General features: G+C 37.3%; 1 protein-coding gene across 6 annotated transcripts; it reads right to left on the reverse strand.

Moving 5' to 3' along the window:
* Nucleotides 1–4189: 4189 nt before the first annotated feature.
* On the reverse strand, nucleotides 4190–56798 carry ARHGAP12 (Rho GTPase activating protein 12). Of its 6 annotated transcripts, none has more exons than XM_087892976.1 (19): nucleotides 56427–56798; nucleotides 49094–49567; nucleotides 48840–48973; nucleotides 34477–34740; nucleotides 29740–29880; nucleotides 26073–26153; nucleotides 24811–24936; nucleotides 22645–22719; nucleotides 21771–21832; nucleotides 20986–21067; nucleotides 19193–19297; nucleotides 18722–18820; nucleotides 17603–17705; nucleotides 14903–15022; nucleotides 10310–10408; nucleotides 9261–9338; nucleotides 8891–9025; nucleotides 8327–8429; nucleotides 4190–7928 (listed from the first exon to the last, which is right to left on the reverse strand). In XM_087892976.1, exons 2-19 carry the CDS (start codon nucleotides 49491–49493, stop codon nucleotides 7754–7756), a joined length of 2382 nt encoding a protein of 793 aa, XP_087749102.1. In that variant the 5' UTR covers nucleotides 49494–49567; nucleotides 56427–56798; the 3' UTR covers nucleotides 4190–7753. The 6 variants fall into 6 exon arrangements, with proteins under 6 accessions (XP_087749102.1, XP_087749103.1, XP_087749100.1 ...); XM_087892977.1 differs by having other exon boundaries at nucleotides 56229–56485; XM_087892974.1 differs by having other exon boundaries at nucleotides 48840–49567; nucleotides 56427–56526.
* Between the last annotated feature and the right edge of the window lie 15291 nt (nucleotides 56799–72089).

Raw genomic sequence — 72089 nt, forward strand, 5'->3', positions numbered from 1 at the left:
GACAAAAATTGGAGGAAATAAACAGGAGGCATATTAAAATCGATGCATATTAATGAAAGAGTTTTGCATTTTCCTTCAGCAATCACGGAACTTGAAATGTCCCAATCTATTTAGCCAATAATACTGTTACCTTTACCTTGGAATTGAACTCAGAGGGATTACCTGTGAATAGAATTTACATAGAATTGCACTGTATAGATGCGTCTCTTCGTTAATCTTATGGTCTGTGAAGTTAAGCAATGTGGATTGCTTCCCTCAAAAACAAGTTTTTGAGCAGGAAGGGTAGAGGAGCTTCAGAAGGTCACTTCCCTTTGACTAAACTTCGGCCAAAATAACCTTTTGAAGTGCTTTTATGAAACTAATGTCCAAATATCACAGTAAAACAGCCACTTTACTTCATCCGGACTAACACGTGCGTGCCATGATGCCAAAGTGGAATGCATCTTATTGCTCTTAGGATATTTTTTTAACCTCCAAGAATAGCAAAACAATTAAACCAACTTTACCTTTCAATTTAATAAATATATTAAAGCATGGGTTTTATATCATTTTTCCATGCAATCACAGGGTTTCATATAATGTTGAGTAAGAGCTGAAGAAGCTTCTTAGATGAAAAGCAAAACATCTTTAAAGAAAAACTAGAAAAACTTGAAAAAAGCACCTTTGGGAAAACCATGATCTGGATGACTGAGAATCTCCAAAGACAAAGGCATTGATAGAAATTCCTAAGAAATTGATGGAATGCTGTGAGACATTAAGAGTGGACAGAAAAAGGCTGAAAGTTCCTCTATCTGCATCTAGCAGAAAGTTCAGTAAGGTTTCATTACAAAATGCCTTGCAATACAGTATGCAATTCAGGAGTTGGAACATGAATTCATATAGTTTAGGCTTGTCCTATTACAAATAGTCCTTGAGTTACAACCTTAACTGAGCCTCGCAATTAAGATTGTAAATGGTGATGGTCGTAAAGCAGGTCATTATGTGTCCGGATCTGATTTTATTGCCTTTTCCTACCGTGGTCATTAAGCAAATGTGAGGTTGTAAACTGTAAACTACTAATGCAGTGGTTAAGCAGCAAACCCATTATTTGCTGTGGGAGTTTGTCGGTACTAGAAGTAAACATGCTTTCCAGCAAACCATTGTAAATATGTGGCTTTGAGACACATCAAACAGCCAAAAATGCTGGCTGGTTACCAAGCACCCAAAAGCGTTTGTATAACCATGGGTGATTGGAGTGGGAGGTTGGCATGAGAACTTTAAAGCTGGGTCCTAAGTATATTTTTGGGGTGTCCATTGTAACTTTGAATAATTGCTAAGAGACTAGTTATAAGTCAAGGACTATCTGTATTGCTTTGGTTTAATATGTATGGTTTTGCTTTTATAATTTTGCATTATTTTTTTTGTTTTTATATATACCATCAATAAAACTAATAAATAAAAAAAAATTGGGAAAAAATATCAGCAGTTCAGAGCTACATTTAGATGACCACTAGATGGTAGCAAAATCTAAGCTATATATTCTGTCTTTTCTCCTTGACACATCTGATGGTCACCTGTTTTTTGCAGTTCTGATAGTTAAAAGTTTACTCTGCCATTTTGGCTATAGCCCCAATATTGGCCATTTGACGATGCATCATATAAATGCATTGGAGAAGAGAATCTAAGAAAAGAAATAATAAAAGAACATTGGTAGAATATGTATACTTGATTTGCAGCAATCAATAGCTTGCATACATTTGTCAACTTCTCAAAGTGTTTTTTGACAGAGCAAGGAAAAAGATTTTTAACGATTTGGTAAAATGTGCTGAAGTCTTTGATTCAAATTTCCAACTATTGTTGCTTTCAAAATTTAATATCTTTATCAATATAATTAATTATAGGTTGTAGACTTTATTAGACACTTGTAGTCTATTATTTAGGGTTAATACTATTAAATATCATATTAATTTTATGATACTTTCATCGTTGTTATCAATATTTTATTAAAAAGAAAGTTCATATTTTTAAGTAGTAAATGCTGCAGGGACATCTTCCATTTATGAGCTTTCTGTGGATGCTTCAAAATTTCTTCCAGAATAATTTCTTTATACAAATATTGTCTTTGTAGAATCTTAAATCAGCCGAACATTCCAATACAGGTAGTATTTAGCTTACAGCAGTTCATTTAATAACTATTTGAAGTTACAATGATACTGAAAAAAAGTGATTTATAACCCTTTTTCATACTTGCCACCATTATAGCATCCCCTTGGTCACGTGATAATTCAGACACTTGGCAAGTCTTGTACTTCTGGTAGTTGCAGTGTTCTGCATGTGACCTTCTTTTTGTGATCTTCTGACAAGCAGCCTCAATGGGGAAGCCAGATTCAATTAACAGTCATGTTACTAAATTAACAATTGCAGCGATTCACTTAGCAACTGAGTGATTGCAGCTGATTCACTTAGCATTCTGCGGTTGCAAAATGGGGCAAAATTCACTTAACAAATGTCTTGCTTAGCAATAGAAATTTTGGGCTCCACTCAAGAACTACCTGTACTGTACTAATTGTCTAGAACTGGCAATCTTCCAAATTTGGGGATTATTTGTATTATGTGTGTGTGTGTGTGTGTGTTATAGCCAGAATAATCTTCATCCATCTTATTCCAGGTCACACTTATATCTTAATAGAAACCTTTCAACAGGGCATCTATAACAATATTGGTGCCTCAAGGTAGACTGAAGTAGATCTCTTCAAGCGCTGAAATTTATCTGCAACCCCTCCTTACTCAAAAAGTTTTATTAGCTCCTTGGCAGTAATTTTCCAGACCTGCTGGGTCTAAAGAAAGAACTTTAAAGGGGCTCAGAACTTGCAAAACCTAATGATTAAAGCCTGATCATTCTTGACCAAAAGAAGGTATGAATAGTTGCAGAGATTTCTCACTCCATATTCCTATCAAAGGTTTTTTTTCTGGATAGAATGTACTAAGTGTATTTCTTGAGTTATATGCATGTGTAAGTGTATAATCAGACATACCCTTGTCTGTATAGCTTATATGGATAAAGAAAAGCTAAAGTGGCTGCCTCTGCATTCACACAAAATAGCTGTGTAAGTGTGTCAACAATACTCACAACTACTGTTGTGAACAATTTCATGGAAAAAGCTTTTAACAAGGTTTCTGTTTGCCACTTTGCCAATGACGACTAAGAGATGGCTGTTAGCTCTTCCTAAAATTTACTTCCTTTTTATAAGAAGCACTAAAATTCTATGTACTTCCTATATAAAGGAAATAGTATAATGTATAGTTTTCTAGGAAGTAGTCCTCCTAATGCTCATTTCTTGTTTCTTGAAGAACAGCAAGAGAATAATTTCAATTCTGGAAGAAGTTATATTGAATAGGGTGTTTTTCACCAAAACATGTTTACAGGTAACTCACAGTCTACAAGCTGAACTAGTTGAATACAATCATGTTTTGCTTTTGCAGTATTTGAAAGACTGCAAGTTGTTTGTGGTAAAAAATGCAATTGGTGGTCAACACCAATACTTTATAAAACCAACTTTCACTAAGCAATTAAATCTATCAAAATTCTAATAAAAGGAAGGCTGGATAGAAAAGGGCAGTGAATGAGACACCCTTCTAAATTGAACACCATGATGTAAAAAATATTCACTTAAGCTCCATTATAGGACAGGCTATTTTATAAAGGACTGATCTGGCAAAATACAGCCTCAGCAGCTGCTCATTCACATAGTCTTGCAATTGTGAGAGCTCATTAAGATTCTTTGGAGCAGCTCCCTTTCCTTGCTAGGCTTTGCTATGCCTCATTAGACATTCAGGAACTGGCCCCTTCCTCCATGCATTGGTCCTAGCCAACATTTATGGTGGGTAAATTAACAAGTCCAACAACTGCTGCTCTTTTCTGGCTGAGATGCAGCTATTCTTAGAGAAATTATTTACTGCTAATCATGTTTCACTTTGCCTATGACGACTAAAAGATGGCTGTGGGAAACTGAATCAAATCTGAATGAAGTCGTTTTGTTGCTCACCTGCTTCCATCCTTAAAAGTCAACAGGGACCCCACACACAGCTCCAATACCAGAAAGAGGAATTGAATAAAATTTTCCTGTGCTACAGGTGGTTGGAGAACAAAGAAATGTCAAGAGCTGGTTATGTATTTCAAGTGACTGTTTTAGACAACGCAAACATAGACTGAGAGTTAAATGTTTATTTGTGTCAAAAAGAGCATCAAACTCATTGCCAGTAATGAGTAAAACTCATTTCACAGTAATCCACAGTTTCTTAATTTAAAAGTACAAGATAACTTGAATGCCACTAATTAAGTGTCTCCCTGCATCCCAGGGAAAACACAAACCATTTCCAACAAAGCAAATCCTGAATTAGCACAACTTATTTGTTCTGAAACACAGGCACACTTCTGGTAAATACATACTGATGTATTACAGCCAATGGCTTTGATATGTTAATTTTGCAGCATTATGTTGGCTCCAGATTCTTTAAAATGTTAATTTATGCCAAAATTTCATAATTCAGTTTGGGACATATATTTTTTTCCAATTTTCACTAATTATTAATTTTTATTTATGTAATTTTAAACAATCAAATAGAAATATTTAAATAACAGTTTATTTCTGGCACAAAACTTAAAGAATGTTTAATCCACAGTAAGAGATTTAGGAAACAACAGTCATGGAAATAACACTATCATATATCAAAGCCAATTAATTCATTAGCCATCTAGCAAGGCAAATATAGTCAACTGCAAAAGGCAGAATACTTTCTCATTACACAACATCATTTCGAAATGACAACAATAAATTGGTCAATCTTCTTTGTAACATAAATGTGATTTAACCAAATCTTCATTATCTTTGGAGATAGGCTGTTTTATATATATTATTGAAACAGATTCAAAACTACGAATATTTACCGCACCTGTTTTGAGACATATTCCAATTAATGCAGTTCAGAATATTTACAGGATGCTTGAATAAGTTTATGAAGGTGATCCTTGTTTATCTTGCCAAACCAAGATGCACCTTTAAAAGTTGAGCTAATATCTATTATAGAGTGTTTCAGCTACATGACTTAAGAAAATTTCTAGCTATTAACAACTTATTTGGAGAGGAATTATAAGAATATATGTTGAGTGATTAGCTTCCAGAATTATATTTGCAAAAGCCATTTATCACAAAGTCTGCTTGAAAACTATGTTAAATGTTCTCAATATCTGTCTAAGAAAGAAGAAGCAAAGCTGCAGCATGTTCTAGCAATTTTGATATTTGATACAAAGAAATAGTCTTTAATTTATTCTAATGATAATTTTCTAAGCTAACTGGGATGGCAGCTAATCTTCCATCAGTGTTTTTTTCCCAGCAATACTTTTTTTTAGTTTTATAACCAGTTACATAAGATAAATCAGAATACAGAAAATAAACAAAGTTTTATCCAATAAACTACTATTTCTGGTCAGGAGGAGAATGTTCTGAAAGACAGATACAGGAAGAAAATAAATTCTATGATCATCTTGATGACTGAAACTAGTAAAGGAGCATATTATATAGTTTCATTCTCAGGAAGTACACACATTGTTTCCAGATGCCTTAATAGGCATCTGTCCTGCATAATGTTTCTTCCACAAAAACCTCTATGATCAATAATAGAATTGGGCCTTTTCTAGATTGAGGTCAATATTTCAGAGTTTTTCTTCTCAAGAAATATGCTAATAATAATGCTTTTAAATAATGCCTTAATGTTGTTAAATTAATCAAATAAAATGGTGAGGACAATTGTCCCATCAATCCTGTAGAGAGAATTATTATTCAATAAGTCCCTTCCACTTCTTTTCTGGCCATCAGGACTGTTTGCCAACAATGAATTCATTGAGTCCTTGTAAGTCAAAGGTAATTGATGCATTATAAAACCAGCAACCAATAAATGATTGGTTGGTTTGTATTTAAAGTTTCAATATGGCACAACTTGCATTTCAAATCTGAAGCACCACATTCCAAACAACTAACAGTTTTATTTCATTTCCACGTAGCAAATGTCAGATATAGCAGTTAGTCTAGAAAAATACAATTAAAAAAAAATCTTCTGCAGACCATGTATCCTGTAACAAAATCTTCTGAAATTATTTTACAAATCAATCTACATCATTAAAATCAAAAGGAATCCTTAAGTTCAGCATTTTCATTACATCCAGACATCCATCTATTCAAATATAAGTTTCTGCAATATATAGATGTTAGAATTTGCAATATATTTATCTAATATAGCTCCTGTACATATTAAATAACATCAGAGGTTTTGCTTGTAGTGCATTAACCATGTAAAGCAAGCAGTATTTTTCCAGTACCATTTGCATTAGAATTATTGGCGTGCAGATGTTAGCATTTAAAAAGTGCACACAGTTTTCCAAGTAACCCATTTTTCTGTAGGAACAGAATATCCATTGGAGGTACACCAAAATACCAGTTATTAATCTACACATTCAAAGTGTAGGAGTAGAAAGTATACAACAGTGTATACACATAATAATAAAAAAATAAAACACCCAGTTAGGACTTCAGTGTGTATTTATAACTGATTTCACTACCACAGATTCATACAAGAATTCACTACAATATCAACCTCCAGTTAGATTTGCTAAATATGATTTAATCTCAAATAACATATATATATATCTATATATATGTACATCTTTAAAAAATGCTGAGCACTCCAGCTCGTCACAGATATATCCTCCACTGGTTATATGCACCAATTCAGTGTCTGAAGCAATAGTATGTGGTTTTTTAAAAAAAAAGCCAGCTAAAATCTGAGCAAGCCCAACAATATCAATTGGTGTAGTGAAGGAATTTACATTGACCACTTAGCACTTGTTTAATCTGTCAAATTAATGCAGAAATCTGTAAATGAATAACGGGAATTCTCTTGTCCATTTTAATTTGGGAGCTTGCACTGCATTGATTCACTAAAAATAGCTCACTAAGTTCTTCAAAGTCAGTTGATAAAGAGTTTATTTTCTCCAAAGCAAGTGGTAAGTCTAAGGTTACAGAATTTTTGATTTATGACCATCATTGGTACAGAACCTCTGTCAATAAGCAATGTGTTTATGTGACCATGCTCAATTTTTTAACTGTTTGCCATAGTTGTTAAATTTATCACACAGTTGTCAAGCAAATCCAGCTTCCCTCATTGGCTTTGCTTTTTGGAGGGTTGTAAATGGTGATCATGTGATCCTGGGACACTGCAATTGCTGGTTGCCAAGTATATATACCATGATCATGTGACTGTGGGGACATTAAAACAGTCATAACTGCTAGAGACGGTCGTAAGTCACCTTTCCCAGCACTATTATAAATTTGAGTGATCATTAAATAATGGTTATAAATTGAGGACAACCTGTATTTAAAAATAAAGATTAAAATGCCATTCTAGATAATCCTGACTGAAATTAGCTTCTTCCACCCAAAAAAATCCAGTGTGTACATCTATATAAAATCTTCAGTTTAAGTGTCACTAGAATCATATAAACTTTGTAATATCCATAACATTTATTGTAAAAAAAATTCAAAGTTAATAGCTTCCAAAACCCAGCAAAAATAAATCACACTCTTCTCCCTCCCCCCCCCCAAAAGTGCAATACCATCAAGTGGCTGCTTGGTCCACAAAGACATAATATATTTATTGAGATGCTGTTTCTGTCAGAGCCGAGTTTTTGTCCTTCAAAGGCCAGTCAGGCTTAACAAATTCAACGTCCAAAGACTGAGTTCAATTCCAGTAGGATTAATTCTACAATCTGGTTCTGATACACTGTGTGAACTGCTATATTACCAGTCTCTTTCTCAGGTTTTAATAAAGTTGGGCCAAAGACTATGGCTATACTTTGATAGGTCATTCGATTCTTTTCTCCGTTTTCTATAATTCTGAGAAAGATAGAAAAATAATTATTCAAACCTGTTAACATCACGTTATTATCAAAATTATGTAGTATCAGTCATAAATGTTCTTGACATGTGCATATATGTGGCTAGTACATATCTTCCTCAAGGCATAATCCTGGATCTTAGTACTAACTTGAAATAGTTCCGATGCTAACGTTGCCAGTCTGTAGAGTTTTGCGTAACACAACTTCTAGAGTCACAATTTCTCACTTTTGAGTAATGGTGTGACATTTATCAAGATATTCTACTGCGTTGATATTCTTTCCTTTCATAATGCTGGTTCTTTGCCAAAATCACACACTTATTTATACTCTACTGGGTCTTAAAAGCTATACACTTATATACACTAAGTTACATTTCTTTTCTATGTATTTACTTACTTCTTGAGGTGTCTGAACAGCACCTGCATCGTATCGTGATTTGGCTTTGGCAACTGTTTAATCAGCTCTTTTACAGCTTGAACACGTTGCCGAGGCTCTTGTTCTAGAGACAGAAGAGACAAATTCTAGGCACAATGCAGCTTTTCATATATTGGGAGGACATTAGCTAATACCTAGCACCATCTAGTGGCTGACATGAACACTGCTTACACTGTTGATCTATTGCAAGTATAACTACAAAGGGTTCTACAGCATCCAGAAGGCTGGTAAAATAAAACGAGGCATAATCCATTTTATTGGGTTAATATATACAATACAATAACATGGACATTAATCTCCTTTTTTCCATCTAGTAAGTATTTGGTTGTAATTCTATTTAATAGAATTTCATAACTTTATCTCACTATGAAATTACAGTTGATAATTGCTTTCCTACATAAGGAAAACTAGTGACTACTAAAAACTTTATTTTTAATTTTGATAACAGTCTTGCATGCAATGAGGACACTTGTGAATTACTGTGAAATTCTTTTAGGATGAGCAGATTTTCGAAGAAATACTTACTAATGGCATTGACAAAATCATTGAAATGGCTGAAAGTGAATAATGGTTCTGGCAGTTCTCTAAAAAACATTTTCAAAGCCCCTGTGATGACGTGGATATCTTCCCATTTGCTGTCATTCAAGTCCAGTTTTTCATCTGAAAGAAACAAATACAAAACCACTAGCTATATCATAATAAACTTTTGCTACTGTTGTTTATACGCATAGAAGAATATTCAGATAAAAAGGCAATTCTAACAACTATATCAATAACTAATTGCAAAAGATATAGACTTCTATGTCATATTAAAAATATAATCTGTTCAAACCTCTTATGATAAGCATTTATAAAGTAGCTTAATTGCAAATAAATTTTATGTATAAGAACTTACCATGATTAACTGCGAATCTTAGCTTCTGTATTACTGCAAGATTACCACTAACTCTGTACAATCCATCGATGTCCAATCCTAGAAAAAATTTAATTTTTTTTGTTCAGCAAACATTCTTACAACTTACATTAAATCTTACATTATACATGCATGCCATTTCCTAACAGCAAAAAGGGAAAGCAAAAAATTTAAAGTGAAAATTATAGGTATAACAAGCAATTTAAAAAGCAGATTATTTCTTTAAACTCCATTATTCCGTAATTTAGAGGTTAACAGAAACATTTGACCAATCTAAGAACTATTCTTTTCAGGTCCATCTGGGAATGTGAATTTTGTGGAGAACACCTAGTAGAAAACTAGGTTTCTCTTTCCTTTCACTCCTGAGAACCTCTGCCATCTGGAGAGAATACTGTTTCTACTTAAAATGTGTCTCTCTTAAACCACACTATGCTGAAACTAGGAGACTGGAACAGACATTCTCACATGTCTGCCACCTAACATGAGGACAGATGGGTAAATCAACATAATATTGTTTCTTCAAAGTTTCTTCTTCAATAGTCTTATCTTCAGCAGCATTTATCTCCAGTCAGAACTGGCAATATAGAAAGTGAGAAAACACAATGAACATCAATCCTAGAAAAAAATATTAAAATAAGCTATACTAAATAACATTTTAAAAAACAGAACGAAGCCTTTCACACTCCTCTTGGGAGTCAGGAGAATTTACTTTGGGCTATACGATCTAATATTAAAACAAAAGCGGTCTATTTCCCTCAGCACAACAGCATTTTGTTTTTGGATCGATCATTATAGAGTGGAAACAGTTCTACATTGTTTTCAAACTTTTTCAAGCTTTTCTAGAAAAGTTTTTTTCTAACTTTTTTACATAAGAGATTTCTAGCAATCAAAAGAAAACTTGGGGCTATATTTTCTTTTTTAAAAATGCAACCGTATCTGTACCTTGGGACATATTCCATTTGTGAATGCTAAGACTTTTGTTAACAAAAATAATTTTTAATCCTAAAAACCAGTAAGTAGTTTCTTCCTACCATGTTCTTCAACATGTTCAATGCACAGCTTCACAAATTTTGGCACAGTGTTATTTTCTCTTTGACACAAACTGCTTAGATTGCAGCCAAATACCTGATCTGAAGAGCAGAAAAATAAAAATTTGTAGACGAGTGAGATGAATTTCTTAGTACACAGAATAAAAACTGAAATATACAGATATATATTTTTATATGTAAGATCATGAACTTGGACATATAACATTTACAATATCTCAGTCTTAGCACTGAAGTATATTACATCCAATAAACTCTTACAAGTTGATTTTTTTAAATCTCTAAGTCAGTATTGAAAAACCTTTGGGGACTCAAGGCATGTATCAGGATCTGTTGTTGTTTTTTTTCTCTCTCAGAGCAATGGCAGGGTTCTGGATTTGTGGGAGATTTTGCCTACTCTCCTACAATGGACAGATCGCTCACTGGCGAGACTCAATTTCTTAGGTGCTAGCTTCCTCCGCAGAGAATCTGGGTCTACTGGATCAGCCCACCCCAGGTGACTTATGGACCCAATTGGGTTCCAGAGGAAACTTGAAAGTTATTCCAGGAAATCCTGCTATGTGGCCCGATTGAAGCCTTGGTGACTGCATGGAATAACAAAGAAGCAATGGCTTTAGATTGGATTGTGGAGAGCACCGGAAACCTTTCCGTACACAGATTTCCCAATGTTTTCCATGGTACAGGATGGAATTAAGGGTACTTGAACAGGCCCAGAGAATGTTGCCTAGAGGTCGACTTGAAAGGTCACCAACCTTTCAGACCTCAGGGACCACTAAATTCATAATTTTAAATCCCGTGGACCACTAATATGAATTTTTAAAAAGATAAATAGTATTTAGTGCAATATAAAAAATGCAAATAATTTTTCTGCGGACCACCAAAATTTTCTCACAGACCACAAGTGGTCCATGGATCACTGGTTGGTGACCACTGGCCTGGAGTGTTGCTGGTGAAAGACAAAGGAACGAAGATGATCAGACATGAGCTAGCACCGCTATGAAGGCCTACCTCATGGCAGTAAGGATGATGAAACAACTATTTGTGCAGAGAAATAGTTACTGCATCTGCCGATAGTCGCCCAGTGGCCCTGTGCTCAATCATTCCTTGAGCAATGCCAAAACCTACCTAAAAGGTAGCTGTGAAGACTTTGCTACATATCTGGCAGATAAAATTGGCACATTTGCTCTACACTGGACTCCAGACTTAGAGCAGAGTATGGAGATGGTGGGGGCTACATCTTGCAAGGTGACCTTGTAAGAGTTTGAGCCCAATGAACCTGAGGGAGTGAACAGGGCTCTCTCAGCTGCTAGGTTGGCCATGGGTGTTAGATCTGTCCCCCCCCCCTTAAGTCCTGGCGGGAGGGAATGTATATGTGAATCTGGGCGATAGTTCATTCTTTTTTGAGAAAGGGAGTGGTCCTGTCAGTTCTTAAAGAGGAAGTGGTTCACTCCCTTCTCAAAGGACCATTGCCCGATTCAGTTAGCCTCGACAGTTTTGTCTGATCTCCAACCTTTCCTTTACAGAGAAGGTAAAGTGTTCACATGGCAATTTCACAGAACTCTGGATGAAACAGATTATCTACACCCTTTCCGGCACGAGTGGGATGGAGTAGTGCATCCATCCTGGCTTTTCTTGACTCCTCAGCGGCTTTCAATTCCATTGATCATGGTCTCCTTCTGGGCCAGCTCCAGGAACTTGTGGTTCTCTTTCTTTCTCCAGGGTGCTTCCAATCGTTGACAGAGGGAGAGAGGTCTAGCCTGAAGCACCTACTTTTGTTCAGTACCTGAGGGCTCTATTCTCTATTGCCTCCTATTTAACATTTACATGAGGCCACAGCATGAGGTGATCTGTTGGTTTGGGATGAGCATGCAGTGACACCAGGTTTCATATCTTTACCCCACACTCCTTGAGTGATGCCATGGATGACATATCCCAGTGTTTGGAGGCTTTGGGGCACTGGAGGGGGCAAAATGGACTCCAACTAGCAAGATGGAGTGGCTGTGGGTAGTTGGAACCCTGGAGACAAGGTTCTTCCATTGGTTCTGGATGGGCTTGCCCTGCCCCAAACAGACCCAATGCATAATCTGGGAGTCCTCCTGGACCTGCGGCTCCTGCTCAAAGAGGAGGAGCCGTGGCAAGGAGGCCCTTTGCACACCTTCAAGTGGTGCACCAGTTGCGCCTGTACCTGGATCAAGAGGCCCTGCTCACATTAATTCACACCCTTGTAACTTCAAGGTTAGACTACTGTAACACACTCTATTGTTAACTCTGCCCTTGAAGACCATTCAGAAACTCCAACTGATGCTGAATGCAGCCACGCAGGTTAGTAAATGGTGCCAGATATATGGCACACTAACAACCACTCCTGCATGAACTGCACTGGTTACCGGTGTGTTTCCGAGTGCAATTCAAGATGCTGGGAGGTACCTAGAAAGTCCTACCTGGCTTGAGACTGGGATGCCTTTTTTCAAAAATCTCTACCGTCCAACTAGGTCAAGAAGAATGGCCGTGCTGCAGATCTCGTCAGCCAAAGAATTAGCTGGCGGAGACCAGATGATGACCTTTTTTTGGTGGTGGCCCCTCTTGCATGGAAAACCCTCACTTTGGGGTTCAGAATGACCCCAACCCTGTTAGCCTTTCATATGACCCTAAAAACCTGACTATATTCCTGAGCCTGGGGCACTGAAAGCATCAAGGGCCCCATTTTATGACTATATTGCTAATTGGTCAAATAATCAAATAATTTGCTCTTATGTATATTTATTTATTTATTAAATTTGTTTGCCGCCCATCTCACTATGAGGTGAATTAGATGCTTTTACTGTTTTAAAATGTTTTTCAATTTTTAATTGCAATATATTTTTTGAATTGTTAAGTTGCCCAGTCACTGACTGAGATGGGCAACCGTAGGAATTGAACAAACAAACAAATAAATATGTGCTGAGGGGGTACCTTTCAGAGGGCACATCTGCCCAATATCCACATCCACATACATACATAACCAAAAAACACTTTTCTGTACAATTTGTATGTGGAAGAGCTGTAATAGATATTGTAAAATTAATGCTGTACTCTATGTTTGCTAGCTTACTTATTTATTTAATTATGGATTATTCTCCTCAATCAGGGGTGTCAAATTCTAGGCCTGTGGGCCAGATTTGGCCTGCAGGGTGCTTAAATCTGGTCCCTGGGGCCGCCCTGAAAACAACAAAGGACCAGCCCGCAGTGCTAGTGAAAATGGAGCTTAGGAGGGCTGCACACGGCCCTCCTGGGCTCTGTTTCGCTGGCAGAGGATTTCAGGAGGCTGTCACAGCCAGAAACAGAGCTCGTGAGGGCCGCATGGGACCCACCCAGACTGTTTCACTGGCAGAGGGTTTCAGGAGGCTGTTGCAGCTGGAAACATTTGGAAGCCCATTTTCACTGGCAGAGCACTCGGGCAACACAGGCACCCCCGACATGAATGACATCAAGCTAGCCACACTCATCCTGGCCATATACACCCTGGCCCTCCAAGGTCAAACACAACCCTGATGCAGCCCTCAATGAAATCGACTTTGACACCCCTGTCCTCAATCCAATTTTGAGGGACAGAAATTCCATTCTGGCTCTTTAGTTCATTTCAGTAGACAGAAACATCTGAACTTAAAGATGCCAATGGAGCAAACAACATAGATCTTTTTATTCTATTTTTAAAGAATTAATTTTGTAACAGTTTTATGTTCTAAATAGATCTTAATGATCCACTCTTTTTCAAACAAGCCCTTTTACTATCCTGATGAAAACCAGAAAGTAGATGTCCCAAAAATATTTTTTTCCAAAAGGCAACCGTACTTTCTCGGTTTTTTTTCTTTAAATATGTTTCGCTTCTCATCCAAAAAGCTTCTTCTATGAGAAGCAAAACATTCTGAAAGAAAATACCAAGGAAGTCAGCTTGCGTTTTGGAAAAATATATGTTTGGGACAACTGTGACATGGTTAATTGAGAATCTTCATAGACATTTAGAAAGTAGATGGATGATCTACGAAACTCTTGAATTTGGTTCAAGTTTGATACCTGCAATGAAAAGTTTCCAAAGTGATAATTAAGGAAATAAGTGACCCAACAAAATTAGTTTTGTAATGTTATTTTATCCGCAAATTTTAAAATTCAACATTCTTAACTTTCCCCATACCACAAAAATGTAAATGACTGATTTTTTTATAAGAAACAAATTACCATAATTTCCAATAGCAGATCTAGTTACTGTTGCATACTGATTGAAAAAACCATAATATTCTTGATAGTGAGATCTATTATTTTTTAAATTTCTCTTTGACAAATGTAACACTTAGATGGGAAATATGATTTTCTTTAAGTTTAATAGAAGCCTCTTGTTTGTTCTTTTATGTAATATAATATATATAATCAGCTTCTAACAGATATACTCAAATTGTGACTATGTTTCCTGCTACTTGCAGTAGCAGAAGCCTTCAATATGTGCAACTTTGAAGTCACAATGTCTCCCCCATTTCCTAAGGAAATGGCTATTTCCTCATACCAAATCACTATTTTCTTAATTAACAAATTAAAAAGCCTTACCCTTAATGTAGCCCTTTTCACGGACTGCTTGTAAGGTAGGTCTGCGGATTAAAAACTTCTTCAATTTCGTTTTAGTCTTCTTTTGTTCTGAAGAATCAATACTGCTAGATACTTTTAGTGCTGAAAGACAAGAACAACATTTCAAATAATGTTTGACAATAATTAAGCTAAATATTTTCTAATTTATAAAACAAATTAATAATGAATTCCACAGGGACAAAATAGTGTTATCATTTGGAAGATGTTTATGGGAAAATATTGAAATGCAACATAATGATTAACAGAAGTACAATAGCATGCTTGACTTTTATATAACCTTTTTTAAATTTCTATTTATATTAACCATTATTTTCTTTGGATAAAAATTCAAGCATCATGTGGCCTTCTTCCTAAAATGTTTACATAAACAGAAAAAACAATTATCTTAAAAGATATGTTTACATTCTGTCAGAAGGACTTACGATCAACCTCTATTCAACACATATATCACCACTGGAAGAGACCTCCCATTGGCATGTGGTGAAGACGGAAGAGGAATGAACCAGTTATGAATTGACATATGGCCAATCAGGCAATGAAGAAAAAGTTCCATCCTGATATCCAGAGACTGTAAGGATTTAAGAAGAACTAGACTTAGGCTGAACCCTAGCAAGATCTTGGAGTCCTAGTGGACAACCATTTAAATATGACCCAGCAGTATGCAGCAGCTGCCAAAAAAGCCAACACAGTTCTAGGCTATATAAACAGAGGCGTAGAATCAAGATCACTTGAAATATTAATACCATTTTTTGGGGGGGTTGTTTCTAATGGGTTTTCTACGAAAAAGACAAGGTCGTCTGCAAATGCTTGGACCTTGTAATCCATTGGACCTTGATTAATACCATTTTATAATGCCTTGGTAAGGCCACACTTGGAATACTGCATTCAATTTTGATCACCATGATGTAAAAAAGATGTGAAGACTCTAGAAAGAGTGCAGAGAAGATCAACAAAGATGATTAGGGGAATGGAGGCTAAAACATATAAGGAACGGTTGCAGGAACTAGAACAATGTCTAGTTTAATGAAAAGAAGGACTAGGGGAATCACAATATCAGTGTTCCAATATCTCAAGGGTTTCCACAAAGAAAAGGAAATCAAGCACCTGAGGGAGGACAAAAAGCAATGGGTGGAAACTAATCAAGGAGAGAAGCAACTTAGAACTAAGAAGAAATTTCCTGACAGTTCAAACGATTAATCAGTGGAACAACTTGCCTCCAGAAGTTGTGAATGCTCCAACACTAGAAGTTTTTAAGAAGTTGTTGGATAACCATTTGTCTAAAATGTTATAAGGTTTCCTGCCTAAGCAGGGGTTGGCTTAGAAGACCTCCAAGGTCCCTTCCAACTCTGTTATTCTATTCTATTCTATTCTATTCTATTCTATTCTATTCTATTCTATTCTATTCTATTCTATTCTATTCTATTCTATTCTATTCTATTCTATTATTAAGATGGCATGGCTAGCTTTTAAAAGCTGATTAATACTGAAGAAAGTCTGTCTCTTTCTCTGGATGAGCCACAGCTTCTGCACCCAGAGCTGGCTCACTCATAAGAGCCTCTGCACAATTTACATATTCCGTGTCAATTTCACTGTTCCTGGAATGAGGAACACTTTGCTGGTTATCATTCATGCCCTTGATATGTGACTCAGTCTACATGAGGCTGTCCCAAAAGATCTGGAAGTGGTAGCTGATTCAAGTGCATTATGGAAAGGATTTGTGGCATTGTGGCATGCCTAGGTTTGCTTATGTGATATCGCTACACTGGGAGCTGCAGATTGTTTGTTGTTAGCTTCCAGGTTCAACCAAGGACATTATTTTTCAAGCCCTACATGGCTAAGGGTCTAGGTTGCTCCAAGATGATCTCATCCAGGTGGAATCCAGCTGTCCAGTATGACTGGAAAGAGAAACAAATGAATATTTCCATTTTTGAAAGTGTGTTGTCATCAGACTCCATGCCTGAATCTTCTGAGTGATGGCCACTCCACTTTGAAAAACGTTTCCCCAAATATAAGATGAGCGCTTTCAGTAGGACAGAAAAGTTATTTCTGTTTCCAAGAATGAAGTCACTGACTTCATCAAAATCAGTTAACTGATTTTATAATTTATTTTATTACTTTTTGTTTTGGAACTGTTTTAATCTTATTTCCCCAGATATAATTATTTTGGAAGAGCATACACAACAATATTTCAGGTTCTTTGCCTTTAGAAGTTGCATTGGAGTCAGTAAAAACTGACTTTATACTTTGAAAAAGGCCTATTTCTAAATATAACAATGATTAATTTATGTTACCCACTCTGGGTAAAAGGAAGGCATTGGTATTTGATCTCTACAGTTTCAGTTTTTGGAAGAAAATATTTATTAAGGGTAAAAAATCTCATTATATTCCTTTCAAGCCTCATTGCATATGATGGATGATAAATAATACTACTTGAACTTCTGAAACAAGCCCAGGCTGATTAGATATGCTGCAATACTACATCACATGTTAATGACTGAAATTTATCCTATAAAAATCTGACCAAAAAGAGACTTAGATATTTCCTTTAAAACTGCTGCAATAAAAATTGTCTAAATTTTTAATGTGTTCAAGAGCTAAAATATTTTTTACGGTGATAATGAACCAGAAGCATGTCCACTTAACTATGGAATTGAAACTTACAACGAAGTTTTTTAGAATCTTTATGGTCCTTTTCTTTGTCTTGTTTTTCCAATCCAGGCGAATCTGGCATTTCATCATCCAATGCTTCTTCAGACTCTACTGTCTAGTGTAATTCCACAACAAGAATTAATAAGTTGTCTTCCTACAGAATTATGTTACAAGATATGTTTTATAAAGTGTATTTCTTCAAACGTGATTTCAAAGTAGAACATCACTTTATGAAACGGAGTATATTGATGTTAAAATTGATAACAGCAATTTATAAAATGCAAAGGTCACCAATCTGAGAACAGAGATCTGAGAAAAATAATCAATGTTGCTGCCAAGAGTCAACACTGAGTTAATGATAATATAATTAACATTATCTGTCCATATAATTTAAGATTTCTTTCAGATCTTTTTTAGTTCAATCTTTATTTTCCTTGATTCCATAGGCAAAAATAAAATAAAATTATAGAAGAATAAAAGACTAATAAGCTACATAAAATAAATCCTTCCAAATTTAACAAGCTCACTGCAGCCATGCATGACTTTGTTGTTAAAGGAGCTTGCCCAACACCTTATGTCTTGTAATATCACATACCATATAACAGAAGCAAAATACAATTTTTCAGGCCTTTCATAGTATAGTAGAGGTCATTTCACTTCTTCTATATTTCAATCATTTGCATATAATGAGTACTCTGGCCCTAACTCTCATCTATCAAAAAGTTCACACCTACACAGGTCTTCAATCCTTTTCGAAGAGCTAGCAACTCTCTGCTCCTAATTCTTCGACCATCATTCAATTAATCTAGCAAAAAGCATTCCAAATAAAACCAATATAATGTAAATGCTTTGTAATATTCATTTGGATCTTAAATAAAGGTTTTTCTAAATATATATATTGCTTTTTGGTTTTAGCTAAATCATAATTGAACACCCATGACCAACCCCAATGTATGTATTTATTCAAAATGAGTATAGTCTTCATTTACCATGCATAAAAGCATCTCACCTTTTTCCTCTTTGAATGTTCAAGAGCAGAGGGTGATTCAGTTGTATTATTCTGGTTTAAAATAATGTTTTACATTAGGCTATAATTCTGGATGAAAAAATGTTTACATTAAAAGAATTTACCTGGTTACTGATAGCATATTCAAGAACTCTAAACCATTCCATAATAGATATGTCATTGTCTGATTGAATTAATAATTCAGTTCCCTGGCGTGTTTTCATCTTTAAAATAAAAGAAATCATGACATTAAAACCAGGATTTATATTTTATGTGTTCCCCAAAATACCCTGATAATCACAAAAACAACATATTTAATATATTCTGAAATGATCCCAGCTTGCTTTTCTGCCTCTATATGTTCTTCTATAATTTACAGTAATAACGGCTGATTCAGGATTTTTCTTTCCTACAAAGTGTCAGTGCTGGAAGCCAACTTTTACTTTGGATCTTCAGGGCTGTTACATTTACTGCTGTGGGAAGCTGGGAGGGGGGATTGGATGGAGTTGGAGAGATATCTAGCCATAATAACATTCTTTCACTGAGAGTCAAGGACATCCTGCCCTACACCTGGAGATGTCCTGGTCAAAGTTTACCTCGATCACATTTTTCTTGCTTGATTTCTCCTTTGAAGCCCAGTCAATAGATGCACCTTTGAGATCCACTGTGAACTCTGGTTTAGATTGATTGACCCCAAACTTCTGAAATATTAACAAAAATGCATTGAAGACATAGATGTAAGTGATATTAGAAAAGACTCTTGCACAATATATTTAAAAGACATGAAATAAATAGGATATTGGCATTTCAGGTAGACTTTGACTTATAACCGTGATTATGCCCAGAATTATGGCCACAAGTCATGCTGGTTATTAAGCAGATCACCATGTGACTGTGCCAGATTTTACCACCTTTTTTGCAGTATTTTTAAAGTAAATATTGCCATTATTAAACCAGTGCCACAGTCATTTAAGCAAGTGCAGTCAATGTTGAGGAAATCCATTGTACCGAAGTAGTTCTGAGTAGATCCTTTGTAACTTCGAACAGTCATAAATCAAGGAGTACCTGTACTTAAAATAACTTGTTTGTCAGATTTCCAATTTTAATGTGAGTGCATTGTTCTCCTCTTCCCAATTCCTCCTTTTCTTTATTTTAAGACCTATAACATGCTTGTATTGGCTAGAAGAATAGGGTTGTTGTTTTTTGCGAGTTTCACAAAAATGAGTAATCTTATTGCCACGGAAATATCTCTAGACCTTTGGATATCAAAATGCAGGAATCGAGATTTCTGGAAAGGATCTCAGTAATTGGATAGATTACTAGAGATATGATTACTGTTAAATTTAGGAGACAACGGCCATTGCCTTAAAAGAAATTTTTTTGAAATATACAAAATTGTCCAATGATACATAGAAGGAAAATGAGTTTACCTATACTAATTCTTATTAAATATACTGGAAGCGTCAGTGACACTACAATCAATGACTAATGTTTTAAATTATATCATATTTATATACTATAGTCATTTTGGATATATAATTGAAAATCAGTAAGGAAGCTGGCTGAGAAACAGGTTAAGTGGAAAACTCCTTCACACATATTTTCAAAAGAAGCTTGGTGATGCTTTCAAAAGGAAATCTTTTAGTACCAACATTAAGTCAGAACAAGCATACAGGAAACATTATCAGCTTATAATATGATATTGTTAAAATTCTTGTACTCAGATAGAAAAACTCTGTAAGGCTGCCAATTATTCAGTCCAAAACGTGAGACAAAATGCTAGACAAGGAACTTTTTTTATTTTATCTTAATCAAAATTGGAAGTTGGATACTTATCATGATTTAAGACAATCATTAGGTCACATTTGAGTTCCATTGATTTAAAGTACGCCTTGGCAATTTGAACTGAAAAATGGCTTCTCCATTAATGAGAGAATTTACATTCAATTAACTTCTAAACTGATAAAGAAACAGCCATTTCCATGACTGCAAATATTTTTAACTCATGAGAGTCACTTCTGCATTATTGCAGTTTATCCCAACTCAGTGAGTCGTATAATGTAGCTACGTATAACTGTACTACTGTGTTTCCCCGAAAATAAGACCGGGTCTTATATTAATTTTTGCTCCAAAAGATGTTTTAGGGCTTATTTTCCAGGGTTAGGTCTTATTTTTGGGAAAATACAGTACTAAAATGTGTCCAACTGGCTAACGGATCTTAACTGGGGCTTATTTTTGAGGTAGGGCTTATATTACAAGCATCCTGAAAAATCATGCTAGGTCTTATTTTCTGATTGGAACTTATTTTTAGAAAAACATGATAACAAAGGAGGAAAAGTGATTTGCAAAATGCATTCTCAGAAAATCTGACAATCTTTTTAGAACTTACCCAACCAGTTCCACTTCCTTGAGTCTTGGTAAACAGTAATGAAGAACCTTGCAATACTGCCCAAGAAGACATCCAATTCTTTCTATAAAAAAGGTAAATATTTGTACATAGTTAAGAAAGCAGTGCCAAAATTAGCCAATGGTGACTCAGCAAACAGTATTGTTGTGATTACAGGCATATCTCTTACTGACAAAGTAAACACTTGTACAAATAATAGAAATATGAAGGTTACAGAAAAATATTTATACATTTATTAGACAAACTCATCATACAAGCTCTTACAAAACATATTGGGCAAATTTATAGTACTACATTCACACATGTAACTTAGTCTATAGTCCAAAAAGATGTAAATGAAATGGTTCAGTATCTATGAATTTCACAATGAAAAAAAAATTGTGATAAGATAGTATGAAATGGAATTTAATGAAAATTAAGCTAGTATTACATTTAAGGCTTGAGACTGCAATTTAAAGTCTTCAGCTCATCATGCTTTTTATACTTTAGATTGTAAATTTTAATCAACTCCTTAATTTCCACTGGAATCAATAGGATTTGCTTTGATAAAGATGTGTTAATAATTCTGTCACACTGACCATTTCATACATTACTGTGACACTCGAACAAATCAAAACTATCACTTCATAGTCCTTGAATTCCTACAAAATATTTAACATATAGCCTGAAGTAGATTAGTAAATTTATATTTATTTTTACTCAATAATTTTTGATACCAAAAAAACTCCTAAGACTTCAAAAATCATAAACACTATGGTAGTACTTGCCGGACTTTTTTCCCATTTTCTGTAATTTTAGTTACATTTAATAATCCATACTTCTCTTGGTCCTAGAGAAGAGAAGAGAAAAAGAAATTTAATAAAGATTTCTGTTACCTTAAAGAAGAAATGAGTTATTTCATTTTACATGTACTCTCCAGAAGGGAAAAACAATGGAGATTTGAATTGCAAACAGAACTCTCTGAATTTTATCTAAATTTACAATCCCAATATAAACCTATTTAAAAGCACATTCCATAATGTTCAGTGTGGAAATAAATTCAGTAAATAAATAAATTCAGTAAAGGCTTGCCTCTGGACAGAGTAATCCTAGTTTATGCCTAGTTGTATAATCTAAAAAAATATTGCCAGAGGGAAATCCACCCCCCTTTTCAGAATTTTATGATTACTGCTAGAAATAGACCCTCTCAAATATATCATCTTTAAACTACATAATAATGGTTTTTTTCCCTCCATTAATTTCAAAAGACGATCAACTTTGTGTTTGTTTTCAATGTTCCAATTGAAAATAAAAGAAGTTCAAGGTCCAGCAGATGTGCCAGATATATATTAAAAGACGCTATGGATTTACATGATCCCCAATTTGCTAACCCTTAGTTGTGCCCTTAAAGCAATGGTTAATCTGGGTTGTCATATAATTGGCACAGATTAATTTCCAACTATTGATTTAATACACAGGCACAGATTTGAATATCTCAAACTCTTAACCTGGATTACGAGGTATATGCTGTTAAAATTCTGAGAAATTTAATAATTTATAACATATATTAACAAATGTATCCCAATATGCAGACATATGTAAAATTATATATATACAGAGAGAGAGAGGTTAACAGTCTCAAATATTTGTATTTGTACTGACTGTGGTTTGATGCCTTGGTGAGGAAGGAGAGGATCCATTCTCAGGAAATGGAATCTTTGCAGGAAAAGGGAAATCCTAGAAAAAGAAAAATGCATTTAATTATGTATATAAGGGAAATAAAACAAGGTCAATTTATGGACTTTTAAATGGATGGAATACTAAAACAGTGGGTTAAATATGAATTTAAGATTTTTGTTCTACTGATTAGCTTATTTCTATAATTTATTTTTGGAGTAGCTCAGTTTTAATTATCTACTAAAATAATCCACAAATAAATCATATTTCAAATACTAACTTGCTCCTAATGTTTTGGGAACAAGCAGGAGTTCAGAAGTATAAATTGAGAAATATAAAATTCAAGAACTAGTTTTAGAAACTATTTTACCAGGAATGTTTATAATTTGTGTTTCAGCCTAAACGACTTGCTTCCTATACAAAATAGAGTTGAATTTTTATAATTAAGTATGATTTACATGTTTTAGGGCTGTGTAATGCTTCAGATACAATCTCAAAGAGGTGCTTCAAAACACAAAGGAGCATTTGTACGCAACACCTTTAGTCAGCCATCCCTTTTCCTGGGTTGGGACTGTGGTCCTGGGAAAAGCACAACTGCTTGATAGGGTTGTAGGTAGGTCCTATGTCACACTTGCACTCCAAAGCACTTTTTAAAGATTGCACCTACTTTTATATTGGAAATGAGGTGCTGCACAGCCCTAGCATTCCAATCGTCGTAAGTTATTAGTGATCAATTAAAAATAGAACATAATTATTTACAAATAAATACCATTGCATATATACATTTGTAATTGGTCTTTCACCTAAGAAACTCAGGAAGAGGTACATAAAACTTCTCTTTAATTTTCATCTTTACTCTATGAAGTAAGTTGGGTTGGACAACAAGTAATAAATCTGAAGTCACCCAGTGAATTTCATAGTTCCTTAAGGGCCTAAATCAGTGATGGCTAACCTTTTTGCCATCGCATGCCAGGAGAAGGGGGGCGGGGGAGGGTCGCGCGCGCACGTGCCCAAGCGCATGTGTGCGCAACCCCCTCCCCCTCCCCGCTCCTGGCACATGATGGCCTGGTAGGCCCGTTTTTCTTTCTTACCTGGTTCCAGATCCTCTCTGTGTATCTGGGAACGGCGAAAACAGTCTTTCCCATTCTCTTGGAGGCCTATGGAGGCTGAAAAAGCCCATTTCCCAACTCCCGGTGGGACAGGAAGTGACATTTTTTGCTGTCCCCAACCTCCAGAACCTCTCTAGGAGTCTCTAGGAGCCTCTCTAGGAGTCTCTGGAGGCTGGGGACAGGAAAAAAGTCACTTCCTGTCCCACCGGGAGTGGGTAAATAGGCCCTTTGAGCCTCCATAGGGCCTCCAAGGAAGTGGGAAAGGCTGTTTTCGCCGTTCCCAGATACACAGAGAGGATCTGGAGCCAGGTAAGAAAAAAAAACAGGCCTTCCCCACCCCCATCCCCAGGCCCTCCAGAGGCAGGAAACAGCCTGTTTCCCTAATTCTGGTGGGCCCAGAAGGCCCGAAAATCAGCTGGCCGGTGCGCGCATGCGCCCCAGAGCTGAGCTGGCGTGCCCACTAATATGGCTCCGCGTGCCATCTGTGGCACACGTGCCATAGATTCGCCATCACGGGCCTAAATCTAGTCCACACTTAAAACTAGCAACAATCAATGTGTGATGTTCTTGCTTCCATTGATATTGCTTACTATTGTTTAATTCTTGGTATTCTTTAATTGCTTGGTATTCTTTATCTTGTCTATTGTACTCTGTTATCTTTTGCTGGTTAGGATGCATTTTAACATTTTAAACACGATTCCTCAAATACCTACTGACTTCAGAGAGATAAAGCAAAAAAGCAACCATTAGGGATCCATTTGAGAACACCATATTTCTAAACTCTGTAGACTAAGATCTTAATTCATATATATTCTCAACAACAACCTTTTAAAAAATATTTGGAGAAAGTAAATACAGCTTTTCATATTTTTTAGTTAATACTAGGTTCTATATCTGAATGTAATGCATTTCCCAAAATTAGAAAAAAAATTGAAATAAAGAGATTATATTGCATGCAGATATTAATATGGTATTAGTCTTTACGGAAATCAGTGATTATGTAGTAAGTAGAAAGCCAAACAATTATTTAAAATATACCTACCTTGTCATTTGTGTCCAACACAACACAGCTGTGCCTCCATTTTGTTAAAACTACTGGTTCCTGAAGTCTCCTGTCCAAACTTCTGCTTTTAACTATGTCTTTTTGCTGTTGTAGTGAAGCATTATACTAATGAAAATAAAACCCATATGTAAATGTAATTACATCTGATAACAAATAATATATGTACAATCTACTAGGAAGAATTTTAAGTAGTATTTTCACTAATTTCAAGCATAATATGTATATACCTGTCTTCTGAAGAATTGAAAAAAAATCTAGTATCTTGGATCTTTGTTACATTCAATAGTATTTTAATCTTTAAGAAGCCCTATAAATTAATCCAACAGTCCTGCAGGACACCTAAAATTAGTATTTTTGTCACTCGTCATACACATCAGGCCTTTGGCATCTACACCTAATTATACAAGAATGGCATTTACAATTACATCTAGCCAGTAAGAATCTAGATTAATTCAACCTATGCAATATTTTACTTATTTTGTTATTCATATCCCAAGAAACTGTTAATAGAGGGAAACAAGAGGCAAATTAAATAAAGACATCTATGCACACTGAATGGCTAGTCCCAAAAGGCAACTTTCAATCAAAATGAAGAACAACAACTTATGTTGTTTTGTATTTTATAATTGCATACTCTCCTTACATTTATAATAACAGGAAAATGTGGAATCAGAGCATAATACAGTACAAGTAGTTCTCTCAACTGCAATTGGGACTGGCAACTCTATCATTAAACAATGTAGTCATAAAGTAAAATATCATATGATCATACTAACTTACAATGTCAGTTCTGGCTGTGGTTAAACTAATTACTCATGGTAATTAAGCAAAACAACAACAACATGTGACTGCGACTTGTGACTTCTTGCCAACTTCCCCATTGACTTTGCTTATTGGAAGCCAGTTGTGAAGGTACCAAATGGTGATCACATGACTGATGACCAACCATTGTGTAGGTATGTTAATTGCCAAGAATCATGATCACATGCCTGGGGGAGGCTCCAATGGCCATAACTATAATTGTGGGGAGGCTGCAATGGCCATAACTTTGAGGGCTAGCCATAAATCTTTTTCAGTATTTGTTGTAACTTCAAACAGTCATTGAATGAGAGGTTGGTAAGCTATTGATTATTTATTTAATCAATTAAATCAAAATGAGTTCCCCCATTTTTTTTTATTTAAAAATACCTTATCGTGATACAGAACTAAAAATAGAGTTGTGATTATATTTGTTTACTTACATTTGGCAAAGTCCATTCTGAACGTGTTCCATCTGCATTGTAATAGTATGCCCGACCTTGTTCATCTACATGTTTTACCCACTTCAGAAAAAAAAGTTAATGAAATAGTGATTACTTTAAAAAGCAGAACAATGAACATCGTTCATTTTTAAATACTGCCCTTTCAGGCAGCTGAAAAAAAGCTATCATTTTTGTAACAGATATTGTAGATGTATTTGTTATTTTATTAAATTTAGAGACCACCTAATTCCATTGTGACTCTTGAGAATTCTATCAATCCAAAGTTTTCTTCCCACGTAGCCAGATGAACAAACCACATGTTTATGATGGCTTGGTATTTCTTCCACAATCTATTCATAATATAATTAACATCATGAGTTAAAATTCTACAACCTATTTTAACTTTGTTAACAATTTATAATTTGCAGATGATAAAACGTAGTTTTGCTTTGTTTTACCTAAAACATGTTTGATCAAAACACCTTGAGGTAAGGAGTTTTTAAGAAAGCATTGAAAATATAATTATTTTATATCTGGATATCTTCTGTGTCAGGCATAAAGACAGTTTTCACTGACTTCAGACAAGGCTAGAAACGATTGGAAGGGAAAACTACAGGAATTCCTAATTTAAGAAATATTCACTAAATATCTTACTTTTAACAGTCAGACAATGCCAACACAATCAAATTAAATAGTATAGTACATACAATTTTACAATGAATATACCGTATTTTTTGGACTATAAGATGCACCAGATTATAAAACACACCTTAATTTTTTGGGAGGAAAACAAGAAAAGAAGAATTCTGCCTCTGCCTACCAGCATCAGGATCAGCTGCGTCCTCACTTCCACTCAGATTTTGATAACGAATAGCACAGATCTTTTTATCCGTTTAAAATAAACCCTATCACTCTACGCGCTTTTAACTGGAGTGGGTGAGGTGGGATGAGATGGGAGATGATTTTCATGGGGACAGAAGAAGGACTTGGCACTGAAGGCTCCACTCTCCATCTCTGCTGCCTGGAACCGCCCGAAAACGTGATACTCTTTCTTTGCCTCCATACGCCCCATTTTTGGAATCAGGGAGGAAAGTGTTTGCAGGCAGCAGCACCTTGCCTTACACCCCCTGCACTGCCACCCAAAAACACTTTCCTGTCCGATTCCAAAAATGGGGCACGTGTTTTCAGGCAGCTCCAGGTGGCAGAGATCGTGGTAAGTGTTTTCGGGTGGCAGCGCCTTGCCTTATACCCCCCCACACGCAGCGCCCACTTCGCCAACCGAGTCTCGATCTCCATGCTTCCCCAGGCCGCTTCCAGAATCAGGCTCCGACCAAGGCAGTAAAGGTGCAGGGGCTTGCCGGGAAGCCCGGCACAGTGTTTACAAGATGGCAGCATCCAGGAGGACTGAAGTGCAGCGTCTCTATTGGGCCTTGCTGCGAGAAAGCCAGGCTTTCAACGCCTACATCTATAGGTAGGAAGACAGGAGTGGAATGGAGTGGAGCCTTCGATGCCAAGTCCCTCTTCTGCCCCCATAAAAATCATCCCCCACCCACTCCAGTTAAATGCGCATAGGGTGATAATGTTTGTTTTAAACAGATAAAAAGATCTGGGCTGCTTGTTATCAAAATCCAAGTGGAAGTGAGGATCCTCGCTGCCTGGAACCATCGGAAAATGTGATGTGCATCTTATACTCTGAAAAATACGGTAGTTTGTAGCAACATGCAAAGTAGAACATATTACTTTTAACAAAATAGTAATATAGCTGATTGTTTTTCAGTATTTTCTTTCCAAGGACTGCATTCACAAAGAAATACCACAGAATTATAAGAAATATAAGAAATGTATTATAATATAGACAGGGCTTTACCCTTTGTTATCATGATGGAGAACATTACAGTCCTTAAAACATTCTCAATTCTTTTGCTACATACAATTGTAGATGGCAATCTAATCTTGCTATAAAATGGGAAAAACAAAGATTCCCTTTTGGCTAAACTGATAAACCTCCTTCATTTTTATTCAAACAAACTGGAAACAACAACTAGATCAATTTTTTAAAGAAAAGTTCAAGGAGACAATAAAATTACTCTTATAAGCTCCCTGATGGCATGTGGCTGCTTGGATGAATAGAGTGAAAAACTAAACATAGCACTGTTCATTCCCACTATATTTTCTGTTCTGCAATTTTACTGGAAGAAAAGAAAAAGAAGGAACACTATCTGCCTTGTTTGAGCAAGAGGGTTCATGCACAGTTTGTTTCTGTATTTGCTCCTATTTTCTGTACCCATGCTAGGGGGAAAAGGAGAGAAAAAGGATTAAGTCAGGCCAGATAGATGGATTCAATAAAGAACCCTATTCTAAAGGGAGCACACAGGATCCCTATTCCTATGCCATATTCCCATCTTTTACAAAGATCCCACCTTATACGCAGACTTTTAAGTATCTTTGTTCTGAGCTGGGTTATATAATCACTCCTTTTACCATTTCACAGAACTTCATTCAATAGTGTTTCAAGGACATCTAAATACCCATATAGGTCAGTATTTTTCTCATCCTTGGAAACTTTAAAACATGTGGACTTCAACTCCCAGAAATCCCCAGCCAGCATAGGCGGCTGGGAAATTCTGGGAGTTGAAGTCCATGTGTTTTAAACTTGTCAAGGTTGAAAAATACTGAGATAGGTAATTTACTGTCCTGCTTAATGACATCAGCAAGTGTTGAGGGGCCAATTGGCAAAAGAAAGCTCAGGACCATATTGGTTGGAAATACGCGGAAGAGTCCTTCATCCTGCAGTGGATAGACAATGACTAAAATGTTGTTGATGACAATGACTGCTTAAGTGTTTTGCACAGAGGCAATCAGGCAAATATCTATTTTCAAACCTGATCTCTTATTAATCCTAGAACATTTTTAGAAACTGTGCTTTTTAAATTTAAATATAGTATTTTATACATGTAAATATACTGATACTCATCTGTTCAATCTCACAAAGTACCTATTTGAAACCCATTTTAGAGTTGCTCTTAAATAAAAATGCTCTTGTAGTATAATAGTCAGATGAAATGTAAATGTTCATAGTTTCAGAAATGAAAATAACACTAGAGTTAATGGCAACTTTGCAGGAAATGCAAAGCTAAGAATATATCCTTAGGTCTTTTTTCTGACATTAGAAGGATATACAGATGGTCCTTAATTTACAAATATCTGTTTAGTGACCACAAGGGGACTGAAAAAAGTGACTTACAACTATCCCTCAAATGACCAAAATTTGGGTGCTCGGCAATCAGCATGTATTTATGATAATTGCAGCATCCCCAGGGTCATGTGATCACCATTTGCAAACTTCCCAGCTGGCTTCTGACAAGCACAGTCAATGTGGGAAATCTGGATTCATTTAATGAATATGTGTTTCACTTAGCAACTGTGACAACTGTACAATTAGCAATTATAAAACTTTTATTTTCATCACAAGCAGAAGCTAAACATAGAATAGTTTTTAAAAGCAGTTAAACATAGCAACAGACAAAAACTCGTAAGAAATAGAGAAATAGGAGGACACTGGCACTAATCAAAACTTTACTGATAATTATGAGAAGTCATACCTATTGGAAATAATATTGACTAAATTTCTATCACCTTGGCAGATATGTGATGAAGAACTGTATACCTTTTCATTGGTGAGGTCACTGGTATATTGTGTTTGGCCATGTTCATCCATCTCCTCTGACCAACCTTTGGGAGGAGAATCATATTGACTGTCTGACTGGCTGTTACAAGGACTGTGAGAGTTTTCTTGTGTTGAAATTGTCTACAACAAATAGTCAAACACGGAAATATTGAGAACTGACATTAGTTTAAACTCTATAAAAGACTGAAAACTGTAACAGTAAATCTTTGAACAAAGAATGCATTCTAACATGAAACAGCTGAAACTTAAACAGCAACACAGTTTAATCTGATTACTTATGGATAGTTTACTTTTGTAAAAGATTAAAGTTCTGTTCTGTGTGTGTGTGTCTGTGTGTCAAAGTTAGCTTAGTTTAGAAGCAACATTTACAAAGACTGTGCCATTAACAAAAATGTGAGCTAAAGCAACACTTCAAACCACCTAGGATTTATATAATTCTTAATTCTACAGTTGCAAGAAAAAGTATGTGAACCCCTTGGGATTACGTGGAGTTTTGCATGAATTGGTCATAAAATGTGCTCTGAACTTCATCTAAGTCACAACAATAGAAAAACACAGTCTGCTTAAAATAATACTACACAAACATTAGATGTTGCCATGATTTAACTGAACATAACATGTAAACATTCACAGTGCAGGGAGGAAAAAGTATGTGAGCCCCTAGCCTAATGACTTCTCCAAGAGCTAATTGGGGCCAGGAGTAAGCCAACCTTGATTCCAATCAGTGCGATGATATTGGATGTGTTGCTGACAGCTGTCCTGCCCTTTAAAAACACACACCTGTTTTGGGTTTACTGGTTTCAAGAAGCACTGTCTGATGTGAACCATGCCTCGCAGAAAAGAGCTCTCAGAAGACCTATGATCAAGAATTGGTGACTTGCATGAAGCTGGAAAGGGTTACAAAAGTATCTCCAAAGCCTTGATGTTCATGTGTCCGTGGTAAGACAGACTGTCTACAAATGGAGAAAGTTTAGCACTGTTGCTACTCTCCCTAGGCGTGGTCGTCCTGTAAAAATGACTGCAAGAGCACAGCGCAGAATACTTCATGAGGTAAAGAAGAATCCTAGAGTGTCAGCTAAAGACCTACAGAAATCTCTGGCACATGCTAACATTTTTGTTGACACATCTACAATAAGGAAAACATTAAACAAGAATGGAGTACATGGGAGGACACCACGGAGGAAGCCATTGCAAAAAAAAATATTGCAGCACGTTTGAAGTTTGCAAAAGAGCACCTGGATGTTCCACAGCACTACTGGCAAAATATATTGTGGACAGATGAAACCAAAATTGAGTTGTTTGGAAAGAACACACAACACTATGTGTGGAGAAAAAAAGGCACAGCACACCAACATCAAAATCTTATCCCCACTGTAAAACATGGCGGAGGGAGCATCATGGTTTGGGACTGCTTTGCTGCCTCAGGGCCTGGACAGATTGTTGTCACTGATGGGAAAATGAATTCCAGAGTTTATCAAGACATTTTGCAGGAAAACATACGACCATCTGTCTGCCAACTGAAGCTCTGCAGAGGATGGGTGATGCAACAGGACAATGACCCAAAGCATACAAGTAATTCAACAAAAAAATGGCTTCAACAGCACAGAATACGCCTTCTGGAGTGGCCCAGTCAGAATCCTGACCTCAACCCGATTGAAATGCTGTGGCATGACCTTAAGAGAGTGATTCACACTAGACATCCCAAGAATATTGCTACACTGAAACAGTTTTGTGAAGAGGAGTGGTCCAAAATTACTCCAGATCGTTGTGCAGGTCTGATCTGCAACTACAGGAAACGTTTGGTTGAGGTTATTGCTACCAAAGGAGGGTCAACCAAAGGCCAAAGGTTCACATACTTTTTCCTCCCTGCACTGTGAATGTTTACATGTTATGTTCAATTAAACCATGGCAACATCTAATGTTTGTGTAGTATTATTTTAAGCAGACTGTGTTTTTCTATTGTTGTGATTTAGGTGAAGTTCAGAGCACATTTTATGACCAATTCATGCAAAACTCCACGTAATCCCAAGGGGTTCACATACTTTTTCTTGCAACTGTATTTCTGCTCCCCTGGTCTTTCTATCAATTTCCTTCTGTAAACATTATCCACAGACTATTTTAATTTTTTTGTTTCTCCTTATAAGTGGGATTCCGAATCTAGAAGTCTGATTTCTACATTTTACCATGTTTCTAACAATTTTTTTAAAGCACTATTCTTGCTTTCTTTCTCCTAATATATATTATTAAGTTATGCTAGCGTCATAAAAATTCAAAATGCAAAATAATTCAAAAGTAAAAAAAGGTAATGGTATTCAGATATAAAGTAAATAAATAATAAATGTATTTAAAAATAATAAAAGGAAGTTGAATATGCCTAATTATTATCTAGCTTATCCAATTTGCTCACAAATAGACTAATATTCAACAGCAGCAGTTGTTTTGTTTAAAAACACTGTGCTTTCATACAAAAGGAAAATTTAGTTTATAAAGAAGGACAAGATATGTATCCGTGATTTAAACCCAATTTAAAATGCCAGGCCGATCCAAAAATCTTAAAATGAGCCAAGATGATCCAAGATACTGAGACTTATAATTGTTTGTGTACTTATTAGGTCATAAAAATTAGGTCTTTTCATGTTAACCTATTATTTAAATAAATGAATCTCATTTGTCATCATTCTTCAAACAAAGGCCCAGAGGCCACAAGAATTAACTAAGGGCCCAAAATACACAAGGAGTATTAGTATTATCAATACCAGTAACCTTAGTTCTAGAGTTATGTCCCTATAAAAAGACAATTCTTAAGGTTGAATCTGGTGATTTAATGCTGAAATAAGAGCGCTAACACTGAGAGCACATTGTAGGTTTCACAACAACATTCTTAAGGATCATACCACTGAGTTTCTCAGATTAGAATTATTCATTATTCTAAAATTAACATCATAACCCATCATTTCTGTTGTTTTATGATAATTATTCTCCTATTCCAATTCATGTTGAATATATCTTATTAAAACTTTATTAATCTACTTTGCTGCTTAGCATTTTTAGGAGCACAGGATGCATTCATTATTGATTTAAAAGGCTTAAAACTCAGTGAAAGCACATGCGTAGCAAGCAAAAATTGCCAGGGGTACTCCTTCTTACACAAGCATAAAGCTTGACAACCTCCTGCCTGATACCAAGTTACTAATAAGGTTTCACGTTATTATTCCACATTGGTATGGAAAGTACAGTGACAAGCAGACAAAGATAGCACTTCTCCAAGTGTGGATCATGACCCCCTAGATCAGTGGTTCCCAACCTTTTTTTGGCTATGCCCCACCTAAGCATCTCTAAAATCCTGACCCACCCACCCACCCCCGGTGACATATAATTCTTACTATTCAAAAAGTGACTCCTACTCACACGGAGGAAGCCTAAAAGTGGTTAAATGGGGTTCAAATTGCCCCCATTAGAAATCAAATTGCCCCCCAGTAGGGCGTGGGCCACACGTTGGGAACCACTGCCCTAGATAGAAGGCTGCAAAAGAATGAAGGCAGAGGAAAACTGCAAGGGAAAAACATCAAAATGTAAGTCACAATGCCACAATACATATCTGCCCCTATCACACTTGTCATAAAGTCATTTGTGCGTGTGGTGTGTGTGTGTGTGTGTTGGAATTAGAGACATCACACATGTTTTGTTGTTTTGACAAAAACTTTAGCTTACTGTAGATGCCCGTAGATATAGAGTCATTTTATTTTCATGTTCTTTCTAAGTATGCTTAACAGCTCATTGAAAAAGTATGCAGAACACAACACAACCTAACAATTCAAAAGCCTTGTATGGAACCTGAATTATTTTTTGTTTGTTTTTCTGGATACTCTGTTTTTGACTTTTAAAGTAGGAGTATAATAAGGCCTAGGAAGTTTTCTAGGGAAAGCTCTGAGCATTTCACCTGACACTCTGCAGAAGAAATTACAGCAGAGTAAGACCATACAATCTTGCTTTTGTCTTAAAAGTTCATACTGCATCTAAGAAAGATGATAGCAAAAACTAAAAGGTTCAAACAGGTGCTAGTAATAATTTTAGTGTTCAATATAAAGTATAAATTGTGGTGGTCAACAGTTGGGAGAATAAACAGAAGGGAAGGGGAGAAACTGTTAGTAAAAAATTTTCCCATAAGGTTTTTATTTATACTTGACAATTAGCGCTTGCTGTCTTATTCAACTTTATTATGTAATGTAGACTTTTTTTCTCTTTGTATTTCATTATTATAACAATTTAAAATATATTTGAGGGAACCTTAGTGCTCTCTGAGCTTGCTTGTCTTCCTGCAGACATTTCATTACCCAAAGTAGATAACATCATCGTCACAAGCACTGATGGTATTACCTAGTTTGAATAATGAAACATCTGCAAGGAAGCAACCAATCAATCTCAGAGAACATCAAGGATCCCTCATTTCAGCCTTGAGTTACAAATATTTTCCTCGGCATATTTTTTATGATATATTAATTTTTAATTTTTAATATTTTAAAACACAAACATAATAAAGAGGTGTACTTCAAAAATACGATAGCCTCTCTGTAACAGGATACACATGCAAGATCTATCTGCAAGTCATTTTATTTGACTGTACTAACCTCAGACAAGTAAAAAAAAAAAAGGCATATTAAACAGTTAAACAGCAAACATATATGAATGTTTTGTTCATTATTATCCACAACTTACCTCTTGATCTACTTGGTTCGAACAGTCTCCTTTTGTTATGCTTGGATCCCGAGTCCAACGTGGTGGTTTCCAGGTTCTCTCCTGTGTCCCTTTGTTGTAATAGTAGTAGCGTCCTGTGATATCCTTATGGGTCTCCCACTCCCCACTAATTTGAACTGCAGGACTTATAGGCACAGGTGGTAGTGCAGACTGAGAAATTTTCAGTTCTTGTAAGTTAGCATAAACAGGTGAATCTGGTCTTCCTTGGCTTGGTGGTGTCACTGGCTACAATAAAACAAATTGTGTACAGTTTTAAAGACCACTTTGTTGGGAATAAATGAATAAATGAAAAAAGTAGCGTTCCTTAAATCTGGGGGGGGGAGAATAGAGGCTATCATGGATGAGGGCATTCTGAGAGGTGGTCCATCTTAAAGTCCATCTTTAGAGAAACACTACTATAAATTCTAAAGCATGTGCCAGAATTCTAATTGTATCTTGAGAACAGAACAAAAATCTGCTTTGTAGGGTGTTGTGAGGTGCTCTGAAAATCTGTATGGGAAAATAATTCTAATTAGTCTTTTTGTGTTTAAGTTCTACCTATCAGTAGGGAAACTGAATAAGAGAGTAACAGAATTGTAAGGGATTTTGGGAGGTCTTCTAGTCCAACACCCTCCTCAAGCAGGAAACCCTATGCCATTTCAGACAAATGGTTGTCCAATCTTCTTAAAAACTTCCAGTGCTCACTATCTGTAGCAATCTAAAATAATAAACATAACATGCATATGAAAAGCACTGCTTTTAAGCAAAAAGTGACAATGAGCAAGGAAGAGAATAAAGCTAACCCATATGTCCCCATTATCTATTGCTAGATATTTCTCTAATTATCAGTGAGGATAAAACTCCAAGCAGGTATGGTTTAGTGTTGGGAATAGGAAAATCCTAATCCTTTCTTAGACACAGAAGCCAGCTGGTAGATCTTGGCCAATGACTTCCTCTCGGCCTGTCAGCATCAGGATCTGCATCAAGCCAACAGAAAGAACAAATACCTTGTCATCTCTTTGCTATGTGACTTGAAGCCAATCAATGTAAAACAAGTGGGAAAAATCCTTGGAGCCAAGTGGGAGAACAGGATCTTTGAAACAAACATATCAAAACAAATCTATGTAGATTTGTAATAGGTAGTTCATTATTTATTTAAACAGACTCATGTATGCCACCAGATGTCGCTATGGAGTTCAATATAACCATAGAGATTTTATTTATCCAACTGCTTTTGAAATTTTCTACCCAAATTGTAGCATAGGCAGTCCTTGACTTATGATCACAATTGAGCCCAAAATTTGTATTGCTAAATGAGAAATTTGTTAAGTGAGTTTTGCCCCATCTTACAACCTTTCTTGCCACAGGTGTTAAGTGAGTCATTGTAATTATTAAGTTAGTAACACGGTTGTTAAGTGAATTTGGCTTCCTCATTGACAGAAGATCGCAAAAGCTGTTCATATGACTCCAGGACCCTGGAACCGTCATAAATATGAGTCAGTTGCCAAGCTTCCGAAATTTGGTCATGTGACCATAGGGAATGCTGCAGCGGTTGTAAGTGTGAAAAACTGTCATAACTCATTTATTTATTTATTTATTTATTTATTTATTTATTTATTTATTTATTTTTCATATTTGTATACCGCCCTACTCCCGAAGGACTCAGGGCTGTGAACAGCCATAATAAATACAAATACATATAGAAGTTAAAAACTATTTAGAAACAGATTAAGTAATTTAGGCTCAAAGATTAAAAAACATCCAAATTTATCTAAAGAGGTTTAAAACCCAATTTAAAAGCCAGTTTAAAAGCCAATTAAAAAGGGAGAGTTAGGCCAGACCAGCTTGTTGGAATAGAAATGTTTTCAGGGCACGGCGGAATATGCGTAAGTCTTGGATGTTTCGTAACTCCGGGGGAAGCCCGTTCCAGATGGTAGGTGCCCCCACAGAAAAGGCTCTCCCCCTGGGGGCCGTCAGTCGACATTGTTTGGCCGACGGCACCCTGAGGAGTCCCTCTCTATGGGAGCGAACTGGTCGGTGAGAGGCTATTGGTGGCAGGAGGCGGTCTCGTAAGTACCCTGGTCCTGAGCCATGGAGCGCTCTAAAGATAGTAACCAAAACCTTGAAGCGCACCCGGAAGACCACTTGTTTCAGTACCACTGTAACTTTGAATGGTCACTAAGCAAACTGTTGTAAGTCAAGACTACTGTAAATGGACAGTGCAGCCAGTTATTCCATCCTGAAGCAAAACCACAATTTTAGCAATTTTAAGTAAAATTGATAAAATTTTAAAATTGTGACAAATTCAGAGCAATTATTTCACACAATTGTTGAGTCTGTGAAATCAAATTAAAACTATTTTTTCTCTTCTTATTCTCAGTGGGAGGGTATCATTATAAACGTATTTGTCTATTGCTTACAACTTAAACACAGGGCCATGTGCATCTTTAATTATTTTGTGTCTCTTACACTGCAAGCCTTCGTCAATTAAGGATTTTATCAAATTAAAACATCTAATTATAATGAAATTAAAAGATTATTTTAATATTAATTATTCTAGATACCCACTTTTCCTCAAACGATAAGATAAAAGACTGAATAGGTTTCATGGATATCTATAAATTGCTTGCTGCTATTTAGCAAATGAAAATCTACTATCTGTATTGTTTCATACTGTAGGTGGCCCTCGATTTACAACAATTCATTTAGTGACTGTTGGAAGTTACAACAGCACTTACGATTGTTGCTTATGATTGTGATCAAAATTCAGAAGCTGGGAAAGTGATTCACTTATGACGGTTACAGTGTCCCTGGGTTATGTGATCACCTTTTGCGACCCTCTGAGAAGCGAAGCCAATAAGGAAGCCAGATTCACTTAACAACTATTCATTTAATACTATTCATTTAATAATTGTGGCAAGAAAGGTTGTAAAATGAGACAAAACTCATTTATCTGTTTCGCTAAGCAATAGAAATTATAGTCTCAATTGTGGTTGTAAATCAATGTTGAAATTAGAGATTAAATCTGAAGCAATGTATTTAAGAAATGATGCCCATATATCTTTTCTTAAATACATTGCTTCAGATTTAATTTCTAATTTCAATAGCAGAAGCACAATATGACCCTGATAAGTTAAGACATTGGAGGTCCTGGTGGATTACTACTTAAATATAAACTGGCAGTGTGCTGCAGCTGCCAAAACAGCCAATGCATCAACAAAAGACTATCATCAAGATCATGGGAAGCGATAGTATCACTCTATACTGCGCAAAGGACACCAATCTGGAATGCAGCATCCAGTTCTGATCACCACAATTCAAAATAGAGCTGAAGCCCTAGAAAGATTGTCGGGAAGAGCAACAAAAATGATGAGCGATCTAGAGAAGGGTGTTAAACTCAAGGCCTGTGGGCCAAATGTGGCCCATGGAATGCTTAGATCTGGCCCGCGGGGCATCCTGGAAACAGCAAAGGACCAGCCCATAGTGCATCTGCCAGCAAAAACGGAGCTCACACACAGCCCTCCCGAGCTCTGTTTTTGCCAGCAGAGTGCTCAGCCCACCACAGATGCCCCCGACCCGAGTGATGTTGAGCTAGTCCTGCCTACCTTGGCCACATCCCCACCCCCCAAGGTCAAACGCAACCCTGATGTGGCCCTCAATGAAATCAAGTTTGACATACCTGGTCTAGAGGCTAAATCAGGTGTTGGCAACCTGTGGCCCCAGAGCCACATGCGGCTCTTTTGTCCCCCTGCTGTGGCTCCCTGTTGGCTGGCTGGCCTCATCCGTTGCCCTCCCCTCCCAGTCACTGCTCGCGTAGCCTGAGAAGGTAAGGGCAACAATAGGGATGGAGACTTGCTCTGAATGAGAGGGAAGCGCCCCTGTACTTGCCTCTAATCTCATGAGTGCTTCTTCCAGACCTTCTTAGTGCTGCTCACATCTCGGTTGTTTGGGGAGATGCACAACTTGCTCTCCGCCCTGAGACGCTGGCCCAGGCCAGCTGCAGCCAATGCTCCGAATCGTAATGGGCTTCAGGAGGAGGAGGGGTCGCAGTTTACAATGTGGATCATTGGTTGCAGCCGGCCAGGGCCAGCGTCTCAAGGCAGAGAGCAAGTTGTGTGCCTCCCCAAGCAATCGAGGTGCACACAGCACTAAGAAGTGTCAGAAGAAGCCTCCACGAGGGAGGGAGAGAATGAGAGAGGAAAAAGAGAGAGAAACAAATGAGAGAGAGAAATGAGAGAGGGAAAAGAGAGGGAAACAGAGAGATGGGGGAGAGAAAGAAAGAGGGAGGAAGGGAAAGGAAAAAGAGAAAAACAGAAATGAAAGAGGGCGAGAGAGAGAAGAGGGGAGAAAAAGAAAAAGAGAGAAATGAGAAAATGAGGGAGGAAAAGAATTAGAGAGGAAAAAGAAACAAATGAGAGAGAGAAGGGGAAGAGGGAGAGAGAAATGAGCTGGAGGAAGAGAATGAGAGAGGGGAAAAGAGGGAAACAGAAAAGGGAAGAGAGAGAGAAAGAACAAAAGAAAGGAAAAAACAGAGAAAACAGAAATGATGGGGGGAGAGAGAAAAATGAGAGAAAAAGGGGAAAAAAGAGAAACGAGAAAATGATGAGGGATAGAATGGGAGAGAGGAAAAAGAGAGAAACAAATGAGAGAAAGGAGAGAGAAATAAGAGAGGGAAAAGAGGGAAACAAATGAGAGAAAAAGGGGGAGAGAGGAAGGAAGGAAGGAAGGAAGGAAGGAAGGAAGGAAGGAAGGAAGGAAGGAAGGAAGGAAGGAGGGAGAAAGCGGGTAGAGGAAAAAGAAAAAGGGAAGGGAAGGAAACAGAAATGAGGGAGAAAAAGAGAAAGAGAAATGAGAAAATGATGGAGGGAGAGTATGAGAGAAAGGGAAAAAAGAGAAACATGAGGAAGAGAAGGGAGAGAAGAGAGAGGGGGAGAAGGCTGATTTATTCTCTATAGAATCTGAGGATAGGACAATAGATGGAAGCTTGTCAGAGGGAAATCCAACCTGAACTAAGGGGAATTTTCCTGAAAACAATTACCATATTTTTTGGATTATAAAATGCTCCAGACTATAAGGCACACATTAGCTTTAGAGGAGGAAAACAAGAAAAAAAAAATCTGCCTCCCAGCATCCATCCGGTATTCATCTGGCTAGTGCAGCAAGCAGCGAACAGTCTGGTCAGCTTCAGCACGTTATTGCCGCCATGGCCCATTCACCACTGCCTATCACCACCCATCACGATCGGTGACAACCCCCACTGCCTAGAACAGCTGATTGGCACTGCACCAACCCTCCTTCCCAGCCACAATATTCGCTCTATAGGATGCATAGATATTTCTACTCACTTTGGGGGGAGGGGGAGGTGTGTCATAGTCTGAAAAATACAGTAAACAGCTTGCTTCCCAAACTTGTGGGTATATCAGCACTGGAGGTTTTCAAGAAAAGATTGGACAACTGTTTGCCTAGGACCGTGATGGCGAACCTATGGCACACGTGCCACAGGTGGCACGCAGAGCCATATTCGTGGGCACGCCAGCTCAGCTCTGGGGTGCATGTGCGCACCGGCCAGTTGATTTTCGGGCCTTCTGGGCCCACCAGAAGTAGGGAAACAGGCTGTTTCCTGCCTTTGGAGGACCCGGAAGGGGGGGGGGCGTTTTTCTTTCTTACCTGTCTCCAGATCCTCTCTATTTATCTGGGAAGGGCGAAAACAGCCTTTCCCACTCCCTTGGACGCTCTACGGAGGTTGAAAGGGCCCATTTCCTGATTCCCGGTGGGATAGGAAGTGATGTTTTTTGCTGTCCCCAGCCTCCAGAGACTCCTAGAGAGGCTCCTAGAGACTCCTAGAGAGGCTCCTAGAGAGGCTCTGGAGGCTGGGGACAGCAAAAAATGTCACTTCCTGTCCCACCGGGAGTTGGGAAATGGGCCATTTCAGGTCTTTGGAGGGCCTCCGAGAGAGTGAGAAAGGCTGTTTTCGCCCTTCCCAGATAAATAGGAAGGATCTGGAACCAGGTAAGAAAGAAAAACAGGCCTACCAGGCCATCATGTGCCAGGAGTGTGGGGGGAAGGCTGTGCTCCCCCACCTCCACCCCTCTCCTGGCACGCGAACGCAAAAAGGTTAGCCATTATTGGCCTAGGATATATAAGGTACTCCTACTTGGGCAGAGGGATGGACTAGGAGGCTGCCAAGGTCCCTTCCAGCTCTATGATTTTATGATTCTCAAAGAAAAAAAATCTGGGAAGGATAAATCACTGGCAGCTACCAATACTATATATACAGTATATAGCAAAATCACTAAGTAAAGCTGATCTACCATGGGGAAGATGCAATATTAATGTAATAGATACTAAACAATATAAAATATTGGGGTAACTTTGGGGACAACACAAAATGTATCTTATAGTATTTAGGTATATACATGTGCCTTAAATTTTGTGCAACAAAAAATAACTCAATGCTATATTATAAACTTCCTTATTTGTTTCCCATTTCTTTTCTATTGTAAAACCATGAATAAAGTTATGAAATCAACAATTTAGCAGTTTTTAGACTATGACTAGCATTAATGCAGTAGTCAGGAAATGTAGCTACTGAATAAAGCTTCTTTTTCATTTAGTCATAGTGCTTGAAACAGAAGATGAAATTATGCTTAGCTGCCCAGAAATAAAACATAAGTCAGTAGCAAACTACTTCTATATTTTGCCAAACAAATAACATGGATTAGTCATTAGGATTTAAGCTCAGTTATAGGGAAACATTAATAATTTATTGAATAATTCAGTGATGCTGAATAAAATGTTTTACATTGTTTTAAGCAGACTATAGAGATTATGTATATTTCACTTTTAATGAAGAATACATCAACTTTTAATGAAGAGTAGGAAATCTATTTAACTATGAATGCCTGCATTTATATAAGAAGTTGCTTAGAAACAGAATACATAGAAAATTATTTCAATTACCAAAAATAGTAAATACGTACAAATGAAATTTGATCTGTATCTAGCAACTAAAATGAAGGGGAACTTTAAATTTAAACTTAATTTTAAAATATTAATTATTAAGAGAAGCATAGTTTAAAATATCACTTAAATTTATTTTAAGTCAAGCATCCCTAATTAAAAATAAACTGAATTTTTAGGTACAGTCTGAGAACACTGACAATAATCTAACTAGGGTTTTACTCATTCGCTTAAAATTGTTGTACTAAAATCACAACGACTGCAAAGTGCTCATTTTTTATGTAGCCTTGCCCATACTGATATGTAATTAAGGTATTCTGATAAATAGTATATGAATACAATGCTATATGATTTTCTTCAATTCACCCTTTTATGTTCACCTGTTTCCTACCTTCTGTTTTTCTGAATCATAAATGTTCACAATCAAGTGGCAAGGGCCAACTGTAAAGTCAATAGCAAAAATAAAATTTAATGCATTAAAATTGTCTACAAATCCACTCACAAACTATCTGCTTCCTAACAAGAGTACGAAAATACCATTTTTTAATGTTACTGTATACTGTTTTGCCATGGCCTCCCTCTTGTACTGGTTTACAATCAATGCATATAAGAGATACTATGGCTAGCCAAAAACATAATACTATACAGATTTTATTTGTATAGATCTGATAATCTATGAGAGTCATCCAAAATTTTCTCACCATCCACCATCATTTATGCTAAAGCAGTGGTTGGTGACAAACCTTTTAGACACCAAGTGGCCAAACTGCGTGCGCGCATTCCCAAACTGAAAAGTGCATGACCACAAACGCACACATGCGTGGACATGCGCAGCAGAGACCTGAAGACCAGCTGGCCGGCAGGAGGCAGGGCATCCCAACACTGGCAGCACCGCAAGAGGTAAGACCTTTTTCTTTCGTGAGCTTTTGTTTCGTTTGCAGGGAAACCGAAGCTCAAGGAGATCTGACGTGGGGCAATGGCGCACATGCCAGCAGAGAGGGCTCTGCATGCCACAGGTTTGCCATCACAGTGCTACAGCATTCTACTAAGAATCCTGGAAGTTTGAGAAAATATTTTTGTTGCCATTTTCTTTACTAATAAACACTTCCCAGAGTCAAAAATGTCTTCATTAGAGTCCACGAGGAATCTGTAACTTCCTACGCTCAGATATTCCCCTTCCTTCCCCATCATATCTTCATTAATCACAAACAATATTAAACCGTAACGTATGACCTAGAGGCTACCTACAGAACCATCCTCCTTCAATTACATCACCCTCTCTAATGCGGTCAGGCAAAGAAGGCACATTGTAGACCCTGCCGGTTAAAGAATTCTGACTGGCAGGATCTAGAAAGGGAGCCTTCTCTGCTATGGCCCCCACCCTCTTGAATATACTTTCCCCAGAGGTGAGATACTTTCCTGGCCTTCCAAAAAGGAGTTAAGACATGGCTCGGCGGCCTTATGCGGGGAGCCCAGGAGAGCATGCAGGCTCCCCACATGAGTAGCGTGGGGCTGAAAGCCCTTCCTTCGCCCTTCAATCAATTTTACTCTCTAGCCTCCTTTCAAATTTTTGGCTTTTAAAAAAACTTTTATATGCACTGATTTATATTCTAACATTTCATTGTACACTGCCCATAGTTTTTCACTGAGGGAGATGGGAGAGATACATAAATGTGTGTGTGTGTATATGTGTACACACACACATTTTTTATACATTTCTCTGTGTGCGTGTGTGTGTTTGTGTGTTTACTGTGTGTGTGTGTGTGTGTGTGTGTATGTATGTATACACACATACGTTTCTGTTTGTGTGTGTGTGTGGGACGGAGGGAGGGAGAGGGGGAAGAGAGAGAAGGAGGGAGGGAAAGAGAGAGACAGACAGAGAGAGAGAACAGAGCGAGAGAGCGAGAGAGAGAGAGAGAGAGAGAGATGATTCCTGCAATGAAGTATGAGAAATTCTGAACATTGTTAAATATTTAGAAGATGAAGAGATATTAATTCCCTACCAAACCTAATTGCCCAGTACTTTCCAACAACAAATGCTGATAAATACAAGGCATATTAGCAGAGCTCATTTGCACAAATCATAAGACTGATGCATAAGATCTCTAAGCTACATTTAAGTGATTCATCCCAGGAAATTTATGATACATCTCTGAATCAGTTGCAGCATTCGAATGCCTACAACACATTTCCCTCTGTTCATAGTAATAATGCTCAAGAGTTAAGCTTTTTTTTAAAAAAACGAACCATGGAGGTAAAATATCACTTTTTATTTTATTTATTTATCAAATTTATGCTCATCTCGCTGTTCAAGGCGACACTGAGTGGCTTACAAAATAATAAAACATATAGAACTAAAGCAATTACAAAAACTAATACAAGATTAAAACCAAACCAAAAAAACTCCCCCACAGGTCTAGAGTGGAGAGATGGTGGTGACTTCTCTTTTACTACAGTACCTATCTCTAGCCCACAGTTTCTCCTTCAGGACTCCATGCCAACTGGCATAGCAAAGTTTTAAGGTCTTTCCTAGAGGCCAGAAGGGTGGCAGGGGATCTCACCTCCTACAGGCAAGATGTTCCAAAGGGCAGGAGCCATAGCAGAAAAGGCTCTTCTCCTGGAACTTACCAGCTACAATTCCTTGGCTGATGGGTCTGTAGTAGCCTCTTCTGCCAGCTGAGTGGGGCGGGCCAATCCCACTGGGACAAGATGGCACCTCAGATATGTTGGACCCATGCCTTAAAGGGCTTAAAAAATAATGACCAACACCTTGAATGGAACCCGGAAACAGATAGGCAGCCAGTGCAGTTCACATAACAGTAGTGTGTTACATGCTACCCTAGGGGCCTCCAAAATTTAATCGTTGCTGCATTGTGAGAGTTTTTTTCCCCTTACAATTTGCTCTGAAATCAATATTAGGACTGTATCTGTTAGAGAGGAACTGGATTAAAAATAGAAAACACAAGAGCCCAAAGACTTTAACTCTTCTTTTGCTAAACACTGTTTAAGTGTTAAAGTCTATTTTCTTTTGTTTCTCATAAATCCAAAAATTTTGGATTTATGAGGAAGTTTAATTTCATTAAACATATTCCTCACTTTGTGGAAGAGCTGTTAAGAACCTAAAATTAGTCTATAGTTATGACAGTAGAAAAAATGGAATGAAAAACCAAGTACAAATTTCTTCACTTATTATTATTCTCCAATATTATTTTGGAGAAGCAGATCAGAAAGAGGTTCTGAAATCAAAGTCCTTTTTTTCTCATCGATTTTTTCTGACATTGAGACCATCATAAATATCTACTTGATCACCAACACATATACAACCTGAAAGAAAATGTTTTGTTCTGAAAAGCCTTTTAAAGAAGCTAGTACATCTATATATATTTTGATGAACGATTTCAACTAAAAAGGCTCTGTCTGTTTCAAACTTATCCCTTCTGTGCTTTCTTTAACTAAATTCTTTACTAGTATATTTCTGTCTAAACACATTATATAATCCTTCTCACATAGTCGATATTTCCAGCAAACAGTCACTACCGGTAATTACTTTTTGTCATCCCCAGCCTCTTTTATTTCATCATTTCATTAAGCATCATTTTTCATTCTTCGTAGCAGCATGTAGCACCACATATTTCTGTGGAACTCTGAAACTCTGCACTAAGCAGATTTCACATCCTCTTTCCTTACTGCTACTTAAAATTCATTCTGATAGATTATTGGAATACTTTTGCACACAGGACTCATGCTTTCTATTTCTGTAGTCATCCTACTTCGACTGTATAGGTTTTTTTTCACTCCTCTCCCTTTTTCTTTATCCATTTTTCACTGAAATCCATTTTTAATACTACCAAATAATGAAATGTTTCAGATTTAGAACCCATAATGTTTGTATCTTTCACTAATCCTCTCAATCTTTCACCGTAATCACTCAAAATAATTCATGTTTTTCTAACTATTCCTTTCTCATGCGTCTGAATGAATAAACTGATGCTGATATTTTTATTTTATTTCCATGGCTAGAGGAATTAAATGTCTTACATTTGAAGTCAAAACTTTTTGTATGCCACGGTCATAAGCAGAAAGGCCTACTTTGATCAATCATACATTTCACATAATTTTTTTTTTTTACAGAGCAAGTATAAAAAATGTTACTATTCTTACTCATTGCTCCAAAAGTGCTTTTTCAAATGGCAACTGGACTTTGTTTTTCCTTGAAAACGTTTCGCTTCTCATCCACTTCTCATCCAGTTCTGAAGAAGCTTTTTGGATGAGAAGCAAAACGTCTTCAAGAAAAAACAAGGAAAGTCCAGTTGCCTTTTGAAAAAGTACCTTTGGGGCAATCATAACCTGGATGAGTGAGAATCTCCAAAGACATTCTTACACATTCTTATACCACATGTAAAACTGCCTGCTAAGGATTAGTGCTGTTTTCGGCAGGGGTCCCCAACTCCTGGTCCGTGGACCACTACCAGTCTGTGGCATGTCAGAAACCGGGCCGTGCAAATAAGCAAAGCCTCATCTGCAGGATGCAGGCAGCATGTGAAATCACACCCCCACGGGTCCGCGGAAAAACCTCTCTCCACGGAACCAATCCCTGGTGCCCAAAAGGTTGGGGCCACTGTGTTAGGGCACATTTTAGCCAATATGCCATAAACTACAATCAAAGCTCAATTTTAATGGTAAGTACAAATGCTGAACAACAAAAAAAGTAAGAACATTCATGGAATGATATACAGTATAAATCATAATCGTAATCAATAAAATAAATTAACAAAATAATTTAATATTTTGGAAATATGCATTTCTTAAGGAATCCATATAATTAAGTGACTTCCAACCATATCAATTTTGATTCACACATATATGAGACTTGCATTGCTCAAAATATTTTTTTTAGCATGATTTCTAGCTGAACTCACAGACTTTTTAATGATTTTAAGTCATTAATACCTTAAGCCAATTCAGCCACTATACTGAACCATATGGTTGGCTTAGCAATAAGAATGTTTCCATGCATTTGCTGCCTCAACCAGTGAGTATGTGCAGCTAATAAGCTATCCATAATTTATATACCGAGGCTTAACATACTAAATATTGGAACTGGTTTGTCTGTAAGAACTCAGCAAATAGTTATTAACACCCATCTAAACATATTCCACAGTCATAAATAAAAGACCTACATTCCATTTATCCAGAGAGAGAGAAAAAGGAATACTGTACAGTAAATGCAGGAGAACCAAAATATCAGATTACATAAATGAAACAAAAAGTGCAAAGAATACAATCCAGTGAATAACTCAGTGATAACCAATTACTGTAGGTACTTAAATCTCTCTGCTTTCAAATCCATCAATTTTATCAAGAATATTATTTGTGACAGAAAAGGGTTTACCATCTGCCATTTGGTATAAGTTAAAGGATGGTTCTCATCTCAGTTCCTCAAAGCCATATGTCAGCATCAACAGTTTTGACATAATTAGCATTCGCGATGGCTCTAAGCAAAAATACAGTCAATAGGAAGGAAATTATCTACCAGATGATATAGGAACAAATTGTACTATATATCATAAAAAAATTAATACCTTTGCGCACAAAGATGTATTATAACAACTGAAGATGAGAAAGGTCTTGCTGAAATTGAAGAGATTTTAAAACGATCTCATAATGTTTTATGACTTTTACAGATAATTTTAAGGTTGGCAGAATGATTGGGCATATAAAAATGCTTCATCGTTCTGCCAACACCAAAATTATCTGTAAAAGTCATAAAACATTATGAGATCAGTCCTCTCCTAAATTTCAGCAAGAGCTGGTCTTCTTCCTCTGCAGTAGCAATCTGTAAAATTAATGTGCCATGGTGAGACCAGCAAAAAATGCTCTATTATATATTTAAAAGTAGAAGGCAGGCAAGCAGCCATATTGATAACTTGGGCCTAACCAGTGACAATGCTGAAACAAATATATTTAGAAACTAACTAGCAATCATGCAGTTATTGACTAACAACATTCAGTTTCCAGTTTATCGAGCCCTGCCCCATGTAATGCATACTGCCACAATGAAAACTTGAGGATAGCAATGTGTGTGTTATCACTGGCAACAGATTTCTTTTAAGGAAAAGGTATATCTGGTTTATCAGCAAAAGCTGAAAAAATGCTTCTTTTCCCACAAATATTATACAACTGCTTAATATCAATGCTGGATTCAGAAGCATCTCAGACCATGAACCAATCTTGCAAATCCACATGAACCATACCATCCAAAATGTATGGTGCTGAAAATCACGACAAATCTCATTCATGATATTGTATTAATAGCAGGTCTCTGCTATCACTCAAAAGGACACTAAAATCTTACAGGTATTGCACGCTTAGTGTAACTATCTGCAAGGAGATAATATATAATCATACAAATATACACATTGTCTTCCACAGGAGCCAAAACTATCCACTTTGTCTTGTTTCAACATACCCAAACCTTAACTGATGACAGGAGTATGGAGCCTGTCATCAGTTAAGGTTTTAAGGCAATTACATATTTTGCAAGATTTATGGGGATAATTCCAAAGCTGACTGGATGTCTCCATGTGCATGTACAGCCACTTTTCTGAAATCTACACACAATGCAAAGTACCTCTTTGTGCTGCCCCAATACAACATGGTAAGAACATTTGCAATACAACTCTTTTTATATCTTCTTTCTTATTACAAATGACCTTCTAGTCCATGTTTTGCCACCTTTGACTATCAATTTTCCAGACTGAAACCTATACAAATTGGGGACAGAATCTCTGGATGAGCATTTGAAGGCATAGAAATACTTGTTCTCCAAGTAATCAATTTCTACCTCTCTATTATTTCAGAAAGAATAAGCCTGGAACATGCACTTGCTAAAGTAATATGTAGTTCTGCTTAAATTCTGGCTTAATCAAGCTGCTTATCACATGGCTTTTAAATGTAGAGTGTCGTGGGGCTATAATTACCTACAACTTCCTACTCTTCCATAAACTTTAAATGTAAAGTTTTCTAAAAGGTATTATTGAGCTTCCAGTTATCTTCCATTGAAATCCTAGCTGATTTTGCATAGAATTTCCAGGATCAATCAACTGTTGACACCTGCTTTTCGTAGAAAGGATTAAATTCTAGAAATCATAATTAACAGAATAAACACAAACAGATACACACACACACACATAAAACCAACATCAAAGTTTTCATATCACAAAGAAAAGGTTACTTAACTATAAGCAAATAATGTTTATTCAAATCTTCTATTATAGACCACTAATAGAACAAGTCTGGCCTGTCATTTTAGTTCACTTACATATTTTCTATCAAGAAAAAAAAAATATTGGATAGGCAATTTACTGCAGTGCAACTTATTTTACCTGTACTTGTTCTGTGGAACTGCTGCTGAGATCATCTCCAGATTCTGAATCTTGGTGGATTTTTTCTGATCCTTCGCCTACAGAATCACAGGGTTGTTCTTGCAAGAAGCTGGTCTTCTCAGTTTCCATACATTCTGAACAATGAAAGTGAGACCCAGATAAGTTCACGTTCTGATTGGAAACGTTAACAAACTGTAAATCATTAAACTTTCCATTGTTTGGGGCAAGTTCTATGCTAAGTCCAGTATTCTGACCTGGGCTACTGTTTGGTCCCAGATTCTGGTTGGCATCCTGAGCTTGAACTAGATACGATTTCCCTGAAGTTGAAAGCTCTGGAGATTTATTCACATTTTCTGTTGACCTCTGTAAACCATGTGCAAGTTTTAGAGAGTTGTTTGGCAGTCCAACTAATGGCCTAATAGGTGGCATTAGTGCTTTGCGGGTTATTTCTTTAACATATTGTGCTGGCACATAGAAGGGTTTGGAATTTTCATCCTTTTTGACTTGCCACCAGTCATCATTAGTCTTTTTTACTAAGATGTATTTCTCCCCTTGTTTTATCACAATCCTTTTGTCTTTTGCTTCATACTCATAATCATATTCAACTTCAATGAACAGTGGGCCTGAAAGATTTTTTCCAGCCTTGTCAGCCATCTCTTTTAAAAAGCTATGTTTCCAAGTGAAAGGTTAAGCCACATGGTGTTTCTTCCTCCTGATTCTTAGAAGACCTACAAAAGAATGCAAACATATTACCATATGATCATATAATAAATGTGATCTTCAGATTATTTATATATTAGAATCCTCTGACAAATCTCATATTTGGGAGGAATTAGCTTACCAAATCTTTCAGATAAATCTCCCTGTTGGGAGATATAGGTTTCCTTGGCAAACCCCCCCCCCCTCTTTTTCCAGAAAAAAATCTACAGGCATAAACCCATGGAAACTTGTTTCAGCATGTGCACCTTACATTAAAGAAACAGAACTAAAATATTTTATTACTTTGCACGTTACTTATATCTGAATTTTCCTCTAAAAGTCCAGAATACAGCATTGAAATATGCACATTAGGAAAAAAATTATAACTGGGGTAGTAATTAATATTTTTGTGGAGATTATTTTTACTTAAAATGATTATGGCATGATATGAATACACAATACTTCCCTTACACTATTTAAATTTTAACAAAAGAGTGGTGAAAGTAACTGAAAAGTATTGATTTTAAAATACCTTACATTTCTAAATTTAAAAGTAAAAAGTATTTTAAGTTTCCTAATTGTTCTAGTTTTTTAAAAAAATATGGGTATAGAAGAATATAGTGCATAATATCTTTATGTTCTTTAAATTACTTATTATAAATTCTACAATGAATTCTGTTTTTTAGTTCAAGACAATATCTTACTTAACTAGCAAATTATTTAGCCCAGGTAACACTATATTTTAGGAGGAACAAAAGAACTAGGAAAGAAAGAAAGAAAGAAAGAAAGAAAGAAAGAAAGAAAGAAAGAAAGAAAGAAAGAAAGAAAGAAAGAAAGAAAGAAAGAAAGAAAGAAAGAGGAAAGAAAGAACTAGGAAAGAAAGAACTAGGAAAGAAAGGAACTATATTGATCTTTTCATCTTATGCTCACTATCTCTTTAAATACATTTTGGAATTTAGTAGCACCTTTAAACTATTCTATCAATGTAAAATATCATGACTAAATACTGGAATCAGTGAATCTATTTATATATATATATATAATGGTAAGAAATGTCATAATATCCCTTTACATACCGTGTTTCCCTGAAAAAAAGACCCTGACTTACATTTTTTTGATCCCTGAAATAAGCGCTTGGCCTTATTGCCATGTGCTCAAAAGCCCAATTGGGCTTATTATCAGAGGATGTCTTATTTTGGGGGGAAACAGGGTATTTGTATCCATCTTGCTTGTACTGCCCATATACTTTCTAAAACAAAATAAGGTAAAGATGATGAAGATCTAGCAAAGATCTTTTGGTGACGATCAAAGTTTTTAAATGTTATCAAATGCAGTATTTTGCTGAAATAAATGGATCAGGACCTGCCATTTCAATCTTCTTAATTTCTAGATCTTATTTATTATCTATACCTATACAGTCTATTTGGGCACTGACCAGATTCAGAAATATCTCACAGGGTTTCTGCATAATCTGCCTTAAGCCATTTTTATATTTTCTTTTATATTCCCTTTAAAGTAAAAATAACCAGGGTGATTAATAAATTAAAAACAAATAATACAACATGTGAATTAGCAAAATGAAAATCAGCATGAATTGAATTCAATCATTCAGATAGTGAAAACACAGAATAAAATTCATTGCCAGAAAGTAATTAATATAGGAACCCAAGCCATGGGGGGGAGGGGGGAGAAATAATTTGATTACAATGAAAGAAAAGTTCCTTTATTCAGTAACTATAAATTAATTTACCTAATTAAACTATCCAAGCAAACATAAAATAACTTCAATCTCATAAAATTTCTTCTTAACAAACCCATGCTGACTTTTTCCCCATCACAGCACTGTGCTTGGAAGGTATTTACAGCTCAACCTTATGATCTGCTCTAGAATTTTCCCAGAAATCAATAGAAGACTCATTGGTCTACAGTTCCTGGAACCTTCCTTTTTCACCTTTTGGAAGGCAGGATCAATTTACCCAAGCCAGATTTCTGTTTTGCCCATTTTCTAGAATTTCTCAAAGATTATTTTAAAAGGTTTAGTCAGGTCATCAGAAACCCCAGGATATAATCTATCTGGCCGTGGGATTCAAACATTGCCACTTTTCCTTTCCCACTTATATTAACTCAGATTTAATCACCAATGCCACCAAATTCATTCCCTTTGATTTCATGCAGAGATAAATATTTTAGCATACAGTACAACTCCTCCTTATTGTTGCTTCTGCTGCTTTTGAATAAATTGTAGCCTTCAGTTCAGTTGCTATATTGCAACTGAACTGGGAATCATTCCATCAGATCTCAGTCACACTTATTAAATAATCCCTCAGATAATGAAGACTATGACCTTTACAGGAATGTTGTTTATGGTTTATTACTGATTTTTAAAAGCTCAGTTTAATTATTTTTCCAGCTATTCCTGTATCTTTGTTACTATTCCTACTCTTTGTTAGTTCTGAGGTTTTGCCTTCATTTCTCACATGATTTAATTTAAGTCCTTCCTGATTAAATTCAACATGTTTTGGTTAATCACATTCCACGATTTTGGTGAGAAAGAAATCTATCCCTTACCAACTGTCCATCATACATAGCTATGAGTCCAAAATCAAATTTCTTCTTCAGCAATTTCAAAGCCACTGATTCTCCTGCACTATCATTCTTTCCTTTTCCATTTCTTTCATGGATGAAAATAGCCCACCCAGGTTCTCCAGCTTCATGGTCCAACTGATGTACTTGTAGCTGCTCATGTCATTATTTGTTACGTTAAGATGTAAACCATGATTTTAAATCATAACAGCCGAGTTCATACAACATTTTAAGGTAAAGACAAACAAGCACATAATCACTTTTTGTGTGTGTAAATGGAATGGAATGAACTATGCTGTAAAAATTAGTACTGTTATTTTAAATTCAATGATAAGTATAAGTTATATGTCCCATTTATCAAATAGATGTAAAGTATTAGTCACTGAAAAAGGTGGTCTTAAAATTCATACTGTACTGGTAGTCCTTGACTTACAACAGTTCATTTAGTGACCATTCAAAGTTACAAAAAAAGTGATTTAAAGCCATTTTTCACACTTATGACCGTTGCAGCATCCCCATGGTCATGGGATGCTTGACAACTGCTTGACATATTTATGACAATTGCAGTGTCCCGGGGTCACCTTTTGTGATCTTCTGATGAGCAAAGTCAATGGAGAATCCAGATTCACTTAACAACCATGTTACTAACTTAACTGAAGTGATTCACTGAACAAATGTGTCAACAAAAGTCATAAAATGGGGCAAAACTCACTTAACAAATTTCTCACTTAGCAACATAAATTTTGGGCTCAATCGTGGTTCTAAGTCAAAGACTATTTGTATTAAACTAATGCAAGTCAGTGAAGAGTCTGAAATACAATGTCTAGAAGCAACATAGAAGTCACAGAACCTCTTTTAATTTTCAAAATAATACATTTCAGGAAACAACACTTTTCAAAAATTTTAAAAGATTATAAAAGTATGACATAATTAGATCTGTTGCTTTTGCCTGCTTTGTGATGTTGATAGCATTAAGTTAACTAAAGAAATTATCAACCTTACAAGGTTTAAAGAAGTACAATTTAAAAACTAGTCTACTGAAGACTAGACAATAGATACTATTTATGTCTTACAGAAATGCTTGCTCTCTCTCTCTCTCTCTCTCTCTCTCTGTATGTGTGTGTGTGTGTATTCCCTTCTCACCACTCTATAGATGATCTGTATCTTTAGATTTAGATTTAGATTTTATTTGATTTATATACCGCCCTACTCCCGAAGGACTTAGGGCGGTGAACAGCCACAGATAAAACACATAAATACAAAATTTAAAAGCAAAGTAAAACCAAATTAAACAATTTTGGCCCAAGACAGATTTAAAGCACCCCAATAATTTAAACAGATTAAAATTTACATTTTAAAAAGGGAAAAAGGGAAAAGATTAGGCCAGGCCAGCCTGATGGAATAAAAAGGTCTTAAGAAGGAGAGATGTTACATGGGAGCGCCATGTCGCTCCCATAACCACCCGCGCGGCCGCACTCTGCACCAGTTGGAGCCTCCAGGTGCTCCTCAAGGGGAGCCCCATGTAGAGAGCATTGCAATAGTCCAGGCGGGAAGTGACGAGGGCATGAGTGACCGTAAATAAGACTCCTTTCTCAATTTCAGGTCCTCTATCAATTTCAGGTCCTCTATCAAAAGCCTGGGAGGATTTTGTGCAGGATCTTACCTGTTCTTAGCACAGCACTCTTCCTGACAAGTGAGCTCTGATTTTGTTCTTGGGAATGATCTGAATTTAGATACCATTGCCCCGAATGCTCTTGCCTCTACTGGGACCACCTTGGCTTTTACTTTATACACATATATACACACAATGGCAACACAATAATATGCTTCTTCAACTGCAGACTATTGTGCTGGCAAGCATTATCCTCTACAGCTGTAATGAACACATTAATGATGTCAGACAAACAAAGTTAGTCATTGAAGCTGTAGTTAGAAGACATTTTGATTTTCATTTGTTATAAGATCTTACCAGCTGAAGGCCAGATGAAGTGAAAACCAATGAACTGGCCTTTATACAATAGGCATTTTCTCTTATGTTGTGACTTGTCAGCATCTGAGAAACATTTCCATTAAACCCACGATTTCTGGGTACATATTGTATGAGAACAAAATACACCCCCACCGGCATAACTACTTTATTTGTGCAGATTTTTCTGCATTTCTATAGCCTCATTTCAAGGAAGCCAGCAGAGCAATGTAGACAAAAGGCTTGCCTTATTTTCCACATTTCACATTAAAAAGAAATTCTGACAATTATCAAGCACATAGAAGTCTGGAGAAAAGATAGCAGCGTTTCTAGTCACCATGACAGAAAAGCAAACATACTATGGAATGCCAAGTCCATGATTTTCATAACAACATTCTTTTCACATTTTTAGAAAGAAATTGATTTTACACACTAAAATTTCATAAGAATTTTACTTGACAGCTGGCATGACTCATTTGTACTCAATTTCATATGAAATAGTTTCAAAATGAGCATAAAGATAAAACAATCACAGATGGAAAGCACGGACTGTCAAAACCAGTTAGAAAAAATGGTATAATTCTTTTTCAATGTACTTCTCCAGCAACTTGGCTTTTTTTCAAAAATAGAATCATTCTTAAGTTAGAAGGTGATCACTGATTTAGATTTGGCATTTTAGGATGCTCAGAATTTTTAAATGGTAAATAACACTTCACAAGTATATAGATCTGTTTGTCTCTTTTTCAGATTATCTAGCAAAAATATATGGCTAGTATACTGTGTTTAAAGCAAATAAAATAAAGTTTAAAGTTTCTTATAAACAGTAAGTTAGGCAGGATGGAAACCTTTCACTAAAAACAAATGATGATGATGTCCCCCACATACATATTTTGCAATATATTTTATGAAGTGAAGTAAAATTATACAAAGCTTCTTACTTTATCCTGGATGAGATTATGTATTTAACCATCAGTACTGGAATTCTTAAATAGCATATTAACAACTATGCAGAAGCTTTTAAGCAGTATGTTCTATGCAGTAACCTGCCTTTAAAGACAAATCAACAACTTCCTATCTAAATGATGCTTTTCAACAAGCACAAATGTAGATTTCTCCATTTTGGAATCTTTCTCTATATATAAAGTTTTTCAAGAGGAGTTAAGGAAAAGCAGAAGAAAGGCATGCACTCTGTGCAGAAACAACATAAGCATGAACACTTCCGGCACAAACCAACACAGGACAAACAATCTCCCTATGAAGGCTGGTATCACCAGGGTTTCTACATATTTCCGGAAACAGGTTGTATTGCCTACAGAAAGAGAAGGCAGAATTATGCCTGGGCCCAAATGGAAAGGAAGTGAAACTATTGCACTTTTCTGCTCTCTGGAACACGTGCCATTGCCAGACACCAGTGTGTGTGTGTGTGTGTGTGTGTGTGTGTGTGTTGATGCATATGTGCATGTTTTTGCGTGTGTAGGTAGGTAAGATTGGGCTAGATCGCTCCTCATAAAAATAAAATACAAGATCAAGGAAGGCTTCCTAAAAATTGTCCATCAAAAGAAATAGACAACATCATGCTGTGCACCTATTTCCCCCTCCCTTTCCCCCCTCCCCCAAATAAGTTTGATGCCAAAACTATTTCATGCTAAACCCAGTCAGTGCTGTAGAGGAAAGTGTGAAACCCCGCACCCACACACTGTGAAACGCCCCCTCCCCATACACACACACACACATCCACCGACCATTGCTCAGAGCCTTCTCCAAGTGGGGTTCAAGACACCGGTGTCTGGGGATTATACAACGGGTAAACTCAACGCAACTAGAAGACACCACTTCCACTTGGCACAAAGACACTTGTGCGAGCAACACCATGCAGCACATACGGCAAATGTGCAACCCTTCCACCTCGCCCGTCACACTTCCCAAACTTTGGGGGACACAGACACACACACAGACACACAAAGAAGGTTCAGCACATTGGAAAGAAGTGTACAGGAAGCTCTTTCCCGCCACCTAATCGCCGTCCGGATTTCTCCGGGAGCCGCAATTCTCTCGCGCTCCATCCTCACCCTTTGCACACAAACACAAACACACAAACACACACACCCCAAAAAAAAAAACTGGGAAGAGGGGAGCGTTACCCTGCATTACTACCCCCGGAGGGAAACCCTGTGTAAAAGGTGGGGCGAAAGGAGTCAGGCTACGAGGAAGTCCGTCCGATGCTCCTTCCATCCTCCGCAATTAAGCGACGAAGGCACCATGGGGGAGCATCGCCGTGCTTGGAAGCGGCCGCGGGCGGCGGCGACGCCCCCTCCTCAGTCGAAAGAGCCCCTTCTCACCGGAAATCGGAGCCCCGGGCTGGCGCAGGTCCGCTCTCCTGGCTCCGACGCGGCGTTTTGTGGAGTGGCAGCCGCGGCTTCCTTCTCTTCTCGCTCCGCCCCTCGCCCGTTCCGCCTTTTCTCCAGCTGCGGCTCCACCCCCATCTACCCTCACACACACCCCACCCCCACCCCTGCAGCCGCAGGGGACCCAGCAGCGCGGCGTCAGAGGTCCCCGTCACGTGGTGGGGAAGGAAGAAGAGAAGCGAGGGTGGTGGTGGGCGGGGGGAGAAGAAACGGGCGGGAAAAAGTAAATCGGAGAAGGGGGTAGAATGCCGTGTTTCCCTCACAAAAGGCGACCTCTCGAGCGCGGCCGATAGCGCGCGCATGCGCACCGAGGCACCTTTTTCCGCGTCTTGCTCGCCTCAAGACGGAGAACCAGCCTTTATTGAGCCCAATGGCCGCCTAAAGGCGTTGATTGTTTAGTTTTGGACTCCTTTTGGAATAGAATATAGATAGATATTCTATCCATAACGTGTTCTTTCAGGTGTTGCTATGGTGTACCCATAGCTTTGTATAAACTGAGTCCATCCACTTGGCTGCTGGTCTTAAATCTTCTTTTGTCTTTTCTATTTTCTTTGAAGAGCACAGTTGTTTCTTCGCATAATGTGAATAATTTGGATTATCCAAGATTTTGGATTAGTTTGTTCCTTGATTCCTTGCTTTTATTTTCTTGAGTGTCCATGGTGGTCTCAGGTGTCTTTCTCCAACACCAAAGTTAAATGCGCCAAGCCATAAAATCATGCTTTTCTGAACCGGTTCATTAATCGATTGAGGCTAAATTATTATAGTCTCTGCCTTTGGAGCCTTTAGTCTCTCATCCCCAGCTTGAGAGGAAGTTAAAGTTACAGGTAGACCGTCCAGTGGCCATTTGAATTTGTGATGGTGCTGAATGAGTGACGCTTAAATGATCAAGAGTTCCAGCTGTTGTGAACTGGAACTCCATTTGTGAGCTTTGCCAGCTTTTGACAAACAAAGTCAGTGGGGAAGCCTCAGGAGGTCATTAATGGTACTTACATGACGTCCTCACTTAACAACAGCTTGGATTCAATTAACAATGAAACCGGAAATGTTGGAACTGCTTTTGCTAAGCGGTGGGGTCATATGACATCATGCTTTATGACAGGGATGATGAAAGTTGCAATTACCCTTGTTTTGTAACGCAATGTAATTCTGAGGATACACATTTATTAACTAAAGCCCATTCATTTATTAACACACATTTACCAGAGTCCTTCAATTTCTACTAAATATATAACTGGACGATATATGGGCCATGTCCAAACATGCACATATGATTTATAGTAGAGAAAACAAGAAATTTTAGATAGTGACTTTATGAAGGAATGGTGACGACCCACCTCTCACAAGTCTGGAGTTGTCCAATATATTCTACAGAATTTTATAATCAAAAGAGATTTGACTTGACGCCTGAGGATATATAATATGAAACTATTTCAAGAGATTATTCATGCATGTTATGACAATCCTATGCAAAAAGGTTTACTTAGAAACGAATGTCACAGATTTAACATATTGTGTTAAAAATGTGATTTGTTTTTTTGGAGTAGGAAGACATGTGACCCACTCGCCATAGTGATATGTGTGAGCCAAGCCATAATAGCCTAAATAGTACTATATAATATGTTCTGGATTAATAATATGTTGAATGCAGTTATCCTACAAATGTTTATTTAGGATTAAATCCATTGGATACACCAGAATCTCTAATTTTACAGCATGCACATTTAGGCTTCCTTTAAATTTAATGGGATGCCTTTTCAACAAACATGATAGGGTTTATTTCAATGTCTCAAAAACTCACCTTTCCAATTCCATTCCAAGAACAATCCTGTGAGGCAGGGTATCCAGGAGAAAGTTACCTGGTCAATGATACCTATACCTAGTGAGTTTATATAGCTGAGTATGGACTTAAAACTGGGGATGCTACATTCCTAGTACAACATCACAATATTACCTTTAAATAACCCTCATTAATTACAGTTGAGGCATTTATATAGTAAGGTCCTTATTATGAATTCTCAAATATAGGCTGTTGCTTTAGCTTTCATGGTATAATCCCCCAAATTTAATGAATGAGATTAGGATAACTCATCTGTATTTATTTCTTTATGAACAGGAACTCAACTTGTTCCTTTAGTTCTTGCAGTCAAGGATTCATGGGAGGAAGCTTTCTGCCTGGAGTCATATATGGTCAATTGCCCAAGTTCTCTGGTATATTTGCCTTTATTTTTCATGTCAGTCTGTCATTTGCCTTGTTCCACCTCATGTTGCTATCTACACAGCTGAGCACTCATGTAACTCCTACTCTTCACATATGGCTTTCAACTCCCCTTTGCACTGAGAAACAAAGAAAGGAAGTAAATATGGCTCAGCAAAGATGGCTCTCTCAGTTTGAGGAACAGAATATCCCTGACAACACAAGTTGGATATGTCCCTTCTTTCTTCTCTTTCGTGCATTCCCACCCCCCACCCCCACTGGCTGACAACAATCTTTGTGTAATTTGTCTAAAAGAACCTGACTTCCAAACACTAATATTCACTTTATTTTTCACTTCATTCTCTCCTTTTCTCATTAAATTCCCTCCTACTCACATTCTCTACTCCAACAAATTGTCTGACCTGTTAACTCCTCAGCAAGCGGCATCACACTGGAGTCAAAGGGCATGAAATAAACTTTGTCATGGCACATCCAAAAAAGATTTATTAACAATTCTCAGGTAATTCTTTCTAACCCTCAATCTAGCCAGCATGTGGTTCTGATTCATATCATTAAGTGATTTGGACTGGACAATCCATGTTTTTTTCATCTCATATTTTCAATAAGTTTCAGCATCTTGATTTCTCATGATTGCCATTCAAGGACAGAAGAACACTGAGGATGACAGCTGTTCCTTTAAAAAAGGATTGCCACGGAAAGATACATATTATTTGTTAGTAAGAAAGAATGCTTGTGAAAATAAAGGAAAATATTCAATGTGAAGATCATAGGCAAAGCAAATTTTCCTACTGAATAAATTTTATAAATTAAAAAACACATTTAATTACAAATTTAGGAAGCTACTGTTCCTTGTGCAACAGTTCCATTAACAATGATGTTATTAGATGTTCAAACTGGTATCTCTCCACATGTTTGACTCAACATACTTTTCTCAGAAGCTTCACATTTCTCATCTGAAGTGGGTCATAACATATTACATGAATTGTTACTTTAAAGAAAAGTAGCATCTCTTAGTTTGTAAGGATGGTTACCATGAGGGCAGGAACTTGTTATGCCAGGCTATCAGTCCAAGTGGAGCCTATTTTGAATTCTCTAGGATTATTCAACAATTCTCCCAAATTGTTGATATAAACCAGATTTATTCTGAACTGCAAAAGATGGGGTTCAAAAATGGAAAGATATAGGAGGTGCACTGAGTGTAGTATTTGTTCTTGGTGCTTAAGGAAGGCATATTAACTTACATTAAATGGTTTTATTCCCTTTTCTTTAGCAGTCTGAAATCTGTTTGATATCTTGGTTGTTAAACAAGTATTTTATTTAAATAAGCCATTGAAACCTGATGCATTTCAAGCAAAACTTTAACTTAGCAGCTAATTTATATTCTATTTATCCACATATATTAAAAGTGTAAACATAAACATTTTGTTTTATGACAAGACGCAAAACAGTGTAGTTAGTTCTCCTGAATTAATACAGTATATTTCACATTAAATTAATCCTTTACAGATTGAATCCTGATTCATTTAAATCCTTTGTATATCTGTATATTAATCAGTATAAAATCCTTAGACAGCAAACCTCACACTCCCTTGCATGGATGATGCCAGCTGGTAGGATAATGAAATGTCTACAAGCAAACAACCAAGCTGAAAACACCAAGAATTCTACAATTATCAACTAATTTCAGCAGATTGGATCAGCTTTAAAGAACTACTGCTTTTACCTTGCTTTTACTGTTTATTTTTTTTTCAGTAAATAATGAGGACAAGAGTTACAGAATGGGATGGTAGGAATCCTTTTAGATGTATTGCAGAGATATGAGGATGAAGACTATTACAGCTGGGCACCTCCAGTTTCAAAATAATGGCCATTCAGTGTAGAAAGAGATCAAAAATGCTTTTAGCCCCTTCTGAATAACAATAATTCTTGCCCCTTCTGAAAAAATCTTGCTTGCATGTAAGAGGGCCAACAGTCTGATCCCCTTGGCTTCTGTATATTATTTATACATATTTTTCTCTAAAGTACAAACATGAGCCATACGTAGCACATGTGCTGATTTCTCCAAATCACCTTTTTCAACTAACACCCACTGTTATGAAATGCCTTTCTGTAACCCCATTGATGTGGGTTAACTTTCTAATTTCCTGGCATTTCATGAAACAGCTCAGTAAAACACTTTTGCAGTCAAGAATGCCTGCCAAGCTCATTCCTCAATTCTGACTGTTCCTTAAGAAAAAGGCAAAGTGATTCAGATTTCTACATCCAGCTATTAAATGCCCTCAAACCATTTGAAGAACTCCCACTGCTATTGGGTAAATTAAATGTAAAGCCCTTTGGGATGAAAAGTGCTGCATAAATGAAAGGCAATGTCATTTTGCAGGCCATAAAGGAACAGAAACAAGGCTGCAATAATTCTGCTAAGATACTGCTCCAGATATTTTTTTAATGATATTTTCCCTGCTTCTACTTTAAGTAAGCATGTGACCTCGTTTCTTTTTCCAAAAAATAAAGGCCATATAATGTTTTGAAATTTATATTTGCATTGCAATCCAATACACTTGCTAGTTGTATACCTAAAATGCAAAAGGCTTAGTTTCAAAAAGTAAGACAGAGAAGTAATTCATGGCCGTGTCATGTGGTCATGTCAATGCTGAAACCTAATCGTGCTGTATATGGGCTGCCAAATTTGGATGACCACTAGATAATGACAAAGTTCTATACAAAACTAATTTTTTGCTGCCATCTATCAGTCGTCCAGATTTGTGTAGCCTAGATCTGGAATGCTTTCTGGAAACTGAAGTTTGAACAACAGCCAACGCAAGACATGGATTAGGAAGGCTCTTGGTTCAATATGAGGCACTTTGTTGTTGCTAAACTACAATTCCCAACATCCTTCCACATTGGCTGCTTTACTAGGGGCTACTGGAAGCTATTGGTCAGCACCATCTAGAGTTCTGTAGGTTGTCTATCTCTGCACTTGAGTGAATACAACATATCTCTATCAAGCAACCATAATGTTTGTGGCAATCATGAGAAGCACATCTCACAAATAATTTGCTTAAATCTATATTAGGCTTAGATTAACTGCTAATACCAGGTGGGCCAAGCACAGACTGCATCAGACATGGGGGAGCTACTATAATTTTCACTAGATCGATCTCAATTTAATATATTTTATAGTGTGTTTACAAAGACAAAATTATGAGGATAGGAGATAGCCCAGATGATGCTATCTTGGGCTCCTGGAGGAAATATAGTATATAGATAGAACAAATAAAAGTAACTCAAAGAATCTAATTCTTGTGCAGGGAATGGAACTCAAGACTCTCCAGTCCAGATAGAGCCTCAGTCTGCTGAATTAAATGGTAATTGTTTCTAGGTAAATTTCAGAGACAGCAGCCCTACAGTTGCAATAGTTATCTGGGTATGTCTTCTATGTCGTTTTCATAGGAGCAACGCCTCTCTATTCTTTTCTTTAACTCAGATCCTTGGCAGCTTCTTCCTACTCACCTCTTTATAGCAATATTTTTGCCACCTCCACAGATTAAACAATACAAGCACCTCCTTCTCCTTTTAACAGTCTAAGAAAACATTTCTGGTAGGAAGCAGGCAGTTCAATTCACATGTCAATTCTCAAATGAATAACTGTTTTAAAATACACTATTACCTAAGGGTTTTGTTTTTTTTAACACTAAGAAGAAATGTTTGTGTGCATATTTGTGGCTTGAGGAAAAAAAAAAAAAAACCAAAATAAAATGAAGTTTCTTGATGTTTCACCGTAACTCATGCCTGGACACTATTGTTGTCATCATCACTAGTTCTCCTTATGGACCACAGCATACTCTGGGAATTATCTGCTCTTCAGTTTTATGTATGTAGATGAATCTCCAGCAATTTTATCATTTTTTCATTTCACCACCTTTTGTTGCTCAAGCAAGACTCAGATGGATCTGGAAGCCTTTCACGTGACACATTCAACCACAACTAGCTGACCTCTATTAGACAAGTGTATTGCATGAATTCCACTGACAGGTTGATTCATGGTTGGGTTGATTATATAAACAGGAATTATGAGCTACACTTCTTTAACTCCAGCATGGACAGCCAGGACTTGTAGAAATAGTATTTAAATTGAGAAACTGCTATCACTAAGAATCTTCTGACTTTACTTCTAGGAAAGCTGTCTAAAGTACCAACACTTCACCACACACAGGATTTTTCCCCTCAAATCCCATAACATTTATCAGATTTGAGGCACAGCTGTTTAATCCAGCCATATGAGAAGTGAGGTTCACATAACTAGGCCTTTTTTGTGGTGATTCTAATCCTTTTGTTGACCATTAGAAGGATTTAAGGACTAATTGTATGGAGACATTTTCTCAAATTACATTTCTGTTGTGGACACAAATTTCTTTTATCTGACCATTGTCTTGAGGGTCTTTGTCCTCTTCTTCAAGCAAAAGGAATAATCCTGAGGAACAGGAAGAAGAGCCTCAAGAAAAGGATCCGATAAAAGAAGTTTAAATCCAAATTAGATATGAAATTTGAAAAAAAATCTCAGACATGACCCTTCCTACCAATGGTGTGTTGCCCCAGGTTTGGACTGGTTCTATAGAACCGGTAGTAAAACCGGCAGGAGACTCCGCCCACTGACCCTGACATCACCAGAAGTGATCTGTGCATGCGCAGAAGCAAGACGCATGTGCGAGCAGTTGTACCAGTGGTGGGTTGCCCCCGGTTCGAACCGGTTCGGACCGGTTCGGACCCAGTTCAAACCGGTAGTAAAACCGGCGGAAGGCCCCGCCCACTGCCCCGGTTGTCATCATTGGCGATGATGAAGTGTGCTTGCTTCGCATGTGCACGTGCAATCCCATTGCAAACTGATAGTATAGGTAAATAGAACCCACCCCTGAGTTGTACCTTCTTCCAGGATCGTTAATGGCAAAGCATTAAGGCTGGAATGAATAAAAGCTTTTCTACAAGGAACAGTGAGAATACTATATAAATACTTAAAAGCAGACAAAAGTGTCTTCCAGCGGTTGATTTTATAGAGGAGAAATTCGGCTCCTTTCTTCTGGATATAAGGTTATTTTGTAGGGCCCTTTAAAAAAATAAGATTTGCTTTACTCCCTGTTTATATAGAGTCGCTTGCCCTGCCAGTGTTAGTGCTGGTGTGGTAGACAACCACACCCTCACCACAGTGACAGAGCAAACTATTATATATACTATATGGTATTTTTCTAACACGCCCCTATCAGCACTGGCAGGACAAGCAACCAAATATAAACAGGGGGGAAACTTCATACTCACTAGCATTGATGGTGTTACCTAGTTGGGTAATTAAATTTCTGCAAATAAACAACTAAGCTCTGAGAGCGCCCAGGACTCCACAGTTCAACCCTAAGCTACATATATTCTCTTTTATTGAAAGAAATATATTTCAGCTACCATGAATTGTCCCAAACATTCTTCTCTGTCTGCAAGCTGATATAAGTAAAATTGAACTTGTGCTGCTATATAATACAATGAATTATTGCCCAAAAGCAGTTTTCTACTTCATTTGATCTGTGATTGCTTCTGAGAAATTAGCAATTAGCAAATATAAAAGCTCCATTCTGCAAAAGCTGAATTATTATGGTTGTAGTAATCCAGTATGATATAGTCAGGGGTGGGCTGCTAGGAGTTCGTAAGGGTTAAGGACAGGGGTGGGTTCTAAAATTTTTTATTGCTGGTTCTGTGGGCATGGCTTATTTTGTGGGCGTGGCTTGGTGGGGGTGGCCAACTTCTTTTTTTTTTTTTTACTTTTAAAAGCATTTTTTTTACAACCTTAAGAGGTTGCAGAAAAAAATGCTTTTAAAAGCCTCTGAGATCAGGCAACTCAGCTGGGATCGCCACAGGCTTTTAAAGGCATTTTTTTTCCTACAACCGCTTCAGCCGAAGAGGCTATAGAAAAAATGCTTTTAAAAGCCTCTAACGATCCCTCTGAGCTGCGCGATCATCAGAGGCTTTTTTTTACTTTTAAAAGCATTTTTTCGGCCAAAGAGGTTGTAGAAAAAATGCTTTTAAAAGTAAAAAAAAAAAAACTCTGATGAGGTGGGCGGGGTAAGTGAGCGGCGACTGGGCCGGGACCAGTTCGGGGGCATGGCCAGCCAACGTTATTACCAGTTCTCCGAACTATTACAAATTTTTACTACCAGTTCTTATGAACCGGTGTGAATCGGAACAACCCACCACTGGTTCAGAAGAACCTCTAGCTAAAATTTGGTGCAGTTCAGAGAACTCCCAAATCCCGCTTTTAGCTGGCCCCCCCGCCCCCCTGTCTCTCCCCTCCCAGGAGTTCCCACACGGTCTGTTTTGGATGCAGTTATGTACAGGGCGCGCACAGAGGCTCGGAGAGGGCAAAAAAAGGGCCTATCAGAAGTTCAAGAAGGCCAGAAACAGGCCCATTCCTGGCCTCCAGAGGGCCTTCAGAGACTGGGGAGGCTGTTTTCACTTTCCTGGAGGCTCGAGGAAAGCCTCCGGAGCCCGGGAAGGGCAAAAACGCCACCCTACCCCCCAGTGGTAGGCCAACTAGGCCATGCCCACCATTGCCATGCCTACCCAGCAACCGGGCAGAGAATCCCTTGCTAAAATTTTTGAAGCCCACCCCTGGATATAGTTGTTGAATCAAGCAGGGGAAGACCCTCTTTGTAGTTTTCCTTTGGGCAAAAAGGCCAGCTGGGAAACCTTGGGACAGTCACTCCCTCTGAGCCTATTCAGTGTCTGCAATAATTTGGCTGATAATAAAGAGAGCTTTGTTTTCATATATCAACATAAACAACTTATTCTTTCTATTCTTAATAACAGCATAATGTGGGAAGATGAGTTTCCAGAGGCTCTGTTTGTTTTTTCCTAAGCCAATTATTTCACCGCCAGCTTCATGCTGTTAATCTTGCTCTTATAGACAGGCTCCCCACTACTGGTGGCAAAAAACAGGATTCAGCTCTATTCCCTAAAAGTTTAATTGATGTTCATTAACTGAAACACAAAATCTCTCCTAAAAATGATACATTTAAAATGTGCATATTTGCATTTCCATGGAACAGCACAATTAGCCTAAGAAAATGGGGCTCCCTTTATTAATTAACAATTTCTACTATAATCTCACCCTAGAGATCTAATCAAATCCCATCTTCAAATCCATGAAGGTAGCATAAGGGAATTTCAACCTTGAACTTTTCCCATCAGATAATTTAGGATAACACATTGATCTATGGTTGAGTGTCCCGTCCTTAAGTCTGCAGTATTTGTTCATCAACCAAAACCTTTGGAATTGGAGGGGTGCCTGCGGGGGCATATTTTCAAGTTGATATTGATTATATATCTGACTTTTCCTTTAAAGATCTAATGGCAATATTGTTCCATTATTTTTGACTGAGAAATATTTTTGACTGAGTTCTTCTTGCATGTAATCCCTACATATTAAATAGCAGTGCTTTGCCCTACTTTACAGAGCATTCCATGTCTATGCACTGTTAGCAGTGATTAGTATAACTCTTAGTTATGTCTCATTTGCATGACTCACACTCATCACACATTAAGGTGGGGACACTCAATCTTTCAATTGCCCAGAGCTACTGGGCATGTGTTCATGTACTATGTGTGTGTGAAAATTATTATTTATTTGTATTCCACCTCTCTTATCTTGTGGAACTACCCTCATCCACCTTCTCTAAACCGATGACATCAGCCAGTATGCTAAGAGTGTACAAGACATGGACTTGCTGATCCACCTGATATGGATCTATAGTAAGGATATTGGGATGTTATTTGGACTGGAAAAGTGTGGCAGGTGGTAATCAAGAGAGGAAAGATGGTTAAAACTGATGGGTGGGTCCACATAGCACTATAGCAGGTACACAGACCAGTTACAAGTACTTTGGTGTTCTACAACGATATCAAAGGAGGAGGGAAAGAAAGCAGCAAAATCCAAGTACTTCCAAAGGATAAGACCTAGAAGCTTCAAGTTTGAGGATTTTGCTTAAGATCTTAACTGCAAGAGGTTCTTTGTGCTCTCTGAGGTTGGTTGTTTTCTTGCAGACTCTTCATTACACAAAGTAAGTAACCTCATTAGTGCTAATGATGTTTCCTAGTTTGGGTAATGAAACCTGCAAGAAAACAACCAACCTCAGAGAGCACCAAGGACCCCTTCTTTTCAACTCCAAGCTACAGATATTCTCTTTTAGTGATATTAGAACTGCATTTTTCTGGACAGAATGCTCTGATGTTAGGAGTCATAGTCCTGAAGTTCCTCCTTCAGATGCTGATCAGAATAACAGAGTCGGTAGGGACCTTGGAGATCTTCTATCTAGTCCAACTCCGCACTCAATCAGGACACCGTATAGTATAATCCCATACTATTTTAGACAAACGGCTGTCCAATCTCTTCTTTAAAATCTCCAATGATGGAGCATCCACAAATCCTAGAGGCAAGCCGTTCCACTGTCTTCTCATATTGCTTTTTCCTGATGTTGTTATCACTTGACACTGCTATTGTGGTACCTTCGGGCCCTTGCCTACTCTCATCTAGTTGGGCCTGAACCAACTATTCACAGAATAAAACCTTAAATAAGAAGTTTGGTTTACCTTGATCTTTCTCCTCAGGTGAGTCCAATGCTTTCCAAACCTTGGTAAATTACTCAAAATTGAGTAAAAGTGGTTTTTCTTTCAGTAGCAACACACAAACCCACTCACATCAGGGACAATTCTTCTTACGTAAGATTTTATTATGTGAATAGTTGATATATTTCCACTGTATGAAATCCCAAAATGCATCTCTTTTTCTCATCTCCTGGAACTAATCAAGTGATTGTCATTTACCTTGCCAAGCTGGTTTCTTCTACCTTCTTCATATGTATTATTTAACATTATTTACACAAGTAGTTTGAAATTCTGAAAAGGAAAATGCTGCAGAAGTGCAGTGTATGAAATTTTGTTTGTACAGTATTAGCAATCTCAACCCTTTTATGCTGATTCAGCACAGTAAACAGCAAACCTTGCAAACGGATTAGCCTGAATAATCAAAGAACAGGAAACAACCTAGTTTAACTTGGGGAAACAGTCTGCTTCTCTTTATTGTGTTGTATTATTAACAGCATAAACCATTGAAGATCCTCAAGTGTTCGAGTAGAAAATATTTATTTCTTTAATTGGCTAAAATAGCCTTCCTCAACATGATACACTCTAGTAGAGCCACCCTAACTAGATTGCAAAAATCTGGATGTTAAGAGTGAGAAATTTCTTTCTTCCAATCTGGGTGTCATTTGAAAGCTTGCAGCTCAAATGGATAGGCCTACTCTCCAGAGAGTTGGACTCAAAATTCCTGGAATTTCAAACAAATGTAATTATGACCTTGAGCATCCATATAGTTTCCTTGGTACCTTTATAAAAGTGCTTTCTTGGTACCTTCATCCAGGGTGAAATCCAGCAGGTTCTGACAGGTTCTGGAGAACTGGTAGCAGGAAGTTTGAGCAGTTTGGAGAACCGGCAAATACCACTTCTGGCTGGCCCCAGAGTGGGGTGGGAATGGAGATTTTGTAATATCCTTCCCCCAGGAGTGGGGTGGGAATGGGGATTTTGCAGTATCCTTCCCCTGCCATGCCCACCAAGCCAAGCCACGCACACAGAACCGGTAGTAAAAAAATTCGGATTTTACCACTGCCTTCATCCATTGACATTTTTCAGTTTCTGAGTTTAGCCAATAACTTTCATAATCCCAAGTAATCTTCCATCTAAGAATTAATCAGGTTGACCTTGCTTAACTTCTGTGTTCAATCAAGATCAGCTAAATATTATTAACTGCTGAGGCAACATAAATTGATTGATTGATTGATTGATTGATTGATTTACTGAGTCGTTTTCAACTCCTAGCAGTCACATAGATAGATTTTTTTGAGAGATTATAAATGTTTATTCATACAAAAAAAAAAAAGGTAGATTTTTGGGTCTATTACCATGTTTCCCCGAAACTAAGACATGTCTGGATAATAAGCTCAATTGGGCTTTCGAGTGCATACGCTAAAATAAGCCTCCCCTGAAAATAAGCCCCCCCCAAATACTTAGATGCATCACAGGGGGGAAAAGGGATGGGGAATATCAGAGTCACTGCCGCCCGAGATCAGCAGGCCAGATTCAGTGAGCCAGATGCACCACTGCCACTTGGGAGAAGAACAGAAAGAGCTGGAAGAGCGCACATTTCTCACGTTTCTCTCTTCCCAGCAGTGGCAGCGCATTCAGCTCCCCAAATCTTCTCTTGCCCCCTCACCCTCCTTTCATACACAAAGCCAATCATACGGAGCGTGCTTGCATACAGGCTTGCCAGAAACTCTGCCTCCTTCCTGCTTCGTGCTCCAGAGCCCTTCTTGTCCAGGATGTCATGGAGCCTGGCAGAGCTGGCAGAGGCGCTGGCCAATGTCAGCCATGGCCAAGCCTGAGAAGACACGTGTTGTTGGCCTTCACGCCCCAGGTGAACCCCGCTCACTTCCCTTTTGACCTGCTCCACACCAGGCATCGCCTCGGCTCAGGAGTCGGACTTGGGACCCTCCTCCAGGGCATCCTTCCACCCAACCAAGCCCTGTCAACTTTACAGGAGTGTGGGGGTGGAAGAAAAGAATAGTTTCCGGGCATTGGGCAGCTGCTATGATTGCTAGAGGCAGTGGCCTGAGCTGCACCAGCAGAGCAGCTAGTCGGCGCTCTGGCACCAGCCCCTTGCCAGGGGCTGAGGTTTTGAGGTCCTGCACCTCAGAAATAATAAGACCCCGATAATAAGGCCAAGGCCATATTTCAGGGGTCAAAAGAAAATAAGACCCTGTCTTATTTTCAGAGAAACATGGTATAATCTACTGTTCTTCTTCATGTTTGATAAATCCTAATTATTACTATAATCAATATATTAAGTGGAGATTGAACTAGCTTTAATTGTGCTTAATAGGAAAAGGTGGCAATGACAGTCTTCCTGACTTCAGTAGCAGTTTATCTCTATCCATGTAAAGGTATAGCATTTTGCATGACAAACAAATGCAATTCGTAATTTATATGTATTTAGTGTTTTCCTGTTTTCATCTCACTTTCCATTTCTAAAGGGCAGTTTATCACAATTTTAGAAAATCTATTTAAAATTATTACCTGCATTAACACAACAACCTTGTGAACATTTATCTACATAACATAACTATGATAAAGAAATCAATATGAAAATGTATAGAAATACATTTCTCATTCACAAATAATAGCAGTAACATTTAGATTTATATACTGCTCCATGGGGTTTTACAGCACTCTCTGAATGATTTACAAATGTCAGTATATTGTCCCCCACAATCTAGATCCTCATTTTACCAACTTCAGAAGGATGGAAGGCTGACTCCGTCTTGAGCCAGTTAGGATTGAACTCCTGGCAGTGGGTAGAAGAAGCAGGGCCGGATTTAGATGAAAAGAGGCCCTAGGCTATTCCACTTATGAGGCCCTTTCACCTATAGTGAAAGTGTAATTTTAATTTTGCTAACAATTTGAATGTAGGCCCCTCTTGATCTTGAGGCCCTAGGCTGAAGCCTAGTTAGCCTATAGGAAAATCCGGCCCTGAGAAGTAGCCTGCAATACTGCATTCTAACCACTGCGACACCATGGCTCCTAATAATAATAAAGAATAAAGAATTATAGTAGACACACAGAACAACTCATAACCTTTTTAAAAAGGAATCATTTAAAAATAAGTAACAAATTGTTACTTTTAAATTTAAATTTTAAATTTAAAAATAAGTACAAATTGTAGCTTAAAACTGCAATAAACTAAATCTAGAATAAAATTGCAAACTGTAAAAACTCTGGTTCTCTTTCCACTAAGTGTAAGAGGATTTTATTGATCTCAAGATATCGGAAGTACAAGTTGGGGGCTACAACTGTAAAGGCTCTGCAAACCAGCAGTAGCTTGAGTGTAGAAAAAAGGAGCAGATGCAATTAAGTAATATTCAAGTAGTACCACAAAGTTCCTGTTGCATAAGTTTTTCCTTTTTCTGGCTTCTGTACATGGCTGTGTCTGAACAAAAACCAGTAATCAGCAATTTTAATAAAACTCTGTGTTAGAATTATCTCATCTTGCATTTCAACTTCAAGGAGTTGCTTTAGGATACCTTTAGGTGCTAATTAACAGGTAGTCTTATTCACTTCTTGAGACTTTTTCAGAATTTTGTTACTGGATGATGATAAATATTTCTGGCCCAATCTAGTTTATGCATAGCATTTTCTGCCTTGCCAAAATACTTATTTTTTCATGTCCACTCTTATGCTTTATTATAGTTGCCCTGTATAATATACTATAAAGTACAATGCACACTATAAACTATACACAGATAAGTAATTCTGTACTGTATTTACACACAAATGAAACAGCATAGAGGAAACTTTGCAGGTGTATTACTTATTGGGGAAAAGGTGGCTATATAATATATTTTTATATTATAATCTGTTGTGTAATTGATGTAGGTGCTAATTTTCCCACTAAGCTTATTTGTGCTTTTTCTTGGGTGTCACTTGTATAAATAGTAATGGCTCTCTTATTCATATTTATATTTATTTAGGAGGCAGAGTAGCTTACACATTTTCTGAAGCCATAGTTTTATTCAAACTCAGATGTCAGATGACATGTGGGTTAGAGAGGTATTGTGGAATCTTTTGCAATTTGGTCACAGGTAAAGGATTTATCTTAAAGGCGTTGTAGAGTAAGGGTGATAATACAAGTTACCATGAAGTATTATTGAGGGCAGCATTAATGACTATGCTTGAACATCCTACAATCTAGCATGTTGAGCATGAAAGCATGTTGAGCAAACAATATTCTATTTTTGCACAAAGAGCTTGCTTATTGTTTAAACTTCAAAGAGATGAAATTCATGACCTTTTCATCAATGGACAACCTTCTCTTCTATAAATCCCTCTGCTTTTGCCATTAGATGTTCCCCTTTAACTTGGATTTAAGGCAGATTCACCATTCTCTTGACCCCAAAATATTTTGGGAATGACCAATGCAAACTGGTAATTTTGGGAACTGTAATTGTAAAAGGCAAGAACTCCTTCTAATAGGGAAATATTTTGAAGGAGTTGTAAAAGAACTTATTAGTTTCACTTTGGCTTCAACAAATCCATGACTGAGCCAGAAGTAAAACAATTTAGCTTTTTGGCACTGCAGAGATCATAGGATCACCAAAGTCTGGTGCTGCCTTCAAGCTGTTGTTGAATCCATGTGCAAAAATCCCTTCTCTTTCTTTTTTGGTGTAACAGATTAACATCTTGAAAGTTCTGTGGCAAAAGATCACTTAATTCTGGATATAACTCAATAGAAATTAATT

Source organism: Pantherophis guttatus, chromosome 4, assembly GCF_059756535.1.
Source record: "Pantherophis guttatus breed Tessera chromosome 4, ASM5975653v1, whole genome shotgun sequence".
Classification (NCBI taxonomy): Eukaryota; Metazoa; Chordata; class Lepidosauria; order Squamata; family Colubridae; genus Pantherophis; species Pantherophis guttatus.

What these genes read in the sequence shown, in the direction of transcription:
- ARHGAP12 (XM_087892974.1), bottom strand. Translation starts at nt 49,493, where the DNA reads ATGGCTGACAAGGCTGGAAAAAATCTTTCAGGCCCACTGTTCATTGAA. An exon ending in CGAACCAAGTAGATCAAGAG is followed by an intron (nt 29,881 to 34,476) that starts GTAAGTTGTGGA and finishes TATTTGTTGTAG; the next exon opens with ACAATTTCAACACAAGAAAA. An exon ending in CTGTTCAGACACCTCAAGAA is followed by an intron (nt 7,929 to 8,326) that starts GTAAGTAAATAC and finishes TATCTTTCTCAG; the next exon opens with AATTATAGAAAACGGAGAAA.